General features: G+C 45.3%; 1 protein-coding gene across 6 annotated transcripts; it reads right to left on the reverse strand.

Moving 5' to 3' along the window:
* Positions 1–12542: 12542 nt before the first annotated feature.
* vegfab (vascular endothelial growth factor Ab) lies at positions 12543–50339 on the reverse strand. 6 transcript variants are annotated; one of them, XM_041188356.1, is made up of 8 exons: positions 49848–50339; positions 46936–46975; positions 36838–37034; positions 34637–34713; positions 34034–34066; positions 22288–22419; positions 13827–13844; positions 12543–13733 (listed from the first exon to the last, which is right to left on the reverse strand). In XM_041188356.1, exons 1-8 carry the CDS (start codon positions 49911–49913, stop codon positions 13562–13564), a joined length of 735 nt encoding a protein of 244 aa, XP_041044290.1. In that variant the 5' UTR covers positions 49914–50339; the 3' UTR covers positions 12543–13561. The 6 variants fall into 6 exon arrangements, with proteins under 6 accessions (XP_041044290.1, XP_041044292.1, XP_041044291.1 ...); XM_041188357.1 differs by adding an exon at positions 17415–17513 and having other exon boundaries at positions 13596–13844; XM_041188361.1 differs by adding an exon at positions 31280–31351 and having other exon boundaries at positions 13596–13844.
* Between the last annotated feature and the right edge of the window lie 21750 nt (positions 50340–72089).

The following is a 72089-nucleotide window of genomic DNA, read 5'->3' on the forward strand; positions in this document are numbered from 1 at the left end:
CAGCCAAGTATTCCACCTCCCATACATGTTGGAGAGACTCTGGAATATGTTGAACACTTTCCACACCCTGGCAGCCACCTCTCTGGAAAAGATTTACTCTGATATATACAGGGTGTTTTATTCTCTATAATATATACAGGTGTGATATTCACAGCCCATCCCTGGATGAGCAGCACCAGCTCAGCTTTCTATAAAGTGAGGTATCGTGTGTTTGACAACAAAGACCTCCACAAGTCAACAAAAGTCCTAGTGTACAGAGCAGTTATCACCACGTTCCTGTACTGCAATAAGACCTGGACTGAGTTTCAGCAACTTTTAAGAGCGCTGGAGAAAATCCTTCATCAATGCCTCCACTGCATCCCCTGGGTTCAAAGGGCGGAGAGTCCAAAAAGCATTACTGTCCTTCTTGAAACCAGCTCCACAAGCATTTAGGCAAAACTCGACAAAATCAACTTTGATGGACTGCACACTGCAGGTAGCTGAAAAGGTCCTGTTTTTTCAACTCTCAAATGGCCAACGTTCCAGTGGACGACAAAGAAAACACTATAAAGACACTCTGAAGCTCGCCTTGAAGTGCTGCAGCATTGACATTAATGACTGGGAGGAACTTGCTACCAATCGTTCAGAATACCGACAACTTGTCCATCAAGCTGCATCGCAACGTCTCAATGATGAGGCACAGCGGTGCAGAGAAGGAAAGAAAAGGAAGCAAATCCTGCACCCCTGATCCCACTACTCTGTGGGACATCCTGCCCCATGTATTCACAGATCTGTGGGGCTAGAATCAGCCTGATCAGCTACAGAGCAGAAATTCATTACCCTGAGTAGAGCCTTGAATCGAGAGGCAGCCACCGCCATCACCAATATATTGTGATGAATATCACATCCCCTACATGTTATTGCAAAGGACACACCCCTTAATATTATATTGAACATCACAGCCATTATATATTATAGAGAATATCACATTCTGTATATAATATGGTGGCTACCACACCCTGTATATATAAGAGTGAATACTGCACCCTATTAGTGTTATAGAAGATAACACACCTTGTGTATACTATAGCGAACAACGCAACATGCATAGATGATAATAAGTGCCACAGCCTGTACAAATAGGCTATGAATATCACACCTGTATATACTATAGAGAATAAAACACCCTGTATATATCAGAGTGAATATGATACACTGTTTATATTGTAGCAAATAACACAGCCTGTATACATTATAGAGAATATACCACACTGTATATATCATTGTGAGCAACATACCTTATATATAGTATAGTGAATAACACACTCTCTAGAGATTATAGTGAGCAATACACCCTGTATATATTATAACTTAAATCAACCCTGTGTATATTATAGAGAATATTACACCCTGTATGCATTATAGAGAATATCACACTTTTTACATATATTATAGTGAATGCCAGACCCTCTTTAAATTATAGAGAATATCTCACTCTGTATATAAAATTGTGACTATCACATGCTTGATATGTTGGAGAGAATAACACACGTGTATATATTATATGTAATATTATATCCTGCATACATTGTAGTGAAAATCACAGCCTACAAATAATGTACTGAATAATCCATGCTATATACATTATAATGAATATTGCACCTTGTATATATTATTGTGAATAACGCATCAGGTCCACTGTTTTGCTTATCCAGAGTTTGACCTTCAGTGCTTTACTGACAGAGAGCTGAAATCTTGGAGTTCGGACTTTTGAATGAGGCGATAAAATTGGTTAAGATAGCTGAGTAGAAAAGAGCCCATGACAGCGTGATGAAAAGTATGGTGTTCTCCTGGTATTCATCCCTCAGCCTCACCAAAAGTTGATGATCTCCTTGCTTTTAACATTTTTTATTTTTGTGGAGCCTTGCTGTGTGCAACTAGCCTGCTATGTTTGTCCACATTAATGCACATTGAAGTCCTTCAGTGTCTGCCAAGGTCTTTCAGGTGCTCTCAGGGTCTGAAAGGCATCTTCTGTTTTTCTTGGTTAATTGTACATCAGGATTTGCATACAGCAACAGAAAAGTTTTAATGGCAAGAGTCCCTCTTTGAAAGGTGGCTTGAGGATTTGTTCCTTCTTCAGATGTAGTCCTAGTGTAGGTTATGAGTTGATGTTTAGGCAGCTCTAACATTGATCCTAACAGTTACACTCTTTCTTTCAGTGGGCTCCTAATTTCTGAGGATAATCCCTTGCTCCACTCCCCACCTCTAGCTCTCCTCTCACCTTCCCTAAACATGACCAGTAGCTGAGGATTAATTGTCCAAAGTTGGCACTTGTCAGGTTTATGCCTGCTGTTTATACAGTAGCTGCCGTGACTGGGGGCTTAACACTTGATGGATGCATCCATCATGTGACCTTTAACCCACCGACAGGCCAGTTGAAGCCCTGGTGTAAACATCGATCAAACCAAAACCTGGGGGGGCTGAGCTCTTGAGGCCTGTTTACACAGATGGGAAACCGATGGCAAATTTGAAGCATAGTAATCTCGTGCAGGGGGTGGCACAAAGGGGGCTGGGGAAGAGAAAGAGCTTGCATGAACAAGTTCAGTGAGCTGCACGTGGATTTGAACAGTGTCTTGTTGAGCTTATCTTTTGAACCCTGCAGTTTGTGCTAATAATTATTTATCAGGTGTAATGTGTGTGTGCAATTCTAAGTCACGAGCAGGATAGGACTGCCCTTGGGTTTGTACAGAGATGATTAATGAAAATTACTCCAAGTGTCCGGAATTTGAGACACCAGGATAGCCTAAGGAGTCAGGATTAAGCTTGTTCTCGTTGGGGATAAAAGAGGTGGCTTCAGAATCAAAGTTTTTTGATATAGTGGATGTTGATCGAGGCAAGCTGGGTGCAAAATGCCAGCAGATGCAAGTTCAAAATGAAAGAAGTTTGGACTCAGAGGTGAAGTCAGTTTGACCTCCTTAGCACCCACGTATTTAAAAGGCTTGAGTTGTGGGCAGCGCTCCTTTGGGAAGTAAAATTATTGAGACAGAGGGTTTGAAATTGGGATTCAACACACAGCACTGGATGACAAAATAGTGCAATGCCCAATCCAAGACAAGTAAGGGTTCTGAAGGTATTAGAATACTTGAGGGAATAAGAACTATTATGTATCGGAATTTTTGGCTATTTTTTCCACAAGTAAGATTTGACAATAAGAGTTACAGTAAGCAAGGGTACTGTTTTTTATTCAAGATTTTTTTTTGGATTAATTTACAGGATGTGGGCATTGCTGGCCGGACCAGCATTAATTGCCCATCTCTAATTGCCCTTGAGAAGGCGGTGGTGAGCTGCCTTCTTGGAACTGCTGCAGTCCTTCTGGTGTAGGCACACCCAGAGTGCTGTTAGGAAGGGAGTTCCAGGATTTTGACCCACAGACAGTGAAGGAACGATGATATATTTCCAAGTCAGGATGGTGAGGGACTGGAGGGGAACTTCCAGTTGGTGGTGTTCCCATCTGCCTGTTGCCCTTGTCCTTCTAGGTGGTTGTGGGTTTAGAAGGTACTGTTGAAGGAGCCTTGGTGAATTCCTGCAGTGCATCTTGTTGATGGTACACACTGCTGCTATTGTGTGCCAGTGATGGAGAGACTTAATGTTTGTGGATGTGGTGCCATTCAAGCAGGCTGCTTTGTCCTGGATGTTGTCAAGCTTCTTGAGTGTTGTTGGAGCTGCACTCATCCAGGAAAGTGGAGAGTCTCCCATCACACAACTGGCTTGTGCCTTGTAGATAGTGGACAGACTTTGGGGAGTCAGGAGGTGAGTTACTCGACACAGGATTCCGAGCCTCTGACTTGCTCTTGTAGCCACAGTATTTATATGACTAGTCCAGTTTAGGTTCTGGTCAATGGTAACCCTCAGGATGTTGATATTGGGGGATTCAGCAATGGTCATGCCATTGAGTGTCAAGGGGCGATGGTTAGATTCTCTCTTGTTGGAGATGGTCATTGTCTGGCACTCGTGTGGCGTGAATGTTACTTGCCACTTGTCAGCCCAAACCTGAGTATTGACCAGCTCTTGCTGCATTTGGACATGGACTGCTTCAGCATCTGAGGCATTGTAAATGATGCTGGACATTGTACAATCATCAGCAAACATTCCCACTTCTGACCTTATGATGGAAGGAAGGTCATGGATGAAGCAGCTGAAGATGGTTGGGCCGAGGACACTACCCTGAGGAACTCCTGCAGTGATGTCCTGGAGCTGAGATGACTGACCTCCAACAACCACAACCATCTTCCTTTGTGCTAGGTTTGACTCCAACCAGGGGACAGTTTTCCCCCAATTCCCATTGACTTCAGTTTTGCTCGGGCTCCTTGATGCCACACTCGGTCAAATGCAGCCTTGATGTCAAGGGCAGTCACTCTCACCTCACCTCGGGAGTTCAGCTCTTTTGTCCATGTTTAAACCAAGGCTGTAATGAGGTCAGGAGCTGAGTGAACCTGGCAGAATACAAACTGAGTGTCAGTGAACAGGTTATTGCTAAGCAAGTACCGCTTGATAGCACTGTTGATGACCCTTTCCATCACTTTACTGATGACGGAGAGTAGAGCAGATGGATGGTAATTGGTTGAGTTGGATTTGGCCTGTTTTTTGTGCACAGGACACACCAGGGCAATTTTCCACATTTCCAGGAAGATGCCAGTGTTGTAGCTGTATTGGAACACGTTGGCTAGGGGCATGGCAAGTTCCGGAGCACAAATCTTCAGGACTATTGCCGGAATATTGGCAGGCCCCATAGCCTTTGCAGTAACCAGTGCCTTCAGCCATTTCTTGATATCACATGGAGGGAATTGAATTGACTAAAGACTGGCATCTGTGATGCTGGGGACCACCGGAAGAGGCCGAGATTGATCATCCGGTTGGCATTTCTGGCTTAAGATTGTTGCGAATGCTTCAGCTTTATCTTTTACACTGCTATGCTAGGCTCCTCCATCATTGAGGATGAGGATATTTGTGGAGCCTCCTCCTCCAATGAGCTGTTTAATTGTCCACCACCATTCATGACTGGATGTGGCAGGACTACAGAATTGTACTCGAACACAATCTGTAACCTCATGGCCTGGCATATCCCCCATCTACCATTACCATCAAGCCAGGGGATCAACCCTGGTTTAATGAAGAGTGCAGGAGGGCATGCCAGGAGCAGCAGCAGGCATACCTAAAAATGAGGTGCCAACCTGGTGAAGCTATAACACAGTTGGTTGTGGAATCGCTTAGCCCTGCCTATCACTTGCTGCTTATGCTGTTTGGCACGCAAGTAGTCCTGTGTTACAGCTTCACCAGGTTGACACCTCATTTTTAGGTATGTCTGGTGCTGCTCCTGGCATGCCCTCCTACACTCTTCATTGAACCAGGGTTGATCCCCTGGCTTGATGGTAATGGTAGATGGGGGATATGCCAGGCCGTGAGGTTACAGATTGTGTTCGAGTACAATTCTGCTGCTGCTGATGGCCCATAGTGCCTCATGGATGCCAGGTCTTGGGTTGCTAGATCTGTTCGAAATCTAACCCATTTAGCATGGTGGTAGTGCTACACAACTCATATACATAGGAGCATGAGATATAGGTGTATCAGTAGGCCACTTGGTTCCCTTGTCTGCTGTGCCTATTCAGTAAGATTAAGGCTGGGATTTTCCTGCCCCACCCACCACTGGGATCTTCTGGTCTCGCCAAAATTCAATGGACTGTTGGCTGGCCCTCCGCATCCCCTGCAGCAGGTCCCTCCATGGCATGGATGGAAAATCCCAGCCTAAGGCTCGTCCACCTCAACTCCACAATGCCACCCCATCAGCTCAGCCTTTAATATCCAAAATCTATCAATCTTCGTCTAGAACACACTTAATGATTGAGCACCAATAGCCCTCTGTGGTAAAGAATGCCGAAGATTCACAACACCTTGAGTGAAGAAATTTCTTATCATCTCATCTAAATGGCCGACCCCTTATCTTAAGACTGTGGCCGCATGCTTTAGATTCCCAACCCAAGAAACATTTCTCAGCACCTACCCTGTCCAGCCCCTTAAGAATTTTATACATGCTTTAGTGAGATCACCTCTCACTGCTAAACTCTGGGGAATGTAGGCTTAAGCCTGGATTATTGCTCCCAGATCGGGAGCATGGAGAAGGGATATTTCCTGGCCCCGCGCACCTGGCCTGGAAGTAAGACGCCTGGAAGTTGGGGCTTTCATTCTGGGGAGGCTGGGGTGGGGCTGGATTAGGAGTTGGGTCTGCCACTCCGGAACGAGTGCAGAGACTGCTGGCTGGAAGGCCTGACTCTGTGCACTGGCACTTTTTTGAAGTTATTTTAAAAACTGATGAAAATGAAAAACAGCCCTCCTACCCTCATCACATGGCTCTCCACACACTTCCTATGCCATATACATCCGTGCCAACCCATGCCATATCACATCCTCCACCCATCTCCCCATAACCCCTCATACTCCTGACCCCATCCTATGTCCCTCCATCCACCCTTATGGGCCCTCAAGCCCCCAATGTCACCCTATGCCCCTGGCTGCATTTGATTCCAAAATCACACACGAGCATTTCTAGTGCTTTACTCTATCCCGTCATTGTGAACGACAATGGCAAACAAAACAAATCAAATTCTAGACAACAGAGGTTAGCAGGACACTCAAAACAAATCTTACAAACTGGAACATTATATTTAAGGATGGAAACCGGACCTCCTGGCAGGCTGGGTGCAGGGAGCAATGTGATTGGGTTTCTGTGTGTCAAAACTGTCAATAAACTGTCCCATATCCATGGGTAGGTGGATAAGGGCAGCCATTGTGCGTGATCATATTGCATTGGCAGGAGACACAGTATATGGCCCTCTAACCACCGCCATGGCCCCTCATATACCATATGCTAACCCAGCTTGGACAGTTCATTAACAGTTTTGACAGCATTGACAGTTCTTTGACAGCCTGTACAGTTTGTTGACAGCTTTGACCATTCTTTGACAGCTTGGACAGTTTTTTTTCATAGCTTGGACATTTCCAATGGTTTATGCACTTTTTACACACAATTGTGTCCACTTTTAATACTGCCAAAGGGCATCTGACCTGTCCCAAAGGGTGCCTTACCTCACCCAAAGAGTGCCTTACCTCTCCCAAGGATGTCCCTGGACCATACCCAAAGAGGTACCTTACCTCTCCAAAAGGATACTTGGCTTCCAAACTAATGCACAAGGTTCAGACCTGCTTTTGCCAGGCCTAATCTGCACACTTCGCATTTCAGACACCGACCTCACCAAAATCACGAGCAGAAGCATCTGCTGACTTATATGGGCGGCAGCCCCTGTGAACCAAGAATGTGCTATTTAGAACCTGCCCCCATTCCCGTCCCCACCCCGCTGTGAAAATGGCGAAGGCCAGGTTCGGGCGCAGGACTTCCAGATTTGGGCCTCTGCCAGCATTTTCATGCAGAGAGCCTCCTCTCTATCTGCATGAAATTCATGCCTTGGCCTACTTAATCTCTTCTCACTGACAAATTCTTTCATCCCAAGAATCAGTTTAGTTAACATTTGTGGCAGTACTTTCAGGGTAATATATCCTTCCTTGGGTAAGAGAGAAAAATTGTACACAGTTCTCCAGGTGTTACTTCACCATGAAACTCAAAAATTACAGTAAGACTTCTTCACTCTTACAGTCCAATAAAGGTTAACTTACCATCTCCTTTCCTAAATGCTTGCTCTACCTGCATGTTAACCTTCTGTGATTCATTTACAAGGGCACACAGGTCCCTCTGAATAGATGTAGTTCCCAGTCTGTCAACTTTCAGATAACATTCTGCTTTTCTATTCCATATTTCAATTTATTTTCTATAACCGTCCTCTGGAATGGCCTAGCTAGTTGTATTTCAAAAGCAATTAGGAAGTGACAATAAATGTCGACCTTGTCAGCAATGGCCACATCCCATGAATTGTATTACCAACTGTGATTAAATGTATTTCTGGAGGTTTCATCACACTACTTGCCCCCACAATCCAGCCATTAGTTGGTCAACACATCCATCCTTGGATGCACTGCCTTCCTACACCAATGGGAAAGCAAAAACACTCATTACCCAATTGGATGATGCTTGACTCTTAGCTAAACAGCCTGTTTTTTTTCAATATTTTTCTATCTAGTAAGGAGGAATGGTCAAAGAAAATGACAAAAAAGCAATTTAATTTTAATATTCTTATGGTTTTTCTCCAGGGTTGCACACAGCAGTGTCCTGAAGATTGATCCTCAATTCCTGGAGACTCCAGGCCAGTCCTGGAGGGCTGGCAACCCTATCCATGAATAAATAAAAACTGATATGATTATGAGACGCTCATACTAAGTTGCTTTGTCCTGCTGCTTTAAATGGGTCCTCAATACCTTTAAAATGGCAGACAAAGGAATTTTATATGGGCAGGTTTAGCTACTATTGCACAGCATATTCCCTAGGCAGTGGGTGAAGGCTCTAAGAACAAAAGTCACTTTAATTCAGCAAATTCATTTAGAAAGGCCAAAAGGTAGAAAGTTATCCTATTGGCTGTGATATGCTTGGCACAAGCAATGGGGGAAAATGTTGACCAATGTGCCCATTCGGAATTTGTGTCCTTCAGGGATACCTTCCTGGGTAAAGTGACGGCAGTCACTCCTGTAAGTAGAACCCATGCCCACATGTTCCCAGAGCTGATTGGCACTACCCAATATCTGCCTCCACAGAGGTGTGTGCCAGTAGTGTAGCGGGAGGACCCTCTTGTGAGTTGAAACAGATAGTCATGTGTGTCCTTCTCACATGCCCACATGTACCTCTGGAGACTTTCCAAAGTCGGACTAGGAAAATACTTATGAACATGGGGGAATTGCTGGATGAGAAAAGACCATCTGGTTTGCATCCTACCTTCCCGGAGGTCACTTATGCAATGATGGACTTGTTGACTAATATTAGCGGTCAACGTTAATTAGTTTACAACAGACCAAACATGAGTTGAGGAAAACTTCACTTACTGATATCTGACCAGATATGAATCATGGAGTGAATTGAGGGCAACAGGAGTCAGGGAAAGGGGAGGGGAGCCAATCCTTTGAAGTTCCAACCAAAAACAAAATCAAAACTCACCAATTCCGTTCAGTGATACTTCATCTGGAGGCCCTGTGGCATATTGGGTAACATCCCTGCCTCTGAGGCAGAAGCTCTGGGTTTGGGTTCCTCTCCAGGACTGGATGGCCAAGGAAGTTGTGTCCATAATGCGGCCAAACAGTTTGATTATTAATCTGCAAATCCTTCCAACATATGCCAATGGCAGGTGGTAAGAGCATGATTATCTGGTCAGCCATGTGATGGAAAGAAGGTTGGAACTTTTACCATCACTATCCACAATTGCAGACTACAACATGCATGTACAAGTGCATGTTGCCACAGCAACTCGGACTCCCTGAGTGAACTGTGACACACCACCACACTTCATTTCCCATACATAAACGATGAAGATGCCACAGTGTTGAACACTGGTGGATTGTCTCATTTGCATCTCTAAAGTGACCTTACTTTCTGTATAACAACGGGCTACGAGGAAACTGAAGCTGTCCAGTTTTGGCCTTCAGAGTGGGGCAAAGCCTCCTCTCCCTGTAGACTGCTACCTTTTCCAAAGTCAGCTGATGTTATTGTCAGCTTTTAGTCAAGCTATTTCCTGCTGGATGCAAAATCCATCAGCCAAACTTGGCAATGACTCCTGCCGAGCTCAAATGAACAGAGCTGTTAACAGTAGCAGTGAGGGTGAAAAACCATTGGAATGTTTTCATTGTTGTCTGAAACATGTTGATTCTGACATGCTGTCTGAATCCAGATCAGTCTCTCCCTGTTGTGGTCTTAAATATTTAACCATTTGAGGTCCAAGAGATCTAGGTTTTGCTCAATTCATTAGGGGTTGATTTTGACTATTGGTGGAGAACAGATGGGCCAAGTTGGGTTGAGTGTGTGCCCCATCTGTCTTGCTCATGTGGGACCTGAGTTATTCCGAGGCCAGAGCCTCAATTACATTCTTTGTCAGATATGGGCATCATGTGAAAGATCGGTTGGTTCCCAGGTGAGCTTGGCCAACAACAGTCATGAGCCTGGGAGAAGGGATGGGAGCCGATCCTTCGCAGCCCCAGCGAAAATCAAAATGATAGGTTTCCTGGGCCATTTTCAGAGCAGAGTACGATAGGCCATTTGAGAACCACTGGTTAGGCCATTCACTCTTGGATTCAGTGTGGGCAGTGTGAAGGTAATGTCTTCACAATTGTAACAATGAGGGCACGACATCCATCATGGGACCCAAGAAAAAGGCTGGTCACCTTTCTCAGGACACAATGCAAGGCAGCAACAGTGTGAACGGTAAGTAATGCAGTGCCATTTTCAGGCCTCTACCTCCTCGTTTATGCCTGAGCTCTATGGTGCACATGAAGCGTTTTGAGAGCTGCCACAATTATCCAAACCTTTAATTTTACCAACGCCCACTCCCCCTTCCCCCCCCACCCCCCCATGCCCCTGTTCTTTCCAATTTATCTAATTTGAAGAAGGCACAACAAAGAATTGCAATTAACATTTTTTTAATAAAAAACACTTAACATATTTTAGTTTAAAAATAAATATGTGATGCTACAGAATAATTAACTACACATAATATTGTTAATATTTAAACAGTATTTTTGAACAATTATGAACAGAGAGACAGTAGCACCAATAAATATACTTTAAGTGACAAAAAAATATACTAAAAATGTGACTATGAACATTGCGCAAAGAATCACGGGTGTGGATTTTTCTCTTATCTGCTCCTTCTTTCTATATAGCAGGCTCAATAAACAGATTGATCCAACCGTTCTCTTAATTCCAAACAAAGTACACAGCAGTTCATAAAAATTGGTTTTTATTTTGTCTGTCGAGCCTCAGCTTTTCCAGGAGGGGGGTCTAGGAAAGGAGCAGCAGGTCCAGCAGGGGGACCCATCTGGGGCAGGTGTTTTTGTCTTGTGCTGTGAAACAGCACCTGGTCGGAGTACCAAGTGAAAAGAAACCAATCAGGATGGGGCAGTTGTTTTGGATCCCTGCCTTGACTTTTCTAATTAACTTAAATGGTACAGAAATGTTGGTGATGGGGATATTCCTGGTGTGCAATCTGTCCCGTTCGATCTTTGTCCCAGGTATTCACCACGTGGTTGACAGAGACCAGAATCTCGCCGCCCATTTTGAGCAAGCCAGCTTATTGTGTTGATTCACGTGTGTGTGTGTGTGTGTGTGTGTGTGTGTGTGGAGGAATGTGTTTCAATTCACAAAATTGGTGGTTGTGGGTGGGGATGGGGGTTGGTGGGAGATAATGCAGAGAGCGGCATCTCCCACCAGGCACCACTGCTCATCTTGCCAAGGCAGTGAGTATCTTTCGTGCCATATTGCTTAGTTTTTAGTTGCACATGTGGTGGGGTAAAGGGAGAAAGTGTGAGAGCAGAGCAGATGCGTCAAGGAAGAAGGTGGGTTTGGAGTTGGGAGTGAGGGGGCAAGTAGTGGGGGGCAGTGGGTATGGTCAATAGGTAGCGAAAGGGAGAGGACACATGAATTGTCAGGACAACTGTATGACATCAACAAACACAAGTACACTTAACACTGCTTCACAAGATTCACCTCTGCTGCATTGAAGGATTTAACATAAATTTACATATTATGTTTTCACTGATTTACCCACTCTGTCCACATCTCCCCACCATCCCCCCCCCAACCCCTCCACACCGCCCCCCGCCCCCCCCCCCCCCCCCCCCAAACCCGATACACACACACACACACACACACAAAGAAAACCCAAAGGGATTTGGATTCGGGATCTATAGAGCTCCAGTGACTATCTCCAGCATCAACCAAGACATGGATGCTGCTGTCTGGTGCCTTGCACCAGTCTCAGCTTTCAATCTTTAGTGTATGATTGGGGTAAGGTCTGTCTTCACCCACAGCTGAAGGCCTCATGCTTATGAATGGGCCAAGCACTGACAAAATGGCACATCAATGGCACACCTCGTGCCCAGCCTCACCACCCCCACTCTTCCCGCACACCCTACCCCCCCCCCCCAACCACCCTTCCCATTTAAATGGGGTCCATATCCTTTATAAATTGTGTGAGGCTGCACTGGATTCTGATCATTCTGCGGCGAGGGATTTTCTGTCTTTGCTCCCTTGCCGAGCATTGGGTTGAAGGTGGTTCACTGTGACCTAACGGGATTTATATATATATATAAAAAAATTCATTCATGGGCTAGGCCAGTGTTTATTGCCCATCCCTAAATGCCTAATTTGGAACACCAGTGAATCCAACATCAGCCAACCCCCATCCTGGGTTCAGTTATGATTAGCTGTTTGGTTTTTTTTTATATAAAGTAGGACTGTGCTTACTTTAACTCTGAAGGCAGGATACTGCTCCGCAGCAGCACTACTGCAACACCGCCTCCCACCCTGCCTCACACACTATCCACCTCCCCCCCCCCAACCCACCCCACCCCACCGATCTTTTACATCCGTCATCTTTCAATGGAGCAAACCATCAACGTCAATTAATATCAATATTTTAAGAGCAAGCGTCACAGCTGAAGATCACACTTTGTATAAAACACCAATAGGCCGCAACTAGACAAAACGTAACTATTTGCTGCAGTTTTTTTTTTGGAGACCGGGGTGGGATGGTGAAGGGAGTTTATAATTGCGAATAAACTTCCAAAAACAACCACTAGGCTGGAAGTGAACCAGGGGGAACCTATTCGGACTGGCTCCCCACACAGACAGGATCCGGCCTTGATCTGTCCTGATCAGCAGCGAAGTGTACAGTCTCTCCTCTTGTCTGCCCCACAGAGTCTCCCAGCCCTGTGGTTCTTTTTTTTTGTTGTTGATGGATCATATACCTCCACAGGCTTGTTTTGCATCTGTTGCCTGGTCATATCCCAGCTCTCCTTCAAAGGATATCCCTCTTTTCGACGTTTCAGTGCTAATGACCCATGAAATGACAGCTCCTCGGCCGTCCCGCGACTGAGATCTGGCAGCGCTCAGGTGGAGGAGCCTTCTTGACAAGTGGGTCGCGTACGGGCTCCCAGCCAGGTTCTCCTCACGGGTTCGGAATCCAGTCCCTTCCGATTTGCTGGCGTCAGAGCAAACAGCCGCCCATGGACCAAGAGGTCGACGGCACACCAAATGGTATTCTCTTTTGGAAAACAGAGTCCTGAGGCATGTGCTAATATTTCATTCTCACGCCTCCCTGAAGCCCAACCTTTCCAATTCAAACATCTTTGTCTTTGTTTATCATTCCCGGGAAAATCTTGGGTCTTCGACATGAAGCTTCAATGAGTCCATATGTGAAGATATAATATATATTTTGCTTTTCAGTCTTGTCTTTCGCCAGGCTTGTTTCTTTTCTATATACATAGTTTTATATTATATATATATGTCTTTTAAAAAAATGACCCGATGAATAGAACCAGGAATTCCAGATTCATCATTTTGCCAACAGTTTTCCAAGTATTTTTTTTTCACCCTTGTTTAGCAGCATGTATTCTGAATAATACTAGGCCTTTTAATAATATATCGGCACAAATCACAGACGGCCTTCTTCCTCCTTTCCAGGAATGACTCTTTATGTTTTTTGTTTTCCTCCAGAAATCTTATTGAATTCAAAGTGCTGTGCTCGTTCTGTCCTTCATGTCTATGTCTTCTTTTTCAAAAAAAAAGACACTTTAAAAAATAAAAAAAAATTAACGATAAAAAGCCAACAGAAAAAATATCTTGTTTCTCTATCTCCGCTCACCTCCTGGGCTTTTCACACCTGTAATGGGAAACAGAGAGAGGGAGAGATAGAGAGAGAGAGAGGGAACAGGGGTCAGTCGGGTTTCAACAACAGAGCCCAGAAAACACTTTCCAGTTAAGTTGTATGCTTTATCTGCGCCCTGACAGACTGTCTCATTTCTGTCCCTTTTCCTCTCTAGCAGGTTCTTCCCTGCAAGTGCAGGCGACCCTCACTTGTGTACGACCCTAACCAACGAGGCCTAAGTTGACCCATTGCCACGAGAGAGAAAATCCAATGATACTCAAATGGGCCACCATAGCCAGAGCAATTGGAAAATCTGGTTGAATTTCAGCTGGTCATGTGTGGGGTAGGTGGGTGGGGGTAGTAGGTGAAGAGAGGGTGCAGCAGGGGGAGACATCATGTTCCAACAGGGAAGTTTCCAGAAGCAGGGTACCTGGACAGTTTCCGACCCCAAAACCCAGGGGATGCTGAGTTTAATTGTAGTATCCTCTCATCTACCCATCTAAGAACAGGATTTGGTCATTCAGCCCCTTGAACCAATTCCACCATTTGGTTAGGTCAGAGTTGACTGCATTCACCGCCTGTTCTTGTTGATGTCAGCTAACCAGCTAGTAAACAAACCTGGTCTTTATACCATTGCAATGGAGAGGTGGAGTGGGATGGTGAGGGGAGCTCTGTTAAGTTCTGACAGGACAACCAATGTTGGCTCAAGATATATGAGTGGCAATGGCAAATCTTGCAGTTCCTACACTAAGTCCTGCATCAAAGCCTATTTCTTCTCATAACACTTTTAGTACTTTTTGACTATGATTTTGCAGTCTGTCAGTGTGCAGCTAAAAGATTCACATCTTATTCATAAACAAACGTTCCATAATTAAAAGCCTTTACTTAAAGGGACACCATTTTCATTGAAGAAATGTTTGCCAAACCTTTGTTCAACTTGTCTGCCAGCTATTTTCGTATACAATGGATTCAATGAAGCATTCTGAAATGATATATCTTGTTGAATTTGTAAACCCAAAAAGAACCGGTTTGACATACCCTTTCCCAAACAATGATGTCCCTTTCAATACTGTCTCGTTAGTCAATCACATTTCACTTGAATGCCAGTGTTGCTTTTGGCTGAAGAGCATCGATTGTAGGCATTTGAGCTTCATCGGGAGCAGTTTGATGAAGTTGCATAGTGAGGGAGGGGTGTTATCTGGATGGATGTATAGAATGGGAAGGTGTGACTGTGAGACAGCTGCAGGCACTGTGGACACCATCTTGCACAACAAGGTTTAGAACTGAATAACAGCAGACGTTACTGTCCCATTGTAACATTCCATTGTCACGCACACCTTGCTGTTACATTAAGGCCCGTGGAGACATTTTTTTAAGCACAGGAATGAGGAAAAGGAAGGCACAGTTTAAAACAGAATCTGGGTGTGTGGTAAAATTATTACAATACATTTTTCAACCAAAATTGTTCTTTTTTTGTTAACAACAATTAATCATGTTGTTGGTTAGACTGTTGCCATGGAAACGAGGGGATGCTCTCTGCCCTTCCGCAAGGGAAAATGTTTACCTACTAGTCAAAAAGAAATACAGCTCTTGATTGGTCAGGAGCTTTCTGATCACTATAGAATTATCGAATGCTATGGCACAGAGGGAAGGCATTTGGCCCATCATGTCTGTGCTGGCCCTTTGAAAGAGCTATCCAATTTGTCCCACTCTCTTTGCTCCCCGTCCCTGCCACACTTTTTTTCCCCTTTAAGGTATTTATCCAAATCCCTTTTGAAAGCTATCACTGAATCTGAAACTGCCACCACCCTTCCAGATCATGACATCACTCTGCCTGAAAAACGGAATCAATTTGAGAAGATGCTACATCTGCTCAGGTCCATGGGATGATATAAAGAATTGGTTGTAGAATTCTGATGGTGGATAACGGGTTGACAGGCTTGTGTTTGCTAGAGCGAAAGGAGCCATTTTTGTTCATGACACTGAACGTGCAACAGCACAATTGGTGAGTGACATTATTGACGCTGCTTCTGCCCCAAGATTTCCCCCACCATTATAACTTCCTCTCCCGTAAATGACAAGCTTATCGCTTATGAACAAACTCAGTGAGGTTGAGAAAAGGTTTAAGCGGTTTCCTGTGTCTGTGGTGTGGCATTTTCTATTGCTTTCATTAGAAGTAAAAACTGAACAGACTGGGAAGGTGGAGACAAGTTTTGAGAGAGCCCCAACCCCCCCTCATCACCCCCCACTTCAATTCACCCCCCTCAGCCCAATAACTACACCTGATGTTCTAAGGGCCTCAAGAAGAACCAAGGTGACCACCCAAAGTTTTGGGGGGGCTGTAAGCAGTCCTCGAATCCTCAGCTGCTTTGACATTTTTACCCTCATCAAACCTTGCTCAAGTTGGAAGGCCTGACATGTAGACATGGAAAAGTCTGGAAGATGATGTATTGTCAAGAGAAATACAGCAGTGATTGTGTTGTTGTGATGTCGTTGGCAAAAGATCATCTTCTGATGCCAGATCCTCATTTTAAACTTCTCCTCTGCATCTCTTCCTCATTCCCTCTGTCCCTCTCCCTCCTCCTAGTGCCTCCGCTCCTTATTTTCCTCATCACCTTGCTATTCTACTGTAGCATGTAGGCTGCTGACGTGAGGTCAGCAAGTGTTTCACGAGGTAATGCTAATGATTGAAAGACAAATAAAAATAATTTTGACTGCCATTAAACCACTAATGAAGTCCGTCCAGTTCATTGCATGTGATTACTTTCAAACATTCCGCTCTTTTATGTAAACTCTTGTCACAAATACCTGCCACAGCTATCAAAGAGCAAATAAAACAGCTTGAAAGAATGTTCACACATTCCTACAATGCCCAAGGCCACCTGAATTACCAGAGGTCCAAAGGTCCCACATATATTCCACTTGACAAAGTGGGACGTGCCCATTTACTCCATTAAGTCATTAACCGTGATCACTTGCACAAAAGGGAGCAGACCGAATACCAATTGTTTGTGATCTTTGATGATCTCGCAAACCACGATCGCCTTTTAAGGCATGTGGTGAACTCATCGGGTTGGGGGCGGTATTTGCGGGGCTGGGAGGTGGGGGGGTTGCAGGGGGTTGGGAGAGGTTGCGGGGGGGGTTGGAAGGTGTTGAGGGGGGTGTTGAGGGTTGGGGGCTGGCGGGTGAGAATGGCGCCGACCATTTGAGATTGACTTTCATTATTGGGAGAGCTTTTGAATCGGAGGGGAGGGATTTTTCCTTTTCAGGTGCTCTTTCTAAACAAATGTGAGCTGACATATTTCAAATCACCTGTCTTTGGGGCAGATTTTTGGTAACAGTGAGTCACCTTTCAGGGCATCAGGGCCTGCCTGGAAAAATAGCCTTCCTATCGATTTGATTTATGGCCTTTAAGGCGAGATGTTCCTTAAGGGTTAAATGGAACACGTTTTGTTTTTCTTCTCCGCACTGGTTCCAAACTTGTTTCAGGTTTCCTTCTGTCCTGAGAATAGATTTGGAGACTGGAACCTGGTCCAATGGGTTCTAATCAAAGAGAGAAGTCTTACCCTCACTGAGGGAACACACCTGTCCTCTATCTTCACCTTATGTGGACTCTGCTGCTTCCAGTGGCCAAGAGCACAGGCCCCCGTATCAGCCCCAGGCTGCACTTCGCTTGTCCCGACCCTATAACATAAACCATCGCCCCATTAGATATGAAAGGTTGCTTCAGATCCTGCTGGGCTGTATTTCTCTTCATTTCAATCTACTGGCTAGTGACAAATCTCCAGTTGATCCACGGATGGTGTTGGAGACAGCTCTTTACTGGCTTGCTAAAACAGTATAAAGCTCAGGGCCTGAAGACGTCTCCAGCCTGCAAGATAGGGCCGCAAGGGATAATGCAGGAACAAAAATCCCAAGGCCCAAGACGTGAGGAGAGCTGAAGGAGACGGGATCTCTTCTTGGAGAGAGTTCACAGATTCAGATCTCAGTTAAACCCCACTTCAGACGCGGTGTATTGGGAATGTGCAGACAGTGTAATGCTCTGATTGAAGGTGACGGAGCCTCGGAACCTGTGAGGGAATGTCGCTCTGCGGTCCTTCACCTGCTGGGTTCTCCGATCTCCACAGTAGTGGGTACTTAGGGAGAAAATGCCAAGCTTCTGCCCATCAGGAGTTAAGAAGGCAGAGTTTCTCTGTCTTCTCCCAGAGTCCGGTTCCCGAGTGATGTGCATTGCTGGCCTGTCCAGTCTGCCAGGAACTACAACGGGCACTGGAAGATCCGTAGAGGAAAGAAGGGGAAGTACCTGAGAAAGTCCCTATTTATACCTGAGCAGTGGATCTAGAATAAAGCTCAACATCAAAATCCTCCGATGTCTAATTAATCAATACTCTTAGAATTCTGAACCTTCCCCTCTAGTTCCAAACACAATCCTCTTCTTCCTTATGGAATCATACCATGATGAAATCAGGACTTCTTTGTTCTGTCTCCTCTCACTCACTCCCAAGATATGAAACTGTGGAATATCCAGCCCTTCCAAGCCTTTGTGCTATTTAATTAAAGGACGGCTGGTGTGTGCCTCAATTCTATTTCCCCATCTTCCCTCCCTCAGTTTATCTTTCCTCTAATAGCTTACAAGCTGTGCCAAAGATGATGTCATCTATTCAGTGCCTTCAGATTTCTTTGGTCTCTTTGAAACCATGGCAAAGGACCTTGGCTTCTCAAGAATGATAAAAATGAGCCTTGACAACTGGCCCAACATTTCACCAATGACGACTGGAAATGGCTCTCCTCTCTCTTAACACCTGCACCCTCTGCCTCATCTAACACACTAACAGGGCAGCTGGAAGGAAAGAGAGCAGGCTGTGCCAGATAAAGTCAACCTCACTCCTGGAGAGTGTCACATGCTTGATAAATGCAGAAAGGAAAGAAAAATAGGTATTATCCCAGAAGCTCTGCAGGGGGCGACAACCGGTTAAACAAAATGGCCACCGGGAAGCAACTTATTTACAGTTACACACACTTAAGGTAAAGCAATAGAAAATGCCAAGCACTCCGACATGCTGAACTATTGTTAATGTTGTTGTGTACAGTAACGAATAAAGGAGGTGTGCATTATCAGTCAGTTATACCATCAAAATTACTTGTTAACCTTGGTGAGGTAGAGGTGTCAGGTTTTAAGGCAATATCGCACCAGTCTATCAGGTGACAATTGGTACTTATATGGGCAAGGACTAATGGCCAATTATACAAGATAAGTAGATGCATATCTTAATTTACATTATATCTGCAGTGTCATTAGATAAGACTTTGGGCAATAGGTGCTACCTCATTTTGGAATTGAAATAGTATGAGCAACATTGGCATATCAATGGGCCCTGTCAGAAATTGGTGGGTTATGGGCACTATCCTACTGCTGCCACATCCCCCACCAAGACGTTAGGCTGGCTGAGTGGGCGCTAATTATCACTGGCTTCAGTGCCCTAGGCTGGACAAGGGAAACATCAGCCAGGCTCCCCGCTCCCGGATTGCACGGACCATGGACCGCAACGGTTCAAGAAGGCAGCTCACCACCACCTTCTCAAGGGGAATTAGGGAGGGTAATAAGTGCTGGCCCAGCCAGCGAAGCCCACATCCCGTGAAACAATTTTTAAAAAGCTATTCTGGGACAGCCTGGAAGCATGGATGTGGACCTCAATCAAGGCCAGGTACAGTCTCAACCACATTGCCCCCAAGGTTGAGAGGCCGTCGTCTAGGTCATGTAAGACTGGTCACCTGAATGACAAAACCAGGGGTGTCCTCAACATGAGTCACCTTTAATTTTTCAAAATCTTCCCTCCCCTCCCAGCAATAATTAATGGTCACGCGGTGCTAGTTTTGACAGTAATGATGTAGCCTGGGCGCTCTGGCAGAGATAGACACCCAGCCCGCTCCACCTCATTGACCTACTGGAGCCATGCGCCAATTGCTTGCCTTCATTATGAGTGCCTGGTTAAGCAGTCGAGGTAAGAGCAAGTTACGAGGTAAAGGTTAATCAGGTTTTCTTTGGAGAACAAGGGACTATGGGCACACATAACCTTTCAAGATTGTGAAAGACGGAATGACAAACCTGACCATGCAGATTGTTGACCGTGGCAAAAAGATCAAACACCAAGTTAAAAATTAGCCAGTCAGGAGTAAGAAATGGAATTCTGGCAGAACCTTTCGGGCTGAGTTACCAGGAAAGTGAGGCAGGAGTGGGCAATTCCATGCTTTCCCGATGAAGGGAGAGACTGAGGAGCATGGTTTTGTGATTGATGAAAATAAATCAAATAACTATGGACTTAGTGGGCTCAAAAAATCCCAAGTGCCCAAATAAATCTGATGGGCAAACCAAAATAGTTAAAGAAACAGAGGCCTTAAATTTTCAATGAAGACTTATGCAGAGGCCTGGTCAATTTGAAGCTTTATGTCCTGTCTGGTTCTGAGACAGTGCAGCAGGCAAGGTCCATTTTGAACCACACTTGAGAGTCACAGCACTAACACAGGAACATCAATCATCCACAAACACCTTCAGGAGTCAGAATGAGCAGGATTATTCCAACATTGCCTTGCCTTTCCTTGTTCACATTACATATTTAGGTGTGCTCATGAGTGGCACTCAAGAGGACATATTTTGTGCCACGGCCGGGCACTGTTAAATTGATCAAACTTCCCCTCGTTTCCCCCCCTCAGCATGATACCTATTACTGGGCAGTCTAATGGTAAATCTGGGAAGATTTTGTTGTTCAGCTGGGGTGGGTGTTGGGGTTAAGGGAACCTGAAATACATGTTGCTTTAAACACTTGGTATTGGGGCCACACAGCAAGCCACAACTTCCATTTAAACAATGGCTTTAACATGGGGAAACAGGCTAAGGTGCTTCGCAGGAAGGTTATCAGGAGCCAAACTGATACTGACATTAAGTGGCTTGTGGGAAGAGTGGAAGGGGATGCAGATTGGGTTGTTTTTACTGTTTTGTTTTTTAAATCAGTCACTCGCAAATTCACCTCCATAGGCCTCAGCTGTCTGAGTAACAAAGTGGTTGGGCAAGAGGGCAACAGATGAGCTTTCACCGATAACACACACCTCTTAGTATTCTGCTGCTGTTGTTAGATAATGCCACCTGGCACCATGCCAGTTGAGGGGGAAGAAAGGGGCCAGAGATGAGCCATGTTAAACATTGCCCATGCCAAGGATTGGACACAGTATTATGTAACAGTTGCAATCCACCATAGAACATCAGGCAAATAATAGAAGAACGACAATGTTAATACCTTTTGGCGTAAGACAGCTGGCATGCAGATAATACATTTCAGAGCAAACCGAGGCCATTGGTTCTTAGCAAATATGCTTCCTATCTCAATGAGGAAGAATGGATTTTCATTCAGGAAGCTCTCCCTCCATCAAGAAGATCCAAGCATTTCACCCATCTGGTAAGATATTTATTACATACCCATTTTTGGAGAAGGGAGAGGGCGGGAGATGGATAGGAGGGCAAGAAAGGAGAGGAGGAGGGAGTCTTCTTTAAGTACCATATGATATTATCTAGGGATGATCCCAGGCTGAGGGGGGTTGAGGCTGAAACTGAGAGTGAAGTGAGACCAGGTAAGGAGAGTATCTGGCAGGGATGAGGACCCAGCAGTCCAGTGAGCTGTCTTGAAATCAGGCCATGTGAAGAATTTTGTATGCAGTCAATTTGTTTCAGTGTCTTCCGGTATTAATTATTGAGTTTTAAAATGGAATTTCATCAGCAACAAAGTGAGTCTCTGAACTTTAACCTCTTTTTTCCACTGACCAGTGCAGACCTTGCCAGTGAGTGGTGACCCCTCTCTTCCCTCACCTCTCCAGTGGATGGTGACCCCTCTCTTCCTTGACCTCTCCAGTGAGTGGTGACCCCTCTCTTCCCTGACCTCTCCAGTGAGTGGTGACCCCTCTCTTCCCTGACATCTCCAGTGAATGGTGACCCCTCTCTTCCCTGACCTCTCCAGTGAGTGGCGACCCTTCTCTTCCTTGACCTCTCCAGTGAGTGACGACCCCTCTCTTCCCTGACCTCTCCAGTGAGTGATGACCCCTCTCTTCTCTGACCTTTCCAGTGAGTGGCGACCCCTCTCTTCCCTGACCTCTCCAGTGAGTGGCGACCCCTCTCTTCCCTAACTTCTGCAGTGAGTGGGACCCCTCCCCTGACCTCTCCAGTGACAGCCCCTCTCTTCCCTGACCTCTTCAGTGAATGGTGACTCCTTGCCTTTTCAGCCTCTATGTACAGGTTTAAGCAATTGGCCAGTGCCTTACTCTGAGGGTGCACGGGCCCTGGCGGACAATGGGTATGTAATAAGTTAACGTCTGACCCACAACAGAACCGACGGTAACAGAGCACACAGCACAGACACTGTCAAAAGTTAAAATAAAAACAAAGCATGAAGCAAGCTTTTTTCTGACGAACCTGCAACTGTGTTCATTTAACTCAAGCCTCTTTGACTTGCAACGTAAATGTGTGAATTTACACGAACATTTACAGCTCTCTGGATCCTGTATAAACAAGTGCTTTCTCTTCTCTGAGCAAGGCTCACAGTGACTGCAAAAAGGTAACAGAAAAGAACTCTAAATCTACAGCAAAGAAACATTTAGACATGCAAATCCCACAATCAAGGTGCTCACTTATTCGCTGAGTGCAAAACTTAGTCTGTTTGCTGCGGTAAGGGGAGGGGGAGATAGATGGAGAGAAAGGGAGAGAACATTCATGGCTGTGAGCTTTTCTCTCCTGAAATGCACTTTTCCAAGCAACTACAGACTGCATCAAGTGTATACTTTAAAAGGAAAAGTGCTCGTAAAGCCACTTCATCCTCGTTCTCCATATCTGCTTTTCTCTCTGTCACATTTTATCTCTCGCTGTCTTGCAGCACTTCTCTTTGGCTCTCAACCTTTTGACTGTCAGCCCTCTCTCTTTCTCCATCTGTCTCACTCAGTCTTCCTTTCTCCTGGGTCCTGTTTAGGGGCATGGGCTTGTAGTCCCAGATTCAATGATTCCCTTTTACAGTATACAACTCGCCATCCTCAAACCCAGACTCAAAGGAGTAAAGCTGTTCATAAGCTGTGATATTTCTGTTGGGGGATAACAATTTTGTGGGGTTTCACTTAACTCGTTATTCTTATTGGCACTAACACTACAAGATAAACCCATCATCACAACAAAGCTATTAATAATTTTATACTTTAATGATTCCTGTGATTAAGCAGGGAATATCTTCTGAATCGCTCAATAATCTTACAAGTTGCAAAAGCCATATACTTTCCAGTGTCTTCTAGTTGTCTGCTTTGTACTTAATGCATTAAAGTGTCTAGGGGAGACACTTTGAAAGAATCAAAGTAGCCAAATAGAAAGATAGGGAAACTAGAACTAGGGGATACAGCTTAAGAGTAAGAGGTCTCCTTTTTAAGATGGAGATGAGGAGATTTTTTTTTTCTCTCAGAAGGCTGTTAGTATGTGGAATTCCCTTCACCAGCGAGCAGTGGAGGCTGGGTTGTTGATTTATCCAAGGCAGAGTTAGACAGATTTTTGATGGACAAGAGAGTCAAAGGTTATGGGGGGCAGACAGGAGAGTGGAGTTGAGGCCACAACCAGATCAGGCATGATCTTATTGAATGGCGGAGCAGGCTCGAAGGGCTGAATAGCCTACTCCTTCCTCCTAAGTCCTATGTTCCTAGGTACGAGTGGAGAACCGGGAATGACTATGCAGGCATGTTCTCGACTTCACCATAGGCTAGTTTTCAGTGACTGGCTGACTTTCTCCTGAAAATAAGGGGTACAATTCTTAAGGGGCTGCAGGACTAGAAAGACTTGGGTGTATATGTGCATAGATCATTGAAGGTGGAGGACAGGTGGAGAGAGCAGCTAATAAAGCATATAGTATCCTGGGCTTTATTAATAGGGGCATAGAGTACAAGAGCATGGAGATTATGCTGAGCTTATCTAAGACACTAGTTAGACTTCAGCTGGAGCATTATGTACAGTTCTGGCCGCCACACTATGGGTAAGATTTGAATGTATTGGAGAGAATGCATAAGAAGTTTACAAGAATGGTTCCAGGGATGAGAAACTTCAGTTATGAAGATTGGAGAGGTTGGGACTGTTCTCCTTGGGGAAGAGAAAGCTAAGAGGGCATTTAATAGAGATGTTCAAAATCATGAGCGGACTGGATAGAGTAGATAGGGAGAAACTGTAAAAGGATCGAGAACGAGAGGGCACAGATTTAAAGTGATCTGCAAAAGAAGTAAATGTGATGTGAGAAAAAACTTTTTCACACAGTCAGTGGCTCGGATCTGGGATGCACTGCCTGGAACTGTCATGGAGGCAGGTTCAATAGAGGCATTCAAGAGGGCATTGGGCGGTTATTTGAATAGAAAAAATGTGCAAAGGTACGGGGAAAAGGCAGGAGAATGGCATTAAGTCATAATGCTCATTTGGAGAGCCGGTGCAGACACAATGGGCCAAATGGCCTCCTTCTGCACCATAACATTCTGTGATTACAGTATTGTACTGGTTATGCTATGGGGGTCTTGTGATGCAGTGGGTAGAGTTTGAGTCCCACCTTAGAACTTCATGGCCAAGGAAGGTGCATTCATAACGCAGCCAAACTGGTTGAGTTTGCAAATTCTTCCGACACACGCCAATGGCAGGCAGTGAGAGTGGGAGAAATTCTCAGTCTGCCATGCGATGGAAAGAACTATAAAGCCTTTACCAGCATTATCCATAGTTCCAGATTACAACACATAAACATGCACATTGCCCCAGCAACTTGGAAACTCTGAGTGAACTGTAATGCACCACCACCATCACTGGTCATGTACTATACTAGCAATCCAGAATTCTGGACTCGTAGCTTGTGAGTTCAAATTCCCCCATGGCAGTTTGAAAACTTGAATTTAGTTTTAAAAAATACCTGGAAATAAAAGAGACCATGAAGCCACAGGTTGTTGTAAAAACCCAACTGATTCACTAATGCTGTTTCGGGAAGAACAGCGTCCAGCCTGACCTATATAAGGCAGAGATGAGGAGAAATTGGTTCTCTTTAAAGGGTCTTCCCCAGAAAGTGGTGGAGACCAGATCACTAAATTTATTCAAGACAAAGTTAGACAGATTTTTGTTAGACAAAGGAGTCAAGGGTTATGGTGGGGGGTGGGTGACAGACAGGAAAGTAGAGCTGAGACCACAACCAGGTCAGCCATGATCTTATTGCATGGTGGAACAGACTCAAATGGCCAAATGGCCTATTCCTGTTCCTATGTTCTTTTTTAAAAATTCATTCACTATTTGAAATATTGCCCCTTCTTAGGTGACCTTAGTGAGCTCTCTTCATAAACCATTACTGCTTTACTTGCTAGGTTGCCTCCTTAAGGACAGTCCAAGGACAAATCCTTTCAAATTAACTTCCTGGTCTTAAAATTAGTTCTTATTGTTGTCCATAGGGAAAACAGTATCAGCAGCTTTGTGCATTGGAAAACTTGACACCTATAGGAGCACTTTCATAATTGAATGATTCATATTGAAAGATCCAATAAAGTTATGAGCCAACAAAGCCATGAGCCTTTTGTAAGATATGAGAGATTTACACTAAATCTTCGTCTGAAAAGAGCCCCTGCAATGCACCACCATTCAATCCATTCTGTGGAAGCTGTGCCTATAAGATGGTCATGGCATGGTGTGGAACATCATTCTCCTAATGGGGGGAGGCCCCTACCAGAAAATGTTGACATCATTTTAGTTGAACAGGCATCAATGTACTCATTTGTGATCATCTGTATTCAAAAGTGATCACTTAGTCGTCATTTGACAGCCTAAGTCATCAAATAGTGATCAACTGACATCAAATGAAATTATACAAAGCTCAAACAACATCATTTGTGATCATTTTGCATCATTTAATTACCTTTAACATACGAACATACATATCAATTAGGAGCAGGAGTAGGTCTTTCGACCCTTCGATCCTGCTCCACCATTTGATAAGATCTGATCTGATTGTGGCCTCAAGTATACTTTCCTGATTTTTGACTCCCTTGTAAATCAAGAATCTATGGAACTCAGCCTTAAAAATATTCAATGGCACTACCTCCACTACTCTGGGGAAGAGAATTCCACGGACTAACTACTCGAGAGAGAAAAAATTTCTTCTCATCTCCATCTTAAATGGGAGACCCCTTATTTTTAAACTATGTCCCATAGTTCTAGTCTCTCCCACAAGGGGAAGTATGCTCTCAGTATCCCCACTGTCAAGTCCCCTCAGAAACTGATTTTTGCAATAAGATCACCTCTCATTCTTCTAAACCCCAATGGATACAGGCCCAACCTGTCCAACCCTTCCTCATAAGATACCCTCTTAGATAACCCCTTCATCCCAGGAATCAATCACATGAACTTTCTCTGAACTTCTTCTATCCTTTCTTAAGTAACATTCACACTACACAAGTGTCAGGGAAAAGACATCTCCACTAAGGGAGAATCTAACCATTGCCCCTTGACACTCATTGGCATTACCACTGAATCCACCACTATCTACATCCTGGAGGTTACCGTTGACCAGAAACTGAACTGGACTAGCCATATAAATACTGTGGCTACAAGAGCAGGTCAGAGCCTAGGAATCCTGCGGCGAGTAACTCACCTCCTGCCTCCCCAAAGCCTGCCCACTATTTACAAGACACAAGTCAGGAGTGTGATGGAATACACCCCAATTGCTTGAATGACTGAAGCTCCCACAACACTCAAGAAGTTTGACACCATCCAGGACAAAGCAACCCACTTGACTGGCACCACATCCACAAACATTCACTCCCTCCACCACTGACGCATAGTAGCAGCAGTGTATACCAGCTACAAGATGCACTGCAGGAATTCACCAAGGCTCCTTAGACAGCAGCTTCCAAACCCACAACCACTACTATCTAGAAGGACAAGGGCAGCAGATAGATGGGAATACCACCACCTGGAAGTTCCCCTCCAAGCCACTCACCATCCTGATTTGGAAATATATCACCGTTCCTTCACTGTCACTGTGTCAAAATCCTGGAACTCGCTCCTAACAGCACTGTAGGTGTACCTATAACACATGGACTGCAACGGTTCAAAAAGGCAGCTCACCACCACCTTCTCAAGGGTAATTAGGGATGGGCCATAAATGCTGGCCTAGCCAGTGTTGCCCATATCCCATGAATAAAAAAAAGAGACCAAAACTGAATACAGTGCTCCAGATGTGATCTCACCAAAGCCCTTCCATAGAGTATAAATGACAATATCCCATTTGCCCTATTAATCACTTGCTGCACCTGCATGCTAACTTTTTGTGATTCATGTATCAGGACACTCAGATCGCTCTGTACCTCAGAGTTCTGCAATCTTCTCAATTTAAATATTATACCACTTTTCTATTCTTCCTGCAAAAATGGACAAGTTCACATTTTCCCACATTATACTCCATTGGCTTTTTTTTGCCCACTCACTTAACCTTAGCAGATGCCTTATGTCCCCCTCACGACTTCCTCTCCTACCTATCTTTGTGTAATCAGCAAATTTACCAGCGATACATTCGACCCCTTTGTCCACGTCATTGATATAGATTGTAAACGGCTGAGGCCCCAGCACTGATCCCTGTGGCACTCCGCTCGTTACAACTTGCCAACCCGAAAATGCCCCATTTATCCCTACACTCGGCTTCCTTTTAGCTGACCAGTCCTCTTCTTCTTCTTGAGTTCTCAGCCTGAAGGCAGGCCTGACCCACAGTGCCATGATCTGCACCATGGGTAGGGCAAGGAGGCAGGTCCTGAACCCGCCCCAGCTGGAACAGGGATCGAACCCCGTGCTGTTGGCACCAATCTGGTCCACCACCATCCATGTGGCCCCTGAGTTGCTGTGGCAACATCCACTTTTCCATGCATGTTGTAGCCTGGATCTATGGATAGTGACGGTAGAGGCTCCAATTACTTTCCATCACATGACTGACCAGGAATCTCTCCCGCTCTTGCCACTGGCCACTGGTGTATGTTGGAAGGATTTACAGGTTGATACTGAACCTGTTCGAACACACCTTCCTTGGCTATTTAGTCCTGGAGTAAAACTTGAACCTGGAGCTTCAGGCTGAGAGGCAGGAAGTCTATCCACTGCACCACAAGATCTGCAACCAATTCTCTATAATATGTTACACCTCTTAGCTTCTCATATTCCCTAAGAATAACCTCTTCCTTAGTCCTATCTATTTCACGGTACCTAAGTGGACCATGACAACTGGATCCTCCCGTCCCACTGCAAGTTCCACTCCAGCTCAGAGCAGATGTCCCGAACGGGAAGGCAAAACAGCCTTCTGGACTCTCGCTCTCGATTGTAGATAACTGGCTATATGGTCCCTACTACCACTACATTCCTTTACTCCCGCCACTTGAATGGCTTCCTGCACCATGCTCATCCATGCTACATCTCTTGCTCTCATCCACATCAACTACAAGAACCTTGAACCTGTTGGACCATGGCAAGGGCTGAGGCTCCTCCAGCTGCACCTTCTCGATCCCCTTACCTGCCTCACTCACAGTCACAGCTTCTGTCCTCCTTCTGGAACAAAGTCCAGATGACATTCCCCCTCCCTGATGCATCACAGTGTACAAAGACTTCAGCTCATTCCTTCTGAGCCAAACTTCCTGGAGCCACAGACACTTCCAGCAGATGTGGTTGCCTTGGTTGTCTGTCGGCTCCTACATGCTACAGTTGCAACACGTCACCTGCTCTGCCATCCTTGTGGTGCTTCTGAATGAGCAGCAAGAGAGGGATTTGCAGAGAAGTGTGTGTATGTGCTTGTGTGTTGAGAAGCAGAGCAAAGTTTTGAGGGGGCAGCATGCACTGTATCGATGGAGTCATGAGGAGGCAGATTGTTAGTGAAGCATTTTAAACGTGGAATGTTTTAAGGGCATAATTTTGCTTTAGGGCAACTCTTTTGACTCCCCTGGACCCTGTAGGTGCTGTGCATCTTGTTTCCCTGAACGCCACCACCCTCCCACTCAATAACCTCGCCAGCATACACTTCCGTACCCTCGCAACCACCCACTCCCCACACCAACCCCAGGAAACAGCCTCACCTGCAGCCCCTGCTCCCTCCCCCCACCCTCAGTTAACAGCCTTAGCAGCATCGTCCTCTGCTTCCTGCTGGTCAACAGTCTTACCAGCAGCACGTGGCCCCCCCCACCAACAACCTGCTCCACTGTCCTGCCAGCAACCATCCCCCCACACTACCATCACCCCACAGCCCAGCAGTATTCTGAAGTGAGGAAATGATGCTTCAGTTGTGGAGGCTTGGTCAGGCCCACATCTAGAGTGCTGTGTTCAGTTTTGGACATCAAACTACATTGGACTTGGAGGGGGTACAGCGCGGATTCTGAAGAATGATACTGGGGTTAATGCGGTTGACAACTGTGAGGACAGACTGTGTAAACATGACTGACAGATACTTCTTTGAGTTTAGCAGATTGAGGGGTGATCTAATTGAGGATTTTCAAATTATTACGAGATTTGGTATGGTGTTTATTTATTTTTTTTCAAGCCAGGACATTTAAGAGTGAAGTATTTTTTTCTATGTTCATGGAGTGTGGGCGTCACTAGCTAGGCCAGCATTTATTGCCCATCCCAAATTGCTGTTGTTCAGAGGGCATTTAAGAGTCATCCACATTGCTGTAGGTCTGGAGTCACATGTAAGCCAGACCAGGTAAGGGGGGCCTTCCCGAAAGGATATTAGTGAAACAGCTGGGTTTTTTCCTAAAAAAAAACCAATCAGCAACAGTTACATGGTCATCATCAAACTTTTTAATCCCAGATTTTTATTGAATGCAAATTTTTACCATCCGCCATGGTGGGGTTTATCCTGGGTCCCTGGAATACTAGCCCAGTGATAACACCATTACGCCACCACCTTTGTTAATAGCAAGGCTAGTGGAAACTGCTGGAACTCTCTCCCTGGAAAGGCTGTGACCACTAGGGGCATCATAGACATCTTCAAGATTGAGATTACTAGATTTTTTTGGGCAAGGCTACTAAATAATATGGGACAAGGGATGAAGGGAATTGAGGAACAGTTCAGCCAGGATCTAATTGAATGGTAGAACATGAATGGCTTCCTGCTGTTCCTATGTGGTGTGAAGCAACCTTCCCCTCATATTTCAGAATTTCCAGAAACCCACCAGAATAAAATGAATATCCATTATTATTGATTTATCAGACTTATTACTTCAGACTAAGCAAAACAAATAGATCAGAATTGCACATTGAGCCCCACCAAATGACTGTCATCTGGCTACTTTAGAAAGCTCATTTCAGGCAGTGTTGTTTCAAAGAAAAACATCTTCTCCATATAGTTGGAAGGTTCTCCTAAGAAAATGTTCTAGAGGAGGGTAGAACAGTTCAGTTTCAGTTCTCTGTGCCTGGGGACATTTCCATGGAAATGAATAGCAGATTCAAGAACCAATTGAAGAATAAATAAATAAATAAATAAATAAACAAACCACTGAACAGCTAAAATAAAGTTGGCATCAAATCTTAGTTAAAGAAGCAGTGGTGACTAGAGCAGTATCTTTAAGTAAGAACTAACTTCAAAATGGGAGTGGAATGGTCTCCAAAATGGAAGCCTAAAGAGGTCCAAGAAACGTTTGAAGGCCTAGCCCTTCCAGCAAAAAATTATCATCAATTATATCATCAGCGTTTTACAGTCGGGCACAAACTTCTGCAATATTGCTATTCTTACTACACATTTCAGTGGCTTGATGTGAAAATTATCCTAGTGACAACAATTTGGGCAATTTTCATTGTATTTAAATGGGAAGATGATTGCTAATTCAGTTGGATGTCTGGTTGATGGGGTTCGAGTGGGACCGTAGGTTCAGGATTTCCAGCAGGTTGTTAGAACACCAAGTGAAGACAGGCAGCAGGTTGAAGGTGGCTGCCCTGGTGACCATTATCGCTAAAGACCAGATGGACGTGTCCAGATTGACTGCTTGGAACTTGAAGCGGAAAAATGAATAGGGTGGTGAGTTACTCTTCAGCCAATGAGTGCTCAATGATAGTAGTGGTACCAAGACCCAGCAAACCTAGTGAAGAATGCATCATTACAGCAGGGTTAGTAATGATTGATTGAACAAGCCAGCCATGCCTTCCACCACGAGCAGAGATTGTTTCCCCTGGCTCCAGTGCAAACCAAGACCGATGAGAATCACTAGGAAGTGCGATCAATTTTCATGCCAAATTAAGTTGCAGCTTCGCTCTCCCAGTCACCATTTCCAATTGCCCCCGACCCTGCCAGCAGCCCCACATTGGTAGCCTCCCCCTTAAAATTAATAATCAACTCCAGAGAGAATTATTCAGGCCAGGCATGGAACGCTGAATGGGAAAGTGAAGTCTGACGTACGGCCTGTATTGTTTCACTCTGTTTTTCTTTTTCCTTCGTTTTTGACCCTTTCCTTTCCCTCTCTTCGGCTTGCTGTGAAAAGAGCACAGTTCTACAGTTTAGCAAAAGATCCCCTGAGGAGACGGGCAGGGTGCAGGTGGGGTGCAGGTGAGGAAGGGGGGAGGTGGAGGGCTGTTGTTGAAGGATAGGGCATTGGAAATTCAACCGCTCTGGAATCTGATCTCCTGCCCCAACTGTCGCCAGAGGGGCAATAACGTGTCGAGACTGCAGAATCGAGAGCACGTCTGTCCCGGGTGAAAAATCACACCTCCTGAAAAGCAGGCCATGTCGCCTCCTTCATTTAGTTCAGTAACTAATTGAAGAATAAATAAAATAAATGGAGATAACGATGTTGGAGTTAAGTGGCGACTGAAGGAAGAATCTTTAAGCGGTTTGGTGTCCAAAATGGAAGCCAAATGAGGTCCAAGGAAGTGTTCATTGGCCAGCCTTGCCAGGCTAAAATAAGACCATAAGACCATAAGACATAGGAGCAGAAATTAGGCCATTCGGCCCATCGAGTCTGCTCCGCCATTCAATCATGGCTGATAAGTTTCTCAACACCATTCTCCCGTCTTCTCCCCGTAATCTTTGATCCCCTTACCAATCAAGAACCTATCTATCCCCGTCTTAAATACACTCAATGACCTGGCCTCCACAGCCTTCTGTGGCAATGAATTCCATAGATTCACCACTCTCTGGCTAAAAAAATTTCTCTTCATCACTGTTCTAAAAGGTCTTCCCTTTACTCTGAGGCTGAACCCTCGGGTCCTAGTCTCTCCTACTAATGGAAACATCTTCCCCACGTTCACTCTATCCAGGCCTTTCAGTATTCTGTAAGTTTCAATCAGATCCCCCCTCATCTTTCTAAACTCCATCGAGAATAGACCCAAAATCCTCAAACGTTCCTCATATGTTAAGCCTTTCATTCCTGGGATCATTCTCATGACCTCCTCTGGACCCTGTCCAGGGCCAGCACAGCCTTCCTGAGATACGGGGCCCAAAATTGCTCACAATATTCTAAATGTGGTTTGACCGGAGGCTTATAAAGCCTCAGCAGCACATCCCTGCTGTTATATTCTAGTCCTCTCGAAATAAATGCCAACATTGCATTTGCCTTCCTAACTACCGACTCAACCTGCAAGTTAACCTTAAGAGAATCCTGGACTAAGACTCCCAAGTCCCTTTGCACTCCAGATTTCTGAATTCTCTCCCCATTTAGAAAATAGTCTATGCCTCTATTCTTCCTACCAAAGTGCATGACCTCACACTTCCCCACATTGTATTCCATCTGCCACTTCTTTGCCCATTCTCCTAACCTGTCCGAATCCTTCTGCAGCCTCCCCACCTCCTCAATACTACCTGTCCCTCCACCTATCTTTGTATCATCTGCAAACTTAGCCAGGAGGCCCTCAGTTCCTTCATCTAGATCATTAATGTATAAAGTGAAAAAATAAGAAGCCATGCTTCTCCATTTGACTATCTGAAAAAGGAAAAAGCTGAGATGACTGCCATGAAAAGTGCAATTGACTGTAGATGGAAGGACCCAACACAGTGCAAGCCAACTCAATTCTACTTGGGCTAAATCATATGCAAAAAATGACAGCTGGATTGTCACTAGGAATCTTATGCATTGTTTTCTTTAGCAGGGGTCTCTCTACTTTTCTTCCCTTACAGTGCAGTACTGAGCTGCACTGTTAGAGGTGCCGTCTTCTGGATAAGACACTAAACTGAGACTCTCTCCTCTCAGGTGGGCATAGAGGATCCCACTGGACTATTTTGAAGAAGAGCAGGTGAGTTCTTCCTGGTGGCCCTAGCCAACATTTATTCCTCAAACAATACATAAAGGAGATGGTTTGGTCGTTTAACCACATGGCTGTTCGCGAAATGGCTATGTTCTGCTTTGCCGTGGTGGAATTTGAACTCATATTCTTTTGATTATTAAGCCCATAACATAGGAGCTACATTCCTGGATTCATATTTGACTTAATTTCAAAATGACCTTTCTTGTGCTAAATTTGGCTAAGAAAGGTTTGCTATACTGTTAAACACACAATGGAGAATTCTATTGCCTCACATACAGATGCACAGTTACTTTTTAATCCTTTCCAGGCAAGAAGCAAATAAGCCAACTGATTTTGGTAAGAAAGCATTTATGATGCATTGAGCCCAACAGCCAATGATAACTGTTTTTTAGGGAAGTTAGCAGCAAAGCCTTTTGGGTTCATTTGTAAGTGCTGTGCAGTGAAGAGAAGTCAACCTTTGAGCCCCTGGCAAAGGGAGTGAGAGGGTACGTCCCAGACAAGCCTCACTCCTATTTCATCCCAATGACGTTGTGAGCAAACAGTGCAATGGTGCTTCCCAATATTGATGGCATGCACTACCTTATTTCAAACAGTATTTTTTTGGCGGGGGGTGGGGGGGTGTGTGATAGCGAAGATTAAGGTGGGTGGTGGACCTCACACGTTTAGAAAACTCTTGCAGACGTTGGTTACATTTGATTGAAAGCATTTTTCTAAATGCACCCTTACCAAAGCTAGCTGATGCCACCTTCACTGCCACCTTTGAGGGGACTGTTTAGATAAATGTCAACTAATAGTCAATAAATTGCAACGCTCTCCAGCTATGAGGTAAGTCAAAAGCCCATAAATAGGGTCCTAATGATTCTTTGTTTCGCTTTTTCTTTCAGACTATGTTCTATTTTATGACATTTCTTACCTTTTTTCTGTCTCTCTTCTTTCCTTCTTTGGTCTGTGGGAAGAATCAAAGTAAAAAATACTAAATATCTTATTTTCTCTCAGACTGGGTGGTACAATAAGTCACACACTGTCCTTTCCTCTCTGGGACTGGGTGGTACAGTGGGTCACACACTGTCCTTTCCTCTCTGGGACTGGGTGGTACAGTGGGTCACACACTGTCCTTTCCTCTCTGGGACTGGGTGGTACAATAAGTCACACACTGTGCTTGTTTCTCTGGGACTGAGTGGTACAGTGGGACGCACATGATACTGGTAAGAAGGCAGTACTGTATAGACAAAACTCGGCTCCCCAATTTAACTCATGCTATACCTGATGGGATTGAGGCATGTGCAGGAAGGGTTGGTATGCAGCAACTGTTGCTTGAGAAGCAAACACATCTTACCCCAGCCATATCCCAAACACATAGCAATGAGGGTTAAAGGCCAATTTCATTGAGAAATTTCTACAAATAGTGCCATGGATCACTTGTGTGCTCCTCAGCAGCGAGTCAATATTTCATATCACAAAGGATAGTCTTTCCATGTTTGACTGAATGAGACAAAACGGTAAAATATTCTCTTACCTGCAGATACATTTACTGTGCTGTACAAAATTCATCTGACTTATATGGTCCCCTTGGTGGGGCTTGATTTTCATTACCTAATGAGGAAGAGATAACAAACACACATTAGTAATAGGCTTATCCTAGCAGTGACTCCTTCCGTTTTAAAATAAACACAGTGTCGCCTCTTTCCAGTCCCCTTTCAGTGATTTATGGGAACAGAAGTATGCTGGGTCACGATTCCCTCCCAAACATGACTGACGGAACAGCATCACACGGCCTACACTGGCTCACCTATCAACACATTCTCAGGGTAACTAGTGATGGCTGAAAAATATGTCTTGGCCAGCAATTTCCACCCCTCAGGAACAGATATGGAATATTTACTGTACGGCAGCTTTTCACCATGTATGACCATGTGGCACAGGATGTCAGTGGTTGGGTCCCAGCAGGAATAGTGCATACAACACTTGAGGAAGGATGTCAGGGCCTTGGAAAGGCTGTACAGGAGTTTTACTAGAATGGTACGAGGGATAAGGGACATCAGTTATGCAGAGAGACAAGAGAAGCTGGCATTGTTCTCTTTAGGGCAGAGTAGATTCAGTTAATAGGGGTGGCTCAAGATTATGAAGGGTTTTCTGTTGGCAGGTGGGACAGTAACCAGAGGACAGAGGTTTAACATCCCATTGGCAAAAGAACCAGAGGGGAGATGAGGAGAGATCTTTTTATGCAGCCAGTTGTTACAAGCTGAAATGCACTTGCTGAAAGAGTGGTGGAAGCGGATTGAATAATAATAATGATAATAATAAAGACTTAGAAAGGGGAAAAAAAATCACAGGGTTGAGTAAAAGTGCGGGGGGGGCGGCCAATTGGACAACTCTTTCAAAGAGTCAGCACAGAGATGAAAGGCCAAATGGCCTTCCTGTGTATTATAAGATAGTGATTGGAAGTGGAAACCTGAGCTGATTTTCTTTCTCATCTCTCAGCCTAAAGCAGACAAGGTCAATTGTGCCACTCCTCTTATCACCCAGTGGATGAAAGGATTGACTTTCATAGTCTGCTTCCCACATTACAACACTTTGAAAGTACTCCATTGGCTGTCAAGTGCTTTGGGTCATCCTGAGGTCTATAAATACATAGAAATCTATATATTTAGAAGGAGAGCTTCTGTCAAACTTTGAAGTCTGAAAGCTGGGAGAGGCAGCCATTTTGTGCTGATATTAATTGGTGTTGGCGAGGTCGTTTGCACACTGACCTGGAGCCAGAAAGTTACAGGCACCTGGCATTCTGCAATCTTCCCTTGCAAACAGCAATTAACCTGCAATTGACCTTGAGGCCTATTTTGATCACTTCCCCACAGGGAGCACCTCAAGTAGCCATCTTTAAGCCACATGCTCGGTCAGCAGCTCAGCAACAGAGCTGTGCTCCAGGCCCAAGATTAGCCAAGAGCATCGCCATGTGCATCGCCATGGGAGGTTTGCTAGTACGTGCCAAACTACAGGGCAGCCATGATAAAAATTCTCACACAGGTGCAGACCTGCTGGCTCATCCTCCTAGAATGTACATCCCCCTAGCCACACTCCATCGCACCATGAAACACGCACCAACACACCTCAGTTCCACTTGGCATACAAGAGACTCTGGCATTCGCATTATACTGCACTGATTTGGCAGCAATGATGTGCTAAACCCAGTTAACAATTCACCCCTCTACCACCTGTGCACGGTGGCAGCAGTGGGCATTATCTCCAAGATGCATAGCAGCAACTCGCCAATGCGCCTTTGACAGCACTTTCCAAACCCACGACCCCTGCCACCCAGAAGGACAAGTTCAGCAGGCACATGGGAAGACCACCACCTGCAAGTCACATCCCATCCCAACTTGGAATGTCACTGTCACTGGGTCGCAATCCTGGATCTCCCTGATAACAGCGCCATGGGTACTCCTGCAGCACCTGGACTGCAGCAGTCTAGGGGGACGACTCACCACCACCTTCTCAAGGGCAATTAGGGGTGGGAAATAAATGCTCAGCTGTCCCAAGGACACCCAGGTACAACCCCCCACCCCCCCCCCCCCCCACCGAATTAATCAAACGAAAAATGTTGGAGAGGGGCTTAAAACACGGCCTTTGTGGGCCAGGGGTAAGAGTGCCATCACTGAGCCAAATCCCACTGGTGTAGCATGGCCCGCTTTACCTCCAAGTACTGAAGCCTGCTTTTACCTCCATCGTCACGTCATGCACTTCCGTGGGCACGCACTCTAAACCTTCATCGTTGCAGCATCCACCACATCTCATTAGAAGTACGCAAGAAGGCTTAAAGATGTACTCCACTTCATTAGGATGTTCCTGTAAGATGTCTATTAGTGTTTCTATTGGCCGACAGTAGCTCTTGTTCCACACCTCCATGAACTTGATGACTGAAATGGAAGGAAAAGGCAATGATTAATGAAATTCAGAAAATGAAAACTCTGCTCAAAGTCCTTGAGAGTCTGCGATCAAACGGGAATGTTTCCCTGTTGCTCATCCAGACTTCCCGGGGCCCATTATTATGACACTGAGACTTGGGATCAATGATCAAGGATGACCACCAACCTGTGTGCCCTTATAGGCTGTTCGGGTCTCATACCTGAGTGGGCATTCTCTGTGTGTTGGCAGCTCTATTGTCAAGCGTCATACCTTCCTCAATCAGGATCCAAACATGGCTTTGACTGCAGCAGAGGAGGGTGGGGGGAGGGAATGCAAACTTGGAGGCATCAAATGAGGAGTCCTGTTTACCCATCACCCCTGTGCTCACTGACCCACATTGGCTCCCGTTCCAGCAACATCTTGATTTTCAAATTCTCATCCTTGTTTTCAAATCTCTCCATAGCCTCACTCCTCCCTATCTCTCTAATCTCCTCCAGCCCACAGCCCTTGGAGGTATCTATGTTCAGTTAATTCAGGCCTCTTAAACATCCAGAATTTAATCGCTCTATCGCTGGGGCTGTGCCTTCAGCTGCCTGGGCCGTAAGCTCTGGAATTCCAACTCTGCTACTCTACCTCTCTTTCCTCCTTTGTGTCAAATTCTGCCTGACATCATTCTTGGGTCAGTTTACGCCATTATAGGCACTACATAAATACAAGTTGTTGTTGTTGAGCAGGAGCAGGGAAAGCGAACCCAGGGTATACCTGAGACCCATTGTCATGCTGTTGTCAATGGAATAAGCCACCTTAGCGCAGGCTGGGTGATCAGAGCTGGCAGGTTTAGATGACTCAGAACCACAGGGTTGGGTTTTCCCAGAGACAGGGGAGGGGATGGGCTTGGAGGTAGGGATGGGGGTGGTTGGAAAAGCAGTGGGGGGCTGCGTCGGGACCGCCTGATACATTCCTACCTCCAGGAAAGTTTCTCAGGGACGGGCGAGGAACCGGATTGGCTGCTTAACATGCGGAGCAGGGAAGACGATTAAGATGATTAAGGCCCCAATCATTTTCCTGTGTGCTAGGGCTGCCAGCTCACTGGAGGCCACCTCTCTATGGCAGGCTGGGGGGAGTTTGAGGTGGGGGCATGTACAATTGGAGCCAGAAGCTTACCACCACCCCCCCCCCTCCCCCCCGCAGCGCCAGTAACAGGGCAGCACCTGTGGTCCAAACAATTTGCCTGGAGGTGCTTCCCCTCCATTCTGAGGGTCCTGCTATCTTCCCATTGGCCCTCAACTCTTTGGATTTTCACGAAAGCCCCCAAGGGCGCCTCCGTGTTGAGGTGCCCCGCCATCCCGATCCCCGATCTGCCTCAGCAGCGCCCACCTGACCAGCTGCTGGTCCTCTAACTGGGTCTCCAGCCTTGACAGGACACCGAGAGTGAAGGTGGCCAATTAGGAGGTCGCCTCCTGGAAGACTGCGCTGGTGGCTGCTCGGCCAGAAAGTGCGAGCTCAGGGCCCCCATCTAGCCCAACATTGGGTTCCCAAAGCCCGTGTAAACATCCAACCCCAGCGTATTTACCCACTGAGTCATCCTATGGGCAGTGAGGAGTCGGCAGGGGAAGTAGAGGGAAGGACAACTGGTCCGCGGTCAGTTCAAGATGAAAATCAGTTTGACAGGAGGAGGACAAGGGTGGGAGAAAATTGCGGGAAGGCATCAGGCCACAAATCCTCAGACTAATTCGCTCCATTCCTGTGGAGTGCAGGTTGCTCCCAAACCTGGAACAGTTGCAGGCTGTGATTTTACTGACTCTGTCTTTGCAATTTTCCGGACTCTGTTGACTGCATCTGTCAGCACCATTCAGCTGTGATGGAGGAAGCTGTCTGTCTGCACAGTGGTTCTATTTGACCGGAGACACCCACATGGTGGCATTGGTGGAGATTAGGCTGAGTCGCGTGCATGATAAGAATGCCAATTAACCTGATAGCAAACGGCTCAATATCAGACCGTGCCAACTCACAGGCTGCCGGGTCTCTGTCAAGACAGTGTGTCCTGTTTGCTGAGGTTATGAGCAAGGCTGACACACTCAATCACAAACAGCCCTGTATCTTATTATTTTGAGGGAGTGCGGGTGAGGGTCAAGATGCAGAGAGTTAAAGCTAAACATTATGAAAAGCGTGGCCTCCTTTTGTTTTTCCTGACACAGACGTTCAACCCACTCCCACCCTTCGGCCCCCTCAGACTCTGGCAGTGCAGCCTTTAGGTGACCTGGCGTGCGTTTGTGCCAAAATGTGCCCCCTTCTGCACGGTTTGCCCAATTATCTCCCACCAAACCCCTCAGCAATAGCAGCTGAGCCGATAGGCCCCCAGAGCCGGCAGCAACCTTTAACCTTTATTGCCAGGAATGCCATGCCCCCGGAAGCAGTTCACTTCCTGCGTTAAAACGGTGGCTACACTTCAAACAAAAACGGGAACTTTGTTGGCTGCAGAGAGCTTCGGGACACCCGGGCGTCGTGAAAGGCACGATAACAATACGAGTCTTCCTTTCTCCGCCGAACACCATGCACTATATATACATGCAGTAACTTGTCTTCTGCATGACACTGGGTTATAAGAGCATCAGGAAAGTAAGAAATAGGAGGAAGAGGAGGCCACTTGGCCCTTCGAGCCACTTAACACGATCATGGCTGATCTTTGACCTCAACTCCACTTTCCCACCTGCTCCCCATATCCCTCGATTCCCTAAGAGGCCGAAAATCCATCGATCTCAGCCTTAAATGTACTCGACGATGGGGGGTCGAGAATTCCAAAGTTTCAAGCTCTCTGAGTGAAGAAATTCCTCCTCATCTCAGCTAAATTATTGATCCCTTATCCCTGAGATTCTGCACCCCCCACCGGACCCCCCCCGTGTTCTAGCCTCTGGAACCAGAGGATACAGCTTCTCAGCATCTACCCCGTCAAGTCCTCTCAGAATCTTGTAAGTTTCAATGATTTAGAGTATAATATATGTTTAATTGTACTAGGGATATCTCAGGATATTACTAAGCCCCCTACACCACTACTTGTCCCCTCACATAACGGCAAATTCTGTCTGGTGCAAACGATAGTTGGGCAGTCTGGTCCACTATGGTTGCTTTCTGCCTGCTTCAAAGTGTGAGTGAGCCTTGCGTTGATACATTCTTTTGATTGTCATGATCGGTAGTTGTTCAATAAACTGGGTTCGGTTTTTAAGTTCCATCTCTCAGTGGTTCGGAAAATCAGTTGTCCCCGGTATCCACGGCAGCACAGTCACCTTCGCTCGCTGTGATGTCATCAGCAGTGGCCCACTTAGCACTCACACACATGACCAAGTTCACCCAGCCCTGCCAAAGCGCCATCGTTACACTGGCTTAAACTAGGACCCCTCCACTGGGACCATAAACTACACCCAGATCGGGGCTAAGCGGTGCTCTTGGTATCGTCATAGAATAATAGGCCAGTACAGCACAACACCATTCGGCCCATCGAGTCAGCGCCAACTCATTTGAAGAGCAATCCTGGTAGTCCCATTCCCCGTTGTCCCCCCATATCCCTCCATTCCTTTACACCTTCGAGGCTTTATCCAATTTCTTTCCAAAGGCTATTATCGATTCTGTAGCCACATCCCTATCGGGGAGTGCGTGCCAAATCCTCAGTGGGAAAAGGTTTTTCCTCAGCTTGCCTCTTGTTCTTTTGCCCCATCACCTTAAACCTGCGCCCTCCGGATATCCACCCGTCAGCCATTGGAAACCGTTCTTCTTCATTCAATCTTAACTAAACCCTTTTTGATTTTAAACATCTCATTCGTCCCTCGTTTTTGACAATGTACAGGTCGTGTTCTGGTTCCTCCCGATCTTACAGAGTGGGTGGGAGCAGGATGGGGATACCAGCTGCAGAAAGCGTTTCTGTTTTATTGGTGACCAGCGGACATGGTCAGTTTGACTTTGGGCACTGAGTGGCTGGCAGTTGACACCACGGTGGTACAGCATTGCCCTCTGGCCGCAGCTCGTGGTAGCAATGCCTCACACTGGCAGAGCCCGCCCAGACTAGGTTACTGCCTGGCTGAGGAACCAGCCTCCCAGTGTCACAGGCTGATCAGCACCCTCCTTCTCCCCTCCTCCCCAAGTTAATTATTACAGACTGAAACCTGAAAATGTTCAATTGGCTGCAAGTGCCTTAGTGCCCGGCTGACCTCAAGTGGTACAGAAGCAGCAGCAGCTTTCTTAATTTGCTATGTGCAGCAGCTTGGCATAGAGCGTCAGGAAGGGTTACCTTCCGGACATGGCAACCAAGCTCTGGAGTGAAGACTACTGCGGAGCAACACCAGGGGGAGCCGCTAGCGCCTGTAATACTCTGAGTGCATTACACTGCGGAGCTGTCACACTCTGTCATCTTGGGTGCAACACCCTGGGTTATTCCCTCAGAATTTACAAGCAACTGCCGACCTACAAAGAAATAATTAACTTTAAGGTCTACCTCAGGGGGACTAGACATTGGGATGATCACACTCACAGCACTTAGCTCTTGGGGATCAGAAAGGAACATGGCAGCACGTCCACACGTCCAGAGCCTGCTCCACTGGCTTGGCCACTGGAGTCACCTGTAGTAAAGACCGAGAAACGACCACAGGTTTTCTTCCTTAGCGAAAGAGGCGTTTCAATATTCTCAGCACTGAGCCAGAAGGTTGCGGGTTCATAATCCCGCTCCAGATACTTGAACCCACAAGCTAGACCGACACATAGGTGCAGTACTGAGGGAGGGCTGCAGTGCCAGAAGTGCAGCATTTCACCTGAAATCGAGGCCACATCTGCCATCTCGGGTCCCATGGCATTATTCAAAAGAGATCAGGGAATTCTACCCGGGGCCCTGGCCAATATTTACCCCTCAATCAGCATCACAAAAAAACAGATTATCTGATCATTATTACATTGCTGCTTGTGGGAGCTTGCTGTGTGCAAATTGGCTGCTGTGTTTCCAACATTACAACAGCGACTATACTTTAGAAGTTCTTCATTGGGTGTAAAGCAACTTTGAATATGTTGAAGTCATGAAAGGTGCTATAGAAATGCAAGTTCTTTCATGTTAACCTGCCACACCATCGTGCCTGCAGTTTGACAAATCTGCTACTGGTGCACACACTGCAACCTGCACCAACAGCATTGCTAATGCGCTCCAAAGGGGGAAATGGCTATTCCCAACTTTCCGTGTACTATGTCAATGGAGCAATCTGCAGGACTGATCAGGACAAGAGGAGGAACAAAAACTATACAAGGATAAACTGTGCTGGGTGATTGTGATGGGAATAATGTCAGACACCAGTTGAGGGATTGGCCTTTTACAATGATGTGTCTGACCTTCAGTATTGTCCTTCAGCTGTTCCAGTTATGCAGCCTCAGAATACCACAGCTCTCTCTCGCTCTCTCTCACACACAAACACACACACATACAGGAACACAGAAACACACAAGCACTAATTTATACACACACGATACTTAATCCACTACAGTGTTTAACACTGCTTGGAATCCCTCTTTTAATCTCCCTCCCTCCCTCACTTCCCCACCCTCCCGCCCCGCCCACCAACTCCTCTCTCGAATCTGCTGACTTGTTCTGGGGGGGCGGGGATTGCAGTTTCACAGGCATTTCCAGATATCGCTCCGGCAGTTATCCCACAGCCGCGAGTCTAGCCAATGAGCGCTTGGTCGGCTACTCGACTGCTGGGGCTTTCACAGACGAGGCCACTCCTGCCCTGCCCTACTTGGTGGAGCATGGGGGAGGGAGGCAGACACGTGCAGTCTGGAGGTCCTAGGCTGGGATGTCGGGCGTTTTAGGCTGGGAGCATTGATAAAGAACTGTCCTACTGCCCTGACCCTGTCCCCAATCTCCTCTTCCCTTTCCCTCAGAGGCATATCCCAGTGGACATCAAGTAACTCAGCAGAGGACTTGATAGATTGAACCCAGCAATCCCATGTTGCCCACACACACACACACACACACACACACACACCCCCGCCTCCCTCCCCATTCCCACTCCCACCCCCACAGCCCAAACAAAATTACATTTTAAAAGAGTGATTTTGAAAATAAATTGTGGTAACACAAGATTCAGCAAAGGGTCGTGAAAGGGTTAAGCTGCACTCTGAAGCAAGACACCGTGACTACGAGCTGGCAAAAAGGCAGGTCAATGAAGGACAAGCCTTTACTGTATGACCTTGTCTCATATTGTTGCTGTTCAGTCGTATTTTAGAGATGGCCTCTAAAGCCAGGTCTGCTGGTATCTTATCTCATATTTTCCTAAACTGTGCACAGAGCTGTTTATTCAGTTTTCTATCTCCCTGTCTCTCAACCCCCAGCCACCCAGACCCCTACCCCTCCCCCACCACCACCAAAATCAAGCCCACTCTGATCTGTAGCCGAGTATGGAGCAATATAGATAACACCGCATTAACAGGGCACTACAGATCAACATTCAGTGTCCACTGCCCTTTGTGTGGTAATAGTCAAAGGCGCCCTCAAAGCCAAACTGGATCTTAAGGGAATCTCTCAGAAAGGGAAATTGGACAGCACGATGGGACTGGCGCTGAAAGGACTCTTATTCCCGTACTTTGAACATTTTTCGCTGGTGTTGAGACCAACTTATTCTTGGGCCCCAAGACCAGAGGCTGGACTATCCATTTGTAGTCAGCGGCACCTCGAGTCCTTCTGCAAGGCGTCAACTCCCACTCTCAGGGCCAGAGGAGAGGAAGGAAGAACTTACATTTCTATAGCACCTTTCATGGCCGGGGGATGTCCCACGGCACTGTGCAGCTGGTGAAGTTCCTCTGAAGCGGACAATCGATAGAGGGAGCACCGTGTGTTGCCACCCCAAGAATATAACAGGCTCCATTCAGTGATAGTGCTGCCCATGTTTTCATTCTGGTTGAAATCTGGAGACACAAAGTGCTTCAACTACACTTGCTGACCAACAGTCCAAAGGATTTTAAGGGATTGTGCCTTGTTTTGACTGCTTTGTCCAACGTCTCTTAAAAGGATGCCTTTTGTCCCGTATTCCTACCGACAGCCTGTGGGAGACTGCGCCTGGGAGTCTCAGTTGAATGGTTTGAGCAGCTGTGAGTTGGCCAGCCAAGAGATGATAATGTTGTGACTCCACAAGATAAGTTGCAAGTTTTGGTTGTTTTAAATTCATCCCCTGCACCACACCGCACCCCTCCCCACCTCAGCCTTTATAGTCACCAGGAACCTCTTTCCCCCTGCTCTCACTGTCATCGGCCCCACTCTTTTGGTCACACCAGCACACCTCCCCACTCTTTCAGGTCCCATAATCAAAGCATTCCACATTTTATTTCATAAGAGTTGGGCATCCTGCTACTCAATGTGACCGACTTTGCAATAGCACATGCTGTTTACAGCTCCCACTCTAATAAAAACAACACATCAATCAAAAAACATCAAATCTCGCTGTTCCACTTTCTGGTGCAAACACAGACCACATACAGTCCCCTCTCTAAAAGCGTCACCACAGAAAATACCCTGATGTATATTTTAGTCTTCAGTGCTTCAGATGCAGAGATTCACATGCCTGTATCCCTGGTACACATGGTCCTTTATCATAAACCCTAAAGACATCAAAATTTCATCTCTCTTTATATGGAGTCTATGCACCAGATCCATGTTCCATATGGAGCTAAATCCTGCAGGGAATGAGAACAGGTGGAGGAGAACTTGTTGGAAGCTATTGTCACGTTATGTAACGTGCATTAAAAGACTGAAACTTTCATAAGTGGGTTTTAACTATGAATGTGTGTAGTCCCAGGCTCTGGAAATGAATGTGTGAATAGCAAGACAATCATTTCAATAATAAGTTTTATTTTCAAATTTGGTAAGTGGCTTGCTGCACTGTTTGCACCAGTATCATGTCCGTACCAGTATCAGTACCTGTACGTGTGCCACTGCCTGTACACGTGTCACTGCTTGTACAGGTATCAGTGCCTGTGCCTCTACCAGTACTTGTCTGGTATCAGTGCCTGTACCAGTATCAGTGCCTCTTTCGGTATCGCTACCTGGACCAGTATTACAACCTGTACCAGTATCAGTGCCTGTGCCAGTACCATAACCTGCACCAGTATCACAACACGTACCAGTATCAGTGCCTGTACCAGTATCAGTGCCAGTACCAGTATCAGTGCCAGTACCAGTATCAGAATTTATACCAGCATCAATGCCTCTTCCAGTATCAGTGCCTGTGCTAGTATCACAACCCATACCAGTATCAGTGCCTGTACCAATATTACAACCTGTACCAGTATTAGAATTTATACCAATATCAATGCCTCTTCCAGTATCAGTGCCTGTACCAGTATCAGTGCCTGTGCTAGTATCACAACCCAAACCAGTATCAGTACCTGTACCAGTAACACAACCTGTACCAGCATCAGCACTAGTACCAGTATCAGTGCCAGTACCAGTATCAGAATTTATACCAGCATCAATGCCTCTTCCAGTATCAGCGCCTGTGCTAGTATCACAACCCATACCAGTATCAGTGCCTGTACCAATATTACAACCTGTACCAGCATTAGAATTTATACCAGTATCAATGCCTCTTCCAGTATCAGTGCCTGTACCAGTATCAGTGTCTGTGTTAGTATCACAACCCATACCAGTATCAGTACCTGTACCAGTAACACAACCTGTACCAGCATCAGCACTAGTAGCAGGATCAGTGCCTGTATCAATGCCCATACCAGTATCAGAGCCTGTACCAGTATTACAACCTGTGCCTGTATCAGTGCCTGTACCAGTATCACATCCTGGACCCGTATCAGAGCCTGTATCAGTATCACAACCTATGCCAGTATCAGTGCCTGTACCAGTATCACATCCTGGACCAGTATCAGTGTCTGTACCAGTATTACAATCCATACCAGTATCAGTGCCTGCACCAGCATTACAACCTGTACCAGTATCAATGCCTGTACCAGTATCAGTGCCTGTACCAGTATCACATCACAACACAAGCAAAAGGGTTTTACACAGATGTAAAATATGCAGTGATGATCATAGGGCTCAGAGATCACTGAAATCAGATGGTGCCCACATTATGAAAAATCTGATCCCTTGATCCTTTGCTCTAATACATCAACAGCTAGTGCTACTGCTTTGGCAGCGTGTGTTCAAATCTCACCATGGCTGCAAATTCAATTAGTTGTCACAAAAACCCACCTGGTTTACTAATGCCCTTTCGGGGAGGAAGCCTGGCCTATATGTGACTTCACACCCACTAACTGCTCCCTGAAATGGCCCAACAAGCCACTCAGTTCGAGGCAATGCCCACAATACCCACATCCCATGAAAGTTATTTTAAAAAGTAAAGCCTGACTAGCACTTACACCCACTCAAAGATGCGCTGAATTTATAGCAGGTAAATGGCAAATAGCTTATTCAGGGGTTGGGAAGGGGTAAACAGCCCTGTCAGCTATACTGCCATTAAATGAAACCTTCAATGCAATAGTGCTTACAGCCAGTGTGACAGGAGAAAATTCATGCAAATAGTAGCTATTTAAATAATTTAAAGATCTTTTCACCACCGCCGCCCCTCTACCCGCCCCCCGCCCCCCCCCCCCCCCCCCCACCCCCCACCCTCCCAACACCCCAACTTCCCTCCACGAAAGCCAGTTACATGGAAAAGCATGGGGGGCGGGGAGGGTAACACAGGCACTTTCCGCCTGTGACCAGCAGGTGGCAATCTAAGCCTGTGCTGAGCAACCTGCAGCAGCGAGTAGACTCTCAACATTAAATCAGTCTCACTTAAAACAAGAGTGGGTGGGGGGGGGGGGGGGAGGGGGTTGGAAATATATAACTTCTAGTTTGAAATGACCGCGATCGTCCAACAGTTCACTTACCTTCGTTCCTCCGAGGTTTCTCGTTGGGGATGTGCGCCGTCTAAAAGAGCCAAAACAGGGGAAAGGGAATAGAATTAGAACAAGTTTATAAAAAGACACTAGCTTTCACCCCAAGCTGTCATTTAATCAACGAAGTGACAGCGAAAAAGATAAAATCACAAATAAAGGAGGCATCGCAAACACACCTTGCACAAACAGAAAGATTCCAGCTTGCAACAAATTTACAAATGTTTAATTCCCAGAAACGCTGATTATTATTATTTTTTTAACGCGATTGACATTTTTAACCTCTTGAGAGAAAAAAAAGGACTTGGGGGAGGGGGGGGGGAGGGGTGGGGGTGAAATCTTACAGCCTGCAAGAGGCCATTCGGCCCATCGGCCGGGGGGTGGGCAGTGGTGACAATCGAACATTTAGGCGGCTCGGGGTTCACTTATTTAAAAAAAAAAACCCTTTCTCTTCCTTCGCTCCTGAACAGGACTTGGCAGCAGCCCCAGGTCAGGAGGAGTTAACAGATCATGAACCTGGGTCAAAAGGGGATCTATTTATTTATTTTGAAATTCGACCTACTGGCTCCGTGTTTCGACATCACGGACTTTATACGAAAAATATGGGTTCACTCGCACGAATAATCACTGGAGAGCGAGCGAGGGAAAATATTTAAACAGGGAACATGCAATAAATGTAAGGAATGTCTTCTAGTTTAACATTAACCTTCTCTGTACAGTGGCACCTGCTGTACCGACTGAGCTTGTGTCGGAGTTTGAAAGAGGGACGAGCATATTTCAGGGTTGGTGCGAAGCTCCAGGGTCAGGAGGCAGAGAGCGGTTCGTCCCTGTCGAGCGCTGGAAGTTTTGCAAATAAGTGGGAAGGGGGAGAATAGATCATAAGAGGAGGAGGGCTAGACTTGGAGGGAAGGTGGGGGGTGGTGTGTGGAAGAAATGGTGAAGGGACAAAGCGAGGGTCATATAGACAGGATGGGGAGGGAGAGAGAGAGAGACGTGAAAATAAAATGAAGCAGACAGAGAAATAGATGGAAAAGGAGAGCGATGAGAGGTGAAGAACACGATAGAAGAGATAGACAGAATGAGGCAGAGGGTGAAGGAGGGGGGGATAGGTGGATGGAGCACAGAAACAGTCACACTTCTGAATGTTTGCCCGTCTCTCCTGAGCCTATCTGCCGCTTTGGCGTGGGTTTCTGGGGCCGTTTATTGTGTTTTTGTGAAGCTGAGTGTGTGTGTGTGTGAGGGAGGGAAGGTGTGAGTGAGGCTGTGTGTGTGTGTGTGAGGCTGAGTGTGTGTGTGTCTGAGGGAGGGTGTGTCTGAGGGAGGGTGTGAGTGAGGCTGAGTGTGTGTGAGGGGGTGTATGAGGGTGTGTGTGTGAGGCTGTGTGTGTGTGTGTGAGTCTGAGTGTATGTGTGAGGGGGTGTGTGAGGGGGTGTGAGTGAGGCTGTGTGTGTGTGTGTGAGGGTGTGTGTGAGTGAGGCTGTGTGTGTGTGCGTGAGTGAGGGGGTGTGTGTGTGAGGGGGTGTGTGTGTGAATGAGGGGGGTGTATGAGTGAGGCTGTGTGTGTGTGTGAGGGTGTGTGTGTGAATGAGGTTGTGTGTGTGAGTGAGGCTGAGTGTGTGTGTGTGTGTGTGTGTGAGAGAGAGACAGTGTGTGGGGAAGGCAGGGTGTGTGTTTCTCTGTCTCTATGTGACTGCTCCGAATGGACATTAGCAGTCAGATCAGACTGCAGGCTGCAATGTCCGGGGGTTGAAGGCGGCTCTGTATGGAAATGTGCACACAAGGCTGGAGGACTTGCCTCTCTCTATCGGCATCTCTTTCGCTCACCACCACCCCCCACCCCTCCCAGGGAACAATAATCGCCGGTGACCACAGAGTCTCGGGCTTGAACAGAAATAACACCGGTTTCCTGGTGCCCCGACCCTACTCCCCCAATCCCCCCCACCCCCCACCACCCCCCCCCCCCCCCCACCACCCTCCTGGACGGGGCTGGATAGGACAGTTTGAGGGGGCAGCGCACCCTGAGCCCTCTGAGAAAGGAGCTGGTATGTATCCGGTGAGGGTGCTGCCAGTGAGGCGGGGGGGTGGGTGGGGAAATCACACCAGATAGCTGTGGGGCTTGACCAGCCTGCCTTTCTGCATTTCTTACAGGAGTTCATGCAGGCGCGGCAATATTGCCCTTTTAAATCGATGGGCGTCATATGTCACATCATTTTCATACAAGATTTTGTTTTGGGGAGGGGGAGTGGGGAGGAACGCAGCGTGTGGGGAGGACAGCACCGTAAACAGGGAACACAGAATCGTCTCCCACCCCGCGCAAGACGGGGGTCTGGTCAGCCGCAACTTGGGTGAGTGCGAGGCAAAGCGCAACGACCGAGCTTACATCCAGTCAAAGTCTGGCTGCTGTGTGTGTGTGTGTGTGTGTGTGTGTGGGGAGGGGGGAGAGAGAGAGAGAGAGAGGGAGAGAGAGGGAAAGGGAAAGTCAGAGAGGCAGGGAGAGGGAATTGGAAGGAGCGAGAAAGGGGCAGACGGACAGAAAAGAGAGGGGGAGGCGGAGAGAATTAGGGAGAGAAGGGTCAGAGAAGGAGGTATAGAGGCAGAGAGGGATAGAGAAAAGCTGAGAGGCAGTGAGGGGAGAGAGTGAGAGAGAGGGGGAAAGAGACAGAGAATGAGAGACAGAGGTTGAGCGAAAGACAGAGGCAGAGAGAGAGGGAAGAGTGTGGAGAGAAGAAAAGTGGGAATGGACAATATTATCAATGTCACCCTTATTCGTGTCAGCCCGGCTCTGCAACTCACACGTGCTACCGTGCACTATTTAAAAATAACGAGAATCCATTCCGTGATTAGTAATTAGGATGATTAATAAAAGGTCAGCTCCGCAGAGCGGTAAAGTGAGAGAGATGACTTACCTTGGCACTGTCAAAGTACAGCGAGGCGACTATGAAACAATTCAATAAACTTAGGAGCCAGTTCATGGTTGCTGGGTTATATATTGTATCCCACGAGAAATACGGCGAGAAGAAAAAAAACTCTGGAAATTGTTGCCTACAAAATGAAAGGAAATATTGAACAGCGTCTCTCTCTCTCGGTTCTGTCTCCCGCGTTCAATCCAATTTTCTCAGTGTAACATCCCTCCGGTGTGGAAAGTAAACCATCGATTCTTTTAATTTTTTTTTCTCTCTGTGTGTGTGTTACTGTGTGTGTGTCTCTCTCCACCTCCTGTTCCTCTCTCTCTCTCTCTCCCTCACTCTGTGTCCAGCGGCGAACACCTCACGTTCTCGGCTGGCCAACTGCAGAAGTAAAGTTGATCGGTACAGACTTTTTCACAGACAGACAGACACACAGCCTCAGACGAGCGATCCGCTTCGAACAGCTGCTCACTCTCTCTTCTTGCAAGGGAGGGAGGGAAGGAAGGAAGGAAGGGGGGTCGGGGGGGGGGGGGGGGGTGGGGGGCGGTGGGGGCTTCGCTTGAAGCCCAGAACTTGTCTTCAACAAAAATTTTAAAAATGGTATATAAATATATGTCATAAAAAAAACTAAAATCCTTGAATCTTGGGTACAGTTTTCCTCTCTCGTTGCAAGACAGCCAAAAGAAAAAGTCCAGAATTGAAAAGGTTTAATCCTGGAAAAAAAATGCTGTATATGTATTTATAGAATGAAGGGGAGGAGGGCAAAAAAAAAGTACTGATTGGAAGTAAGTTGCGAACGCCTTGTGCTAGTAATCCGACTGCCGGGGTTGCCGAGTTTAACTGCGCTCGCTCCCACTTTCACAGCGGCTCTGAGTCAATCGAGTCAGCCTGAACCAATAGCTTTCGCATGTGGGCGGTTCAGCTTTCAGTGGACGCCCCCACTTGCTCTGCACTGAGGAAGGAAAGTTAGCAAGCTCTCCCTCCCTCCAGCCAGCCAATGGAGCTGTGACAATTCCTGACGGAGAGGCCGGGGGAATGTGGTCCGCTGGGCGCTTTTATCTGTCCCTCGCAAGCACCGTCGATTCATTTAAATGCCAATTGCATCGACTTCTCCCACGGGAGCCGCCGGACGGACTGGCGAACAGCGCACAGGGAGACCGTTCGACCCTACGTGTCTGGCCTGGCCCTGCTGCAAGAGGAACTGGGCTAGTCTCACTCGCGCAGCCTTTCCACCAGCCCTGCAATTCTCCTCGGATCAGGCACCAGCTGCCTTTCCATTGCTTCAATTGCATCTGCCTCCACCACACTCTCAGACACTGCCTTCCAGATCCTAAACACTCACTGGCTGAAAGGCTTTCCCTCACAGTCTTTAGTTCATCTTAATTCAATGCCCTCTGGTTCTTTTGCTCTTCTCAATGGCAACAGTTTCTCTGGCTCTCTCTCTGGGGTGAGATGGTGGTGTCGTGGTAACATTGTTTAGCTTTGTAATGCTCTGGGGGGCACTGGTTCAAATCCCCCTGCAGCAGTGGTGAAATGTTTAAGTTCAAATACATCTGGAATTGAAAAGCTCAACTCAGTGATGTTCACTGTGGAACTATCATCAATTATTGTAAAAACCTAATGCCTTTTAGGGGAGGAAATCTGCCTGCTTTGGCCTACATGTGAACTCCAGCCTCGCTGCAATGTGGTTGACTCTTAACTACCCTGTAAAATGGCCTTGCAAGCCACTCAGTTCAAGGGCAATTAAGGATGGGCAACAAATGCTGACCTAGCCAGTGACACCAACGTTCCATGAAAAAATAAAAAAAAACCCTGCCCAGACCCCTCATGAATTTGAACACCTCCATCAAATTCTCTCTCAAGCTTGCCTCCTCTAAGGAGAACAGCCTTAGTTGCTCCAATCTACCCACCCAACTGAAGTCCCTCATCCCTGAACCATTTTTATATCTTTTTTACATCAATGCCTTCACATCCTTCCTAAAGTGTGGTGCCCAGAATTGGACACAATCCGCTGGTTGAGGACAAAGCAATTTTATAAAGATTCACCATAACGTCCTCACTTTTCTACTCTCTGCCTCTATTTACAAAACCCAATATCTCGTACAGCTTTTTAACCACTTTCTCAATCTGCCCTGTTACCTTCAATGATTCGTGCACAGACATCCTCAGGTCCATCCTTTCCTGCACACCCGCACCACCCTTTAGAATTGTACCCTTTACTTTATATTGCCTCACCCCCTTCTTCCTGCCAAAATCTGTCACTTCACACTTCCCTGTGTTAAACTTCACCTGCCACATGTCTTCCCATTCTGCCAGCCTGTCTATGTATTTTTGAAGTCTATAACTATCCTCTTCACAGTTCACAATACTTCAAAGTTTGGTGTCATTTGCACACTTTGAAATCATGTCCTGTATACCCAAGTCTAGATCATTAATATATAACTAGAAAAACAGTTGCTCCAACAATTTTCTCAGTACCACTTCCCTGGTGATTGTAATTTTCCTGAGTTCCTCCCTACCTTCCACTTCATGGTCTACAGCTACTTCTGGGATGTTACTTGTATCATCTATAGTGAAGACCAATGCAAAATACCTGTTCAATTCATCTGCCATCTCCTTACTTTCCACTTTTAATTCCCCATGCTCACTTTTTACTGGACTAATGCTCACTTTGTTAACTCTCCTGTTTTATTATATTGTCTTTATATTTCTAGCTAGCTTTCGCTCGTACTCTAATTTCCGCCCCCTCCATATTAATCTTTTAGTCATTCTTTGCTGTGTTTTATATTCTGCCCAGTCTTCTGATCATCTTTGCACAATCATATGCATTTTCTTTAAGTTTGGTAAATCTTTAACTTTTTTTATCCCACAGATGGTGGGTCCTCCCCTTGGAATTTTTCTTTCCTGTTGGAATGTATCTATTCTGTGTATTCTGAAATATCCCCTTAAATCTCTCCCACTGGATCTCTACTGACCTATTCCTTAACCTAATTTGCTAGTTCACTTTAGTTAGCTCTGCTTTCATACCCTAATACTTGCCCTTATTTATGTTTAAAATACTAGTCTTAGATCAATTCTTCTCTCACTCAAACTGAATGTAAAATTCAATCATATTATGGTCACTGCTACCTAGGGGCGCCTTCACTATGAGGTAATTAATCCCATCTCGTTGCACAACAGCAGGCCTAGGAATTATCATAAAAAAATTCTATGACTTCCTCATTTAGGCTACCTTTGATTTTCCACCCTATATCTAGATTAAAATCCCCCATGATTATCACTGTACCTTTCTGACAAGCTCCCATTATTTCTTCCTTTATACCCTGTCCTATTGTGTGGTTACTGTTGGGGGCTTGTACACACTCCCACAAGTGACTTCTTGCCTTTATCATTTTTCATCCCGATCCAAACCGTTTCCATATCCTGGTTTCCTGAACTTAGCTCATCCTTCTCTATTGTGCTAATACCATAATGAAATAACAGAGCCACCCCTCCACCTCTTCCTAGCTTCCTGTCCTTCCTTAATGTCACATATCCTCCAAAATTCAGGTCCCAATCTATGTCATCCTGCAGCCCTGTCTCTGTAATGGCTATCAGATTGTGCTTATTTATTTCTATTTGCACTATCAGTCCATCTGTTTTCTTTCAAATACTATGTGCATTCAGATACAGAGCCTTTAGTTTTGTCCTTTTATCATTTTTGTAACCTCTAGCCTTATCTGCTGATTTACTGTAAGATTTGTACTCTCTGTCTCTCCCTGTCACAGTCTATTTATCATTTCCCATATTAATTTCTTGCCTTGCCTCTTTGATTTACCACATCTTCACAAATTTGATCCCTTGCCCCCACTATTGAGGACAAATCTCCGGGTCCTGATGGACTTCATCCTCGGGTCTTAAAAGAAGTGGCTAGTGAGATAATTGATGCATTGGTTTTAATTTTCCAAAATTCCCTAGATTTTGGGAAGGTTTCATTAGATTGCAAAATATCAAATGTAACTCATTTGCTCAAAAAGAGAGGGAGACCGAAAGCAGGAAATGACAGGCTGGTTAGCTTAACATCTGTCATAGGAAAAATGTTATAAGCTATTACTAAAGATGCTTTGAAAGGATACTTAGATAAATCCAAGGCAATCAGGCAGAGTCAACATAGTTTTGTGCAAGGGTAATCATGCTTAACCAATTTATTGAAGTTCTTTGAAGAACTAAAATTTGCTGTTGGTAAAGGGGAACCAGTGGATGTACTGTACTTAGATTTCTAGAAGTCATTTGATAAAGTGCCACAACAAAGGTTATTGCAGAAAATAAAAGCTCATGATGTAGGGGGTAATATATTGGCACGGATAGAAGATTGGCTAGCTAACAGAAAGCAGAAAGTAGGCATAAAAGAGTCATTTTGTGCTTGGCAAGATGAATGGTGTGCCACAGGGATCGGTGCTGGGGCCTCAACTTTTTGCAATTCATATAAATGATTTGGACGAAGGGACCGATGGAATGATGGCTACATTTGCTGATGACACAAAAACAGGTGGAAAAATAAGGAAGCAAAGAAGAAGATATAAGGAAGCTACAAAGGGATGTGGATAGGTTAAGTGAATTAGCAAAGATCTGGCAAATGGATTACCACAGAATCACAAAATTTTAATGGCAAGCAAGGAGGCCATTTGGCCCACCATGTCTGCACCAGCTCTCTAAATGAGCATTATGACCTAGTGCCATTGCCCTGCCTTTTCCCCCGTACCCCTACACAGGTTTCTATTCAAATAATCGTCTAATGCCCCCTTGAATGCCTTGATTGACCCTGCCTCCACCATGTGTGGGAAAATATCAAATTATCCATTTCGGCAGGAAGAATAAAAAAGAAGCATATTATCTAAATGGTGAGAGACTACAGGGTTCTGAGATGCAGCATGATTTGGATGTCTTAGAACATGAATCGTAAAAGGGTAGTATGCAGGAACAGCCATTAAAATGTTATTATTTATTGTGAGGGCAATTGAATACAAAAATTGTGAGGTTATGCTTCAGTTGTATAGGCCACTGGTGAGAGCACATCTGGTGTACTAAGTACAGTATTAGTCACCTTATTTAAGGATGTATGTAAATGTATTGGAAGCAGTTCAGAGAAGGTTTACCAGATTAATACCTGGAATGGGTGAGTTGGTTTATGAGGAAAGGTTGGGCAGGCTGGGCTTGTATCCACTGGAGTTTAGAAGAGTAAGAGATGATTTGATTGAAACATTTAAGGTCCTGAGGTGTCTTGACAGGGTGGATGTGGCGAGGATGTTTCCTCTTGTGGAAGAACCTAGAACTAGGGGTCACTGTTTAAAAATAAAACTGCTCATTTAAGACAGAGATGAGGAGAATAGTTTGCTCTCAGAGGGTCGTGAGTCTTTGGAACTCTCTTCCTCAAAAAGCAGAATCTTTGAATATTTTTAAGGCAGATCTAGATAGATTCTTGATAAGCAAGGGTGTGAAAGGTTATTAGGGGTGGGCAAGAATGTGAAGTTGAGGCAGAGGTGGAAGTAAGACAGAACAGTCCGGTACAGCATCCCAGTGAGAAAGTGGCCGAAACATTCCCCCTCCGCAACAACGACACCACCCCCCCCCCCCCCAACCCACCCACTCAACAGCTATAAAGGCCTCTGTGCCTGTTGCTATCCAGTTGGTTTAAATCTGCACTGTTTGATTTTTGAGTAAGGTGTCCTGTAAAACTTCTAAACAGAGAACTGGAATCTCACATGGTGTGTGTGTGTGGGGGGGGGGGCGTGTGTGTAAAACATGGATATATGTTTTTCTTTCCCCTTGTGCTAGTACCTGATGATGAAGACCCAGTCATTAATTATGGAAATTTTTTGTCAACTTTCACCAATAGCAAGGAAGCAGGGGTTTAATTTATATTTTCACATTTGCCCTCTCCTATTGACGGCACTCGCTCCTCGCTGAGGTACAATTCCATAACAAATTAACACCTCAGTTAAACTAACAGGTAAAGGAAGTTTTAGAACAAATATTTCTCTTTAAGGTAGGAGGTGTTCATTTATAGTGAATATTGTTGCACGCCACATAATGCTAAAACTAGTGGTGTTAGTGGTGGTGCAGGCCATGTGGTGTTGACGAAGGCCATGGGTGTTGACAAAGTTCTTAATGCACAAAATCCTGTAAACCTGTTCAAAAATCATGTGTTTAATGTTGTCATAGACACAGCCATAACTTACCTATCAGAGAGATTCGAATGCTTACAAAACTTCAATAACTCATAAGGATTTTTAAGTAACCTAAGAGAGTTGCCAGGTAAAAATGAAGGGTGCATGCCAAAGGTTGGAGGATAAGTTAAAGTATCAAGAAAGCAGTAATGTTAATGACCGCCACTTCCTGAGTGAATTAGAAATTGCAAATGCGATATTTCCCAAAGGTGTAAAGTCCCCAATACAAGTAGTTAGATTAATCAACACTAAAAAGTTGCAGAATGTTATGCCAAATCTGTGGGTTGCATGAAGGATAATACTTACAACTCCACTAGCTGTGGCCACAGGAGAAAAAAGCTTCAGTAAGCTGAAACTTATAAGGACAAGCTTAAGGTCTTCCATGGCACAAGAAAAACTAAATTCTCCAGCAATTTTGTCAATAAAAAATGACCTTGTCAGAAATATAAATAATGGAAAGCGCTATAAAAGTATTTGCAGATCTAAAGTCAAGGGGAAAAAAAATAGTTTTTGATAATGTAAGGATTTGCATATGTGTCATTGAGTTTGATTTAGCTTTGATTTTTCTTTCTTTTTCTCTTTTTTTAACTTATTTGTACAGGGTAATAACTTAAGTTCTCTTTTTCCTTCTTCCATCCTATTATCATGAAAAAAAACCTTAACATTGTAAAGGTCTTAAAGTTTCAGCTAGGATAATGCACATATTTGAATGTCTGTTGTGTTTGATTTTTTTTCATTTATCCCTAATAAATTCTTTATTGCTATATTTGTAGCTTTTTGTCATTATGAAGTATTTATGAAAATGGCAAAAAAGCCTTCAGGGCACTGAAATTCAATTTGCTTAGGAGGCTAATGAACCTGCTCCTAATTCATATGTTTCTGGTACTGACCCCTAGGGAACCCCAGTGTACACCTTTCTCCAGTCCGATCACTACTACTCCCTGTTTCCTGTCATTCAGCCAGCTTAATATCCATGCTGCCAGCGTCCATTTTTCATTCCATTGATTTTGGTTCTGTTATATGACAACTTTTGGAAGTCCAGGTACACCAGATTAACTACATTACCCTCATCAACCCTCTCAATTACCTCATCAGAAAACTCAATCAAGTTAATTAAATATGATTTACTTTGACAAATTTATGTTGGCTTTCCTTAATTGATCCACATTTATCCAAATGACTGTTAATTGTGCCTCGGATTATCGTTTCTAAAAGCTTACCCACCACTGAAATCGAACTGACTGGCCTGTAGTTGCTGGGTTTTTCCTTACACTCCTCTTAAACAAGGGTGTAAAATATGCAATCCTCCAGTCCTCTGGCATGACCCTGTATTGAAGGAGGATTGAAAAATTATGGCCAGTATCCTTACTTCTCTCAGTATCCTCGATGGATCACATCCAATCCTGGTTACTTGTCAACTTTAGGTAAAGGCAGCCTGTCTAGTGCTACCTCTTTTTGGCCCATTCAGTGCCAACTATGAACCTGGCAGCATCTCCTTCTTTGGTAAAGACAGATGCAAAATACTCATTTAGTACCTCACCCATGCCCCGTGCCTCCATGTACAAAATCTGCTTTTTGGTCCCTAATTGGCCCCACTCCTCATTTTACCTCCAATTTACCATTTATCTTCCTATAAAAGACTTTTGTGTTCTCTTTTATGTTAGCTGCCAATTTCTTCTCATACTGAGACAATAGGGTTTTGAGACACAGTGTATAAGTAATTGGAGACATGACATGTGTGAGTGGAGCATGTTTGAAGGAAGAGGTGGCTTTGGATTTATGGTTCCCTAAGCTGTCCACCACTGGGGAATTTCCCCTGCTTCATGTTTGCCTCTGTTGTAGGTAATTGATCGAGACTGATTTCCATAAAGAGGGCAAATCCATTATCATTGCATTATGCAACCAGCAGAATGGTTGAAGGTAAATTAAATGAACCTTGCTCCTTCACCATCTCACAATTCTTAACTTCCCAATCTGTTAGGTTGCTGGGAAGGTTTAACCTCTCACAGAGGCAGCTGTGCAGTCTGACAAGCTTGCCTTCTCAGCAGCTCCTGAAACTAAACCCAGCATGTGGAGGTAAGAATGTGATTTTGAAAGTGAAAGTTGGGTTGGTTGCTAATTCTTAAAAGGGCTCATTTATAGGCATTTGTGATGGTCAGCAACTGTGGGCCCAAGATACAGTGCGTTATGAGTTTGTTTTGGTTTTGTTCAAATTCCAGTTCTGTTCTCGAACAGAAATCGATTCTTTAGTTCCTAAAGAAGGGGCTTCATTGTAAAGTGTGAAAGCCATTTCCACAGGTTAGCAAGAATGAAGGTTAGAACACTGAGGATGACATTGGGTACAGGGATTGTGAGGGACTGATGGAAGTGGGCATGTAGTGAAGATGATGCACAATACATTGATGCCATACTTTTGTAGAGGAGATAATGTACAGGGAGGAGCTCCATGGGTAACAGCTGTTGCAGTTTCACTATCTTATTATCTCCAGGCATCATCTCACAGATTGAACAATCCACCAGTCCCATGAACTTCACCATTTATTTGCCTTGGAATTACCCGGAAAATACAGCACTGAAATACCCACGATCCCACATCATCTAACCCCATCAACATATCCTTCTATTCCTTTCATCTTCACCTGTTTATCCAGTTTCCACATCTGTGCTATTCACTGAACTACTCCTTGTTGGAGCGAGTTCCACATTCCCACCATTCTCTGGGTGAAGAGGCTTCTCCTGAATTCCCAGTTGGATTTATTAGCCACCATCTTGTTTGTATGGCACTTGGTCCTAGCAAGTGAAAATACCCTTCTCCACATCTAGCCTATTAAACCTTTTTATGATCTTGAAGACCTTGATCAGGTTATCCCTCAGTCATCTCTTTTCTGGAGAAAAGAGCTTCAGACTGTTGACTCTTTCCTGACAGATATAACCTCTTAGTTATGATATAATTCTAGTATTTTTTCACTTTTTCTAGTGTCTATCTGTTTTATTATATGAACAGCAGATCTATTTCTTGCTGTCTTTCCTCTTTGTCTCTCTCACTCTCTCTTTCTCCCTCTCTACAGTTTGGGATTTTTTTCTTGCTGCCTCTCTATCAGCCTGCCTACCTGGTTCTCTAACTGTCCCTCTGTGCCTGCTGTCTCTGTTTCTCCCTGTCTGTGTTTCTTATCCCTGTATCTGTGTCAACCTGTCGACCTGCCTGTCTCTCTCTCTCTCTCTCTCTGTTTAATCCATCTGCTTTTCAGCTGATTGCAGCAGGGAAATATTTTAATGTGCATTTTGGCCATTCCTGGGGGCTCTCAGAGAATAGCAGGCAAAAGAATATGGTAGGGAATGCACTGAGGCTTTGATATTACTGTACTCTGTACTGAGCTGTGCTCCTCCTGGTATGAACTCTTAGTTTGGTTTGCTGCCTCTATCCATCCTTCTCTGCCTCATCCCCTTTTCTCTCTATCTGTCTCCCTCTCTTTTTCCAAACCACCCCACTCGCTGCCAAGTCTTTCCTTTTTTTGTCTGCCTCGTTTGTTTTTTATATATCCCTGCTGTGTTCATTTCTACATTTCATGCTGTAAAAAAAAACCTCTTAGACAAACTTTGGAAAGGGTCCAGCGGCGAACAATGATCCCGAGTGTCGCGGGGTATGAGCATCGAGGAGTGGGGGGCGGGTTAAAAGAGATTGAAATCCAGAAACCGTGGAGTGTTAAAAATCTCACAGATAGGCTTCAGCTCGGAATAGCACTCCCAAGATAAAGCAAAAAGGTGACAGGAATCTGTGCAGAAAAAAAAAACCCAAGAAAACTTGCGAAAATGGTCTTTGAGTGAAATGTTTGGTATGTTGTGAGGGAAAAAGCAAGGACGCATTTGGCAGATTCAAAAGGCAACAGGGAATTTGCTTGGGCCGCTCCTTGTCTTTGATGTTTTATCAATTAATGCTCGAGGTTTTTTTCTCTGATTTCTTGCCTCCCCCCCCCGCCCCCTTTCTCTCCCTCTCTGCACCGCTCACTCTATCCCCTTCCGTCTGATGAAATGATCTGCTTCGTATGACAGCCGTGTATATGGAGTCAGCTCCCTTGCTCATTGGCCAGGCCGGTAGAGGCGGTGCCCTGAGATCTGCCCACTTGCTTCGGGAAAGCTTCGGGCCATGTGATCTCCGCCCTCTATTTAAACATCCGAGCTGTTTGATCCAGCAGTCGGCCTGGCTGATTTAAAGGGGGCCTGCAGCAAGTTCTTCTCACTGCACAGTCACAACCCATAACGCAACCAGGCAGGGAGATGAACTGTCACTTGACTTTTCATTGGGAGGGGAGGGTAGGGGAGAGGCAACTCTTCCAAAGAGCCTTACACTGACACGACAGGCCGAATGGCCTCCGTTTGTGCTGTGTCATTGTATAATTTATAATTTAGATTATCGATCTTGTCATATCTACTTGGGTTTGATTTCTTGGAAATGAACTGCTGACTGTAACTCAATCAATTTGTAATAATGACATTACAGGCTCCACTTCAGCAGGGCTGATACTATCTTGCATCGGCAACCGTCTTGTGGTGCAGTGTGGTAGCTTCCCTGTCCCTTAGCTGGAAGGTTCTGGGTCCCATTCCACAGCTTGATGGCCACGAAAGGTGTGTTTATAACATGGCTAAACAGATTAATTATCAAGCTATAACCCCTCCCACAATGCCCAAGGCAGGTGATAAGAGTGGGAGAGTTCCCCAGTCAGCCAGGACTGTGTGGTGGCTGCAGCAGAACAACCTCCCTAGGTTAGAAGGCTCCCACTCACAGGTTCTTCCCATGGCCTGTGCTCTGGGGCAAGCATCCTCCTTGCTTTGTGGGATTACCAATCACCAGTGATACCCTAGGGCACTCTTGCCTGCTAGCCCTTCCCCCACTCTCCTTCAGGGATAAAGCTACACCAAGCTACACCAAGTCACTCACAGATAACTTTATACCGAACTGACAACATATTAAAAACCTTTAAATGCAATGAGATCTCAGCCTCCTGTTAGCTGCACATTATGCAAACAGGCTCTACTTTGCACTCAATGTCCCTTGTTTTCTGAGTTCATTGGTTCAGTGCTAGGGGACAGCTCCCTCACTACCTTCCTCCAAAGTGGCCCGAATGACACAAGGCTGGTGAGTGCCAGAGGTTGTTCAGCTGTGGAGCAGCACTGCGAGAAAGGCTGATCCTGTTCTCCCAATGATGGACAACAGGGGGCACCATTGGATGACAGCAACAATCAAGAGCAAGAAACCTGGATGACTTTGTCCCCCCTCCATCACTTCCCTTCCCCTGACCCGTTTCTCAGCGCCGCTTAACCCTTCCCTGGTCCAGTGATCATAGACCAGGAACTGAACCTAGGAGCTTGTAGAAAATGTTGGGATTTGCTGTGAGAGGTGCCTATCTTCCTGGCTTAGCCCCCACAACCCTCTGAGATCTCCTCACTCCTCAAGTCCTGCCCACTTGAAGATCCCTGATTTCAATCACTCCAGTGGTGGCGGCCTTGTCTTCAGCTACCTAGGGCCTAGGCTCCCTTGCTGAAGCTTTCTCCAGCCCTCTCTTCTCTAAAGACACTCCTCCAAACCTAACTCTTTGACCAACCTTTTGTCACCAGTTCTGACATGTCCTCAGGTGATTCAGTGTTACATTTGGTTCGATAACGCTGCTGTGAGTGCACCTTGGGATGTGTTACCAAATCAAAGGACCCTATAAAAATACAAGGTGTCATTGTCCTGCTGAATAACATGCCCTGTTCCTCCCTACAATCATGTGCCTTATATGCACAAAAATATTCTGAAGTCTTGCTAACTTGCCAAGTTAATTTTATTTTTGGTTAAGGTTATTTTGCCCTTAATTCCCCTTTCTCTCTCTCTCTCTCTCTCTATAATTACTGACCTGGCACCCTGCGCCTGGGAGGGTGAGCATACAGTTTGCTCCCAAACTACCTGTAATGCCACCTTTACCTATAACTGGCCACTAAGAGATGCCAGGGACCATGCAACTGCACCTCTTTTATCCAGATTTCTCCCTCTCACTTTCTCAGGAGATACATTGGAACCAGAGGAGGCCATTCAGCCCCTCATTCACACTCTGCCATTGAACTCACTCATGGTCGATCTGAACCTCCAGCCCATTGAACCACCTTTTCTCCATATCCCTTGACACAGTTACTGACAAAAGTTTAGCTACCTCAGTCTCAAAAGCTTGAGTTGACTCCCAGAGCACCCATAGATTTTTTTTTATCACCAACAACCACCCTGCACCATACCCCCCTGAGGGAATGCACCAGAGTTTCTCCCCAGTCAGAGCGTTTGTGAACCCTCAATGCAAGTGGTGGATTCGAATGAAGGCAATGGCTGCAGATGTCTCAATGAATCATGTGGAGAATGATGGATGTGGGGGAGGTGAGTACGATTGGGGGTGGGGGTGGGGGGTGGTGGAGTGGAGAGTGGAGTGGAAGGGAGTGGAGTGGAAGGGGTATTCCAGACTCCTGAGAGATTGGCACAATAATTGTAGGAATCTACTTCTCAAAAAAGAAGTCTCTGGTTACTGGGGAAGGGGGACGAAGCCAAGTCAATGAGGATTTGTATTGTATGCCATAGAAATAGTATGAAGACATGTAATATGTATTGCCCTTTTAATTTCATCTATTGCTCCGACGCTGGAGTTGTAAGAGACTGCACTGTACATGCAGTTGTACACGTCCGTTTCTCTGCCATTGTAAAAATACAGAGCTGGGAAGAAATTTGCTTTATTCATGGTGGGTCCCACCAAAGAGAGGAAAGATCAAACAACCTCCCAGATACAAAGAGGACATAAAATATCTCCCTGTCAGGGTTAATGCAAATCATTCACTGTGAGATGCAGAGGTATAAAAGGAAGTAAAATTAATTTATAGAAAAAGGGATGTATGGTGTTGCCCTTTTGAGGCGAATCTGTGGCCAGACAAGCGCGCTTTAGAAGCTGGGTTGAATGCATTTCTCTAACCGTCTGTAACCGCACTTGGCGGGGCTGTGGGAGGAGGCATTAAATTAACTCTCGGCCGGTCTGAAAATCGATATTAAGTTGTTATTGTGCCTGGCGATTTTACAGTCACAGCGTTGCGGAGGGCCCTCTCTCCGTGTCGTTGGGATCAACGGGTTCATTGAACTTTGGTGAAACCGCAATCGATTTCACACTCCAAAAAAAAAGTGGGGGTGGAGTTCTCTTTTTAAAAGCATGTTAACTTCTCCTACACACAACTGGGGAACCCTCATGTGATTTGTTTGAAACCGTGAACCCGATTGTATTGAGTCAATCCACAGCCAAAGATTAGAATCACGAAGCAGCTTAATTAAATATTAGAAAGTGAGATTGTAATCGTAACGTTACACATAACACCCCAAATTTCTATTGCAACACAGGTTGGATTTCGAGGTGTATCTGTCTTTCGTTGAGTATTATTGTTGTCACTTTATCTGTGACACTTGCGTGCTGTGTCTGATGTGGCCGGTGGATTGAATGTCCTTGCTGGGATGGTCATTAAACCAGTTACTACAATAAACCACCAGGAAACTAAACACAGGGTAGAACGATTAAGTAGGAGAACTTTTTTGGGGGCGGGGGTCCTAGGAGGGTGGAGCGAAGGGGTTCTTCCTGGTCTTTAAAAGGCACTGGAAGCAAATAACCAAAGGAGAGGTTCAAGATAGGTTTCCAAACGGTGTGAAATGTTAGAAAGTGATGCTGTGTATGGTGAATGTTTCCCTTGCACGCGTGCCAATAGGTTTGTTAAAATTAGCAGATAGCTTAATTAAATATCAAAGGGTTAGGTTGTAATTGGAACACACACACACACACCTCAAACCTGATTTTGTTATCAAATTGAGAGCAATGGTTGTGTGCCATATGGGTTTGTATCCAGTCTGTAGCAGTGTGCCTACGAGTCTGTTTTCTGTCTGCGGCAGTGATTGACTAGGGGTTTATATCCAGTCCTTAGCAATGGCTCTGGGTCTATCTTTTTGTGAGCCTGTGTCTGTGTCCCTGTTGTTCCCATATTTGTGTTCTTGTTTATGTGGGTGTATTTATGTATATGGGTATTTATCTTAAGCGTATATGTGGATTAATATAAATGTCTATATTTCTGTGTGTGTGTGTATTTGTTATGTATGTTTGCATGCTAGTCTCTGCCTGTATGTTTTTAAGTGTGTATTTTTTGTATATGTGTCATATGTGCTTATCTGTGTATACCTGTGATGCCTGTATTCATGTGTGTATCTGAGTGCATTTCAGTGTATGTCTATGTGTGAATATATGCTTCTCTGTGTGCATTTATATATGTGTGCGTATATATATTATATATATAGGTGTAGTTTTCTGTTTCTGTATATCTTTCTCTGTACATGCTTGTCTATATGTTTCAATGTAATAAGATATGGAAGGTATGCCAGCACTATTACACATTGTTACACAAGAAAAGCCTGGGGGATTATTTGTTTTTTTTAATCACACGGAAGGACTTCCTTTTTAAGCAATTCTAATGAAGGCCTCACACAATGCCTTCCCTGTTCCTGGTACAAGGGTCCTCACCATAATCCAGCTAATGCGCCGTACCAAAGGGGAGAGACTGGTAATGAGTTAATACAGGGGATGAAGATTGCTCAGAAGTGGGGCGAGCACAGTGGCGATTCCCTCCCCTCAGAGGCCAGGCACTGTTGGAGCAACACATCTGAATAAAAAACTGATACAGACAGACACAAAAAACATATAAGTGCAGTAAAAGCAGGGAGGAGTACTGTGATGGCCCCCAAAAAGGAACAATTTGCTTCAAAATGTTCTTTTCATACAATACACGAAAGGAGACTGGAGCTTCAAGTCTGCACAGACTGAGTCTCTGGACAGACAAAAAGAGGTTTCCATGGTTTCAATGTATTTTCCTCTCTGTCTGTCTCCTTTTCTTCGAAGTGTAATTAATTCTAATCTAGTTCTTGACCATGTTAACCGAACAGTTTCAGTCAGTCTGTCGATCTCAGTCTTGATAGTCAATTGTTCTTTAGCATCCACCACCCTCTGTGCTTCCTGATTTCACTGGCCTACCCTCTATTTTGAGGTTATACCCCCCGGCTCTGGATGCCCCCAGCACAAGAAATAGTTTCCTTCTCTCTATCCTATTGAAGCCCTTTACCATTTTAAGTGCCTCGACATCTCATACTCAAGGGAATACAAGCCAAATTTATGTGACGCTATCCCTGTAATGTGCCTGTGTACTCAGTATATTTAAGGGGATAATTCCACAATGACCGGAGCAGGAGTAGGCCATTCAGCCCCTCAAGCCTGCTTTACCATTCAATCAGATTCTGGCTGGATCCTATCTCAACTCCATTCACCTGCCTTTGCTCCATATCCCTCGAGAGCCTGGCCAACAAAAGTTTATCAATCTCAGTCTTGATTTTGCCCTCACGGTGTTGCAGATTTGGGCCCAGAATATCATCGACCTATCTCCGAGCCTGTTGTCCCTTAGACTGTGGTGGAAAAAATACCTCTCGTAAGATGTAATTCCCATTAGCTACAGTATAGGTTACAGCCAGGCAGTGTAAACAAGGCTACAAACTGGCTCCTGCAGAGGCATTACTGTATACCTGTCTCTTTCCCAGTGACCTTACACTAGGGGTTCTATTCTGAGCCTGTTGCAGGGGTGAAGAGAAATAGAAAAGTATGCTGCTAGGGGTTATTGGAGTATGGTGGGAGGAGGCTAGTGTGGAAACTAAACATTGACATGGACCAGTTGGGTAGAATGGCCTGTTTCTGTGCCGTACATTTTCTGTAATTCTAAAAATTCAGAAGAAGTGTTTACACAATTTTCTTTGATGACCTTGTTCTCTCTGGGTGCTCAGAGCAGTGCCTGGGAGGTTTAACCTTTGAAAAGGCCCTGGTATTCTGGCTAACCTGGAAAGATGGGCAAATTGAAACTGGCATCCTGTTGAAAAAGCAAAGGTAGGGGCAGGGGTGGGGTTGGGACAGGAGGTGGTATAGGCAGTGGTGAGTGGGGAACAGAGAGAAAGAGATCGGTAGTGGGACAAAAGGCATTTTCTGCAGATGGGCTTGGTGACAATAATATAGAAGACACCCTGAGAGAACTAAGTCAAAAGACTACAAACAAACTGAGACCAATAGAATCTCTGCTAAACACCCTAGCACCCCACAGCAAAGCACAATTGGCAAACTGTGAGATGTTGATGCTAGCATTTTAAAAATAGATCCTGCTGCTTATATCAAATAGTATTGACGTCAAGCACTGAGACAGTACAAAATAACAATCTATAACCCCATTTATGAAACGATTCCAGGCAATATTTAATTAAGCTGTTAGCATCAATCTGAACTGATTTACAAGTGACAAGGCCTTGAGGTGGGGTGAGCAGAATTAAAGTCTCCAAGAAAGTCAGAGCTGCTTCACTTTTACCAAGACTATACATACAATATTTGATACCTTCATTTTATCTGCATATTTATACAATAACTTGCCTTAAAACCTCTTTTCATTATCCCCCTCCTCCCCCCTCCCCTTATGAAAGGTGACAAATTGTCACCTATTCAAATCCATGGGCAGATTAAATAGTTTTTTTTAAAGAAATGAAGTCAATTCGATTAAAACATGCATAACACAGCCATAAGAGATTCTGACGCATTTTTCTCCTTTTAAGCCATTATGTCTTCAAAATCAACCACCATTGACAGAACATCTCACTAAAATCACGGCTTCGTCTAACTTTTGGGCAACTCAGTTCCACCAGACGCCCACACGAGGGTGTGTTGCATGGGGCTTTGCATGTGCAAGTCTTTCAACGCTAACCTTGGCATAAGAATATTCATTGCATTTCTGGGCGGGGGGGGGGGGGGGGGGGTCCTTACATACCCCTGTATCGGGAATAGAAGGGGATATAACAAGTAAAATTTGTCCTCGTGTTTGCACTTGGACAGCAGAAGGCGCTAGACGCAAGCTTTGTGGACGCTGAGCGAAAAGCTTCGTTGAATGCGCCCCCATCCGTCTGCTTTGAGATTCGGCTGACGAGAGCCAGCAGGGTGCCCATGTAAAGGCATTTTATGGCTTTAAAATTGGGCCAGGTTAACACGCGACGTCGAAGGGCCCCAGACAAATAACACTCATCGTACAACTGTTGGATCAGTTGAATTTATATTGACTAAACATATAACAACAGCTTATATTTATATTGTTCCATAACATAAAACACCCCAAAATGTTTGGCAGGACCAGTCATCAAACACAATATGACACGGAGCCAAGGGTATTAGGGCAGATGACAAAACCTTCATCAAAAAGGTAGGTTTTAAGGAGTGTGTTAAAGGAGAAAAGAGAGTCCTGGAGGCAGAAATGTCCACGGAGGCAATTGCAGAGCTTAGGGCTCTGGCAGCTGAAGGCAAGGTCACCAGTGGTAGAGCAATTAAAATAGGGGATGCTCAAGAGACCAGAAGTAGAGGAGTGCAGATATCTCAGAGGGTTGTGGGGCTGGGGGAGATTACAGAAATAGGGAGGAGTGAGGCCATGGAGGGATTTGAAGACAAGAATGAGAATTCTACAATTGAGACTTTACTTCACTGGGAGTCAATGTAGGTCAGTGAACACAGCAGATGGGATTTGGTGCGAGTTATGACATGGGCAGCAGAGCTTTGGATGGCCTCAGGTTTCTGGAAGGTGGAAGATGAGAAGCTGGACAGGATTTGCTTCATCTTAGTGTGTTTTTTTAAATCTTAGAATTATGAATCACAATTAAGCCCAATGAGCCTGTGCTGTCTCTTTGAAAGCAGTACCCAATTTGTCACTATTCCCTCTGCTCTTTCCCCATAGCCCTATATATTATTCCTTACCCAGCTCCCTTCTGAAAGTTAATATCTAATCTGCTTCCACCGCCCTTTTAAGCAGTGCATTCCAGATCACAACAAATCGTTAGGTAAAATATTTTTCTTCAACTCCCCTCTGGTTTGTTTGCCAATTATTTTAAATCTGTGTCCAGTGGAAATAATTTCTCCTTATTTACAAAGCTTCATAAGATTGAACACTTCTATTAAATATCCCCTGCTCTAAGGAGAGCGGTCCCAACATCTCTAGTCTCTCCACATAACTGAAGCCTCTCACCTCTAGTACTAAGGGTTGGTTGGGGAGCTGTGCTGAGGAACCCTGAATGTTCTGGTGTTCAGAGATCTTAAGAATCCTAACAAAAACTCTGTAGTGAAGGCTTTTGCTTCCTTCTTTGGAAAGAAATGGATTTACCATTTTATTCTGCATTTCTTCCTTCGACAGCACCTTCTGCTCTTTCAACAGCACCTTCCAAACCCCCGAACTCTACTGTCTAGAAGGACCAGGGCAGCAGGTAGATGGGGCCATCACCACCTGTAAGTTCCCCTCCAAGCCACTCACCATCCTGACTTGGAAATATATCGTGGTTCCATCACTTTTGCTGGGTCAAAATCCTGGAACTCCCTCCCTAACAGCACTGTGGGTGTACCTGCACCACATGGACTGCAGCAGTTCAAGAAGGCAGCTCACCACCACCTTCTCAAGGGCAATTAGGGGTGGGTAATAAATGCTGGCTTGGACAGTGACGCCAATATCCTGTGTCAGAATAAAAAACCCCTCAAAATCATCAAACACAACAAACATGGGCAGCCAATCCTGCACTTAGATGGTCCAACAAACAGCAGTGAAATGAATGACCTATTAATCTGCTTTAATATTTTTTTGGTTCATTGATTTTGAGCAGTTTTGGCCAGGGTACCAGAAGATCTTGTTCTTTTTCAAATTGTGCCGTGGGTCTCTTTAACCTTTATATGAATTAGCGACTGCACTTCCAAGGGATTTGATGGTTGTGAAGTGCTCAATGATTCCATGATGGTGTGTTCAGTCACTATATAAACGCAACCTCAATAAAAGTTGTCAACTGATATTTTTTCGGCAAAGGTCTTAAGGGATATGGAGCCAAGTCACAGAAATGGAGCTAAAATACAGATCAGCTATGATCTAATTGAATAGGCTCGAGGGGCTGAATGACCTTTTCCTGTTCCTGTGTCCTGACAGGAAAGGAAGAAAAGTGCTGCATCTGACATGAGAGGCGCCTCATCACTGTGTTGTCGAGGGTTACCAGCGCAGTTGTAAAGGGATGCTGAATAAAGACAAGGATGGTCCCCATGGAGAGAGAGAGTTGCAGTAAGCTTTCTGTTCAAAGTGGGATCTGCTCGGGCCTAGGAACAAGTTCCATCGCCACCAAGGTGGGTCACCCTGTGAAGCAAGGTTTTTCAAAAAATCATTCTTGGGATGTTGACTTCACTAGCCCAGCATTTATAGCTTTTTCCTAGTTGCCTTGGAGAAGGTGGTGGCAAGCCACCTTCTTGAATTGCTGGAGTTTTAAAAAAATTCTTCATCAGATGTGGGCATTGCTGGCAAGGCCAGCATTTGTTGTCCATCCCTAATTGTCCATGGACAGATTGGCTTGTGAGGCCATTTCAGAGGGAAGTTAAGAGTCAACCACATTGCTGTGGGTCTAGAGTCACACATAGGCCAGGTCAGGGAAGATTGGCAGATTTCCCTCCCTAAAGGATATTAATTAAATGGGTTTTTAAACAATCACTAGTTACCAAGGTCAGCTTTTAATTCCAGATTTATTAATTAAATTCAAATTCTACCAGCTGCTATTGTGGGATTTGAACTCATGTCCCCAGATGATTAACTTAAACCTCTGGATTGCTAATCCAGTGACACCAACACCGTGAAGTTACTCCAAGAACCCTGATGGGTAGAGAGCTCCAGGACTTTGATCCAGTGTCAGTGAAGCAACAGCGATATATTTCCAAGTCAGGATAGTGCGTGACTTGGGGTTGGAGCTTGCAGCTGATGGTGTCCCCATGTGGTAGAAAACATTGGATTGTGGTTAGAGACATAATCTCAAAAGGTGAGGGGCTGGAGGGGTTGGAATGTGATTCTGTGAGGAGGGCTGGAAGAGTGCCACGAGTGTTGCAACCACTAATGTTCAGCATTGCTGCCTTGGCTGGGATTCTCTGATTGGGATTACATTCCCGTACGGAAGGTCTGTGCATGAACATCACTAGGTAATGAAGTGTCGTTCAACCTTCCATCGTGCCCCACCCGCTTCAGCCTGTTTCTTTCACCTGCCCACAAAAAGAGGCCTTTAGGATTAGGAGGTGCAGCGCTCCAGGTTCGAGAGGATCAGCACTGTGATTGTAACATTGCCATGCCATTGCTGAAAATACTCACTTGCGTTTTTCCCCTCCCCACCTCGCTGCTGCTATGGAGGCATCGGAAGGAACCTCTGAGGATCTTTGCTGTGGTGCTGCCTTTGTTTCCCATTCTTCTTATACTCATCAAAACTAATTTGCGGAAACAATATTACAGTGAGCGAGTGGACAATCTATGGAACAAGTTTCCCAGGGAGACGACGTTAGCATTGATTCATTCAAATGCAATTTCTATAGATTTCATTCAGGAAATAACATTTTGGGCTCTGGTTTATGAGTATTTTGAGGTGTGATGGTTTGAGTGTAGCATGCTTTGGAGGAGCTGTTGACTTTGATCCTATATATCAATTATTCTCATCTTTGTTTTCAAATCCCACCATGGACTTGCCTCTAGCTCTTTTTCTCTGTAATCTCCTCCAGCGTTACAACCCTCTGAGCTCTCTCTGCTCCTCCAGTTCTGGTGTCTTGCACATCACAAATTTTATCCGGCCCACTATTGTCATGAAGTCATTAGGGTGCAGAAGGTGTTCCCATGGACCTGCTGCTGATGTCATTCTAGGTGGAAAAGGTTGCATATTTGGAAGATGCTGTTGAAGGAGCCTTGGCGAATTGTTATAAAAAGAGAAAATTCTGGAAATACTCAGCAGGTCATGTAGCATCTGCAGAGAGAGAAACAGAGTTAATGTTTCAGGTCAGTGACCTTTCATCGGAACTTACTGAGTTGTACAGTACATCCTGTAGATGGTGTTCACTGCAACCCCATGTTGCTTTGTCCTGAATGGTATTGAGCTTCTTGAGTGTTGCTGGAGCTGCACTCACCCTGGCACGTGGGGAGTATTCCATCACACTCCTGACTTGTGCCTTGTGGATAGTGGAAAGACTTTGGAAGTCAGGAGATGAGTCACTCACTGCAGAATACCCAGCTTCAGACCTGCTGTTGTAGCCACAGTTTTTATGTGGTTGGCTCAGTGAAATTTTGGGTTAATGGTAACCCCCAGGATGTTGATACTGGGGGTTTTAACAATGGTAATGTCATTGAATATTAAGAGGCATTGGTTAGACCTTCCTTTTTTAGGAATGGTCATTGCTTGTTACTTGAGTGGCACAAATGCTATTTGCCACTTATCAGCCCAAGCCTGAATATTATCTGGATCTTCCTGCATTAGGGCATGGACTGTTTCAGTATCTGAGGAGTTGCAAATGTTATTTAACAACGTGCAACCATCAGTGAACATCCCCACTTCTGACCGTATGATGGAGTGGAGCTCATTGATAAAGCAGCTGAACACGGCACATTGCCCTGAGGAACTCTTGCAACGATATCACAGGGCTGAGATGATTGGTCTGCAACAACCACTACCATCTTCCTTTGTGCTAGGTATGACACCAATCAATGGAGTTTCCCCTGGATACCCATTGACTTCAACTTTGCTAGGGCTCCTTGATGCCACACTCAGTCAAAAGCTGACTTGATGTCAAGGGCAGTCACTCTCACGTGACCTCTGGAATTCAGCTCTTTTTCCCATGTTTGAACCAAGGCTGTAATGAGGTCTGAAGCTGGGTGGTCCTGAAACTGAGTGTCAACAAGCAGGTAATTGCTGTGGAAGTGCCACTTGATAGTGCTGTCGACGCCCCCATCCATTGCTTTGCTGATGACCGAGAGTAGACTGATGGCAGTAACTGGCCAGATTTGTGGACAGGATATACCTGGGCAATTTTTTATATTTCACAGCTCTGTGGTTGTCATGGAATGGCTTAGTGATGGTCACAGTTAGTTCTGGAGCACAAGTCTT

The sequence above is a fragment of the Carcharodon carcharias genome, chromosome 5, assembly GCF_017639515.1.
Source record: "Carcharodon carcharias isolate sCarCar2 chromosome 5, sCarCar2.pri, whole genome shotgun sequence".
NCBI classification, from domain to species: Eukaryota; Metazoa; Chordata; class Chondrichthyes; order Lamniformes; family Lamnidae; genus Carcharodon; species Carcharodon carcharias.

What these genes read in the sequence shown, in the direction of transcription:
- vegfab (XM_041188356.1), bottom strand. Translation starts at nt 49,913, where the DNA reads ATGAACTGGCTCCTAAGTTTATTGAATTGTTTCATAGTCGCCTCGCTG. An exon ending in CACAGTAAATGTATCTGCAG is followed by an intron (nt 34,067 to 34,636) that starts GTAAGAGAATAT and finishes TTCTTCCCACAG; the next exon opens with ACCAAAGAAGGAAAGAAGAG. An exon ending in AGAAGAGAGACAGAAAAAAG is followed by an intron (nt 22,420 to 34,033) that starts GTAAGAAATGTC and finishes ACCTTTTTGCAG; the next exon opens with TCACTGTGAGCCTTGCTCAG.